We start from the raw sequence: 72,089 nt of genomic DNA on the forward strand, positions 1-72,089 counted from the left end.
ACAGCCAGAATAGACCATAAAATATATTGATCACTTTTACTCATAGTTACTGAGTCATCTACATTCAAAAAAATTAAAGATTTTGTTAGAACAAATTTATCATTATAAATGGCTTGAAGAAATCTATTAATATATTCCAAGAATTTTTTAATGCAATCATAAAATATATGTATCCAATCTGCCTTACAGTTTACAGTACATCTCCAGCATGTGGGCTTTTGGGCAGGGTCAAATTTGACTATTTTATATGCTGTATAAAAGGCTCTATGTAAAAATTTCCATGTGAAGATTTTCCATATCTGGAAGTTTGATGTTAGCTTAACTGACAACAAAAGGTCATTTATACCTTCAGATGATAGATTTATTGTCAAGTCCTTTGTTAAAATGTTCACAACGTTTTGACCTATTTTGGTTTTATACACTATTAAAATTTTGTATAATTTAGATATAGAAATTAGCTTATTATGATTTCCATAAATCGATTCTTGCATATATTTTATGAACTTAGGTATAGTATTAAAGCTTGAACCATTAATAATTCTACATAAATCACTTGCATATTGTAGTATTTTTTGAAGTTCTGTTCTGTCTATTTCAGATATACTAAACTCATTTATTACTTGTTGGGTGGTTAAAGTACTGTAATTATTTAAACATTGAAACCAGTAAATAAAGTTTTTGGATTCCCAATTAATGAGTATTTTTTCTTGGATTTTTTTCTTTAAAATTCTTTGATGTTTTAAATGGCATTAAGAGATCAAACCATAATTTTATATCTGGATTTGTAATTATACATTTTCTAAATAGATTATAAATATTATTCAGATATGATAAATTAGTGGGCTTTGTTGTTTTATTTTGTAAGCTATGACATAGAACATGCAAAAATATGTTGTTATAATTCTCCAAATCCATATTTTTTAATATTTTGTTTTCATTTAAGAAGAAAGTTAAATGTAAAATTTTCCATGCGGATGAATAATTTGGATTTACTCAATTTAGTATAAGTTTAATGATGGAAGCTTTAATATACGTTTCTATATCTGGAAATTTAATTCCTCCCAAGTCCCAGGGTCTAATATGATGTGAGAATGCAATTCTATTCTTTTTTGGATACCAAAGAAAATCCATTAAAAGTTTCTGTATTGTCTTTATAACTTTTTTATCTGGTAAAATAGGGATTGCCAATGCTATATAGTTTATTTGTGGTAGTAATATCATTTTTATTAACTGTAACCTATCTTCCAAGTTTAACATTAATTTATTCCAGCTATTAACTTGTTTTTGAATTAAATTTTGGATTTTATTATAATTTAAGGTCATGGTAGTATCTATGTTCTCAGATATAAGAATTCCTAGATATTCTAGTGTAAAAACCTTTTCTCCAATTATTTGATATTTATTCAGATGCAAGTCATCTATTTTATTTAGAAGTATATGTTTTGAGTTGGATTTATTGAAACAAAGACCTGAAATGGAAAAAAAATCTTCTACTTGTTTCTGTAATTCTTGCATGGACTCTTCATTCAGTCTTAAAGTCAGCAATATATCGTCAGCAAATAACATGATTTTAGAATTAAATTTATTGTAAAAGTTAATTCCTTCTATTTTTAGATCACTTCGTATTGCAGACGCAAATAATTCTATCGCCAGGGCAAACAGGATGGGAGACATAGGGCAACCTTGCTTAGAGCCTTTAGTTATTTTGAAAGCTTCCGAGGTAAATGGGCCTAATTTTACATAAACCAGGTTGTCTTTATATATATTCTTTATTAAATTTATAAAGTTTAATGGGAATTCAAAAAGTTCCAAAATTTTAAATAGATACTTCCAGTTTACCGAATCAAATGCTTTCTCTATATCTAATGTGATTATAAGAGCTTCTGAATTGTCTCTGTTCAAAGCTTCTATACTGGTTAAAATTCTCTGAATATTGTCATATGTGTGTCTTCCAAATATAAAGCCTGTTTGGTCTTCATTTATGACTTTAGTCAGGGATTTCTTAATTCTATTTACTAAGATAGACATAAAGATTTTATAATCATTATTAAGCAGGAAGATAGGTCTATATGAACTACATTGGGATGGATCGCTTTTATCTTTTTTTATAGGGGTAACTAGTGAATATTTCCAGGATGGTGGAGTAATCATTTGAGTTTGAATATCATTTAGCATGTTATAAAGTAGAGAAATTGCTGAATTTGGAAACATTTTATATAATTCCATTATTATTCCATCCATTCCTGGTGATTTGTTGTTTTTACTTACTTTAATTATATCTTTTATTTCTTTTATGGAGATATGCTTGTCCATTTCTAGTTTTAATTGATCAGGTAGTTTTTTATTAAGGAACTATTAAATTTCTGATCTGAAAATAAAATATTATTATAATTATTTCCATAATGCTTAGCATAATAGAACTTAAAAGCTTCAAGAATATCATTCACATCAGATACCTTTTTTTCCCTTTTCCTTCATGTATTATATTTATGATGTTATTTTCTAAGTTCTGCTTTTTAATTCTCATTGCTAGATTATGTAAGTGTTTTGGAGAAGTTGACATTGAAGCAAATTTTAGTTTTTCCAAAGCTAGATTTGTTTTATGAGTGAGGAATTCATTGTATTTTTTTATTTAAATCTATAATTTCTTTTTTTTCCTGAGAATCTATTACATCATAAGAACTTGTATTTATTTCTGTTATTCGTTTTTGTATGTTATGCAATTCAGATTCCCATTCCTTTGTTTTATTTTTAAACCATCCTATAATCTTGCCATACAAAAAAGCCTTGAGTGTATCCCAAGTTATTATATTATTTGTATCATTAATAGGATTTGTTTCTAAGAAATATTTGATTTCTGAATCTAGCCAAGGTTTAAACTTTTTTAATTTAAGGATGTAAGCTGGTATTCTAGTTATAGTGTTTAATCTTTTGAAATCAATTTGTAGTTTAAGAATTAAGGCATTATGGTCTGAAAGGGGACATGGGATAATAGAAAATTTTGTTATCCTACTGTTTAAATCAGAGGAGACCAATATTTTATCTATTCTTGTTTTAGTATTAAAGCGATAATCGCTATGTGTGTAACTTAATGAGTTAGAATCTTTAAAATGAAATGTATCTATTAGATTTAAGCTTTCAAACCATCTCTTGAAATATTTACTTACGGGTGTGAGACGTAACTTTCTTTTATTAGTTGTTTCAGAGTTATCTAAAATACAATTGAAATCTCCCCCCATTACTATCATACCTTTATTTACTTTGTTAATTAATTCTATGTGTTTTTTAACCATAGACAATCCTATTCCAGGAATCCAGTAAATATTTATTAAAGTCCAAATTCTATTTTGATATTTTATTATTACAATTGATATTAACCCTTCTTTATCTTCGTGTTTGTAAATGATCTGAGGAATAACTACACTTTTTTTCCATAAAATTATAACTCCTCTTGTTTTTTTTTTTGTAAAGGGAGTGAGAAAGAATTAGATAGTCACTAGGTTTCCTTGTGAAATTATCATCTCTTTTAAAATGAGATTCTTGTATAAATATGATTTGTTCTTTTTGTAATTTCAAATATCTTAGAAAATTCGACCTTTTTATAGAATTATTTAAACCATTAATATTTATAGATAATAAAGTTGTGTCTGTCATTTTTTTAAGTACTTATTTGTACTTTTGGATTGTTTATTCTTGAAATTTTATTTTACCTTGGAAGTTAATGTGTTTTGAGTATTAGATTTATCCTCTCTTTTAAAAGTTATTTTGAAATGAATATATTTATTTTTATTTATGCTTAAAAAAAGTTTCAAATTGGACCACTGAAAAAAGAAAAAGCTGAAAAACATTGCGTTAACATAAGTTGAATAAACAATTAATAATTTTACCATTCTAAATCCCAAACATGAAGTATCTAGCACCTCAAATCTGTTTGGACTTAAAAGTTCAAACAGATTTACCCTCAATAATAATAGTTGCATTAATGAGGAAATGTTGCTTTAAATTGAGCTCCTCAAAAAAATTAAAACTAAAACCAGAGAACAAGATACACTTATTATGTAAATAACATATATACCTAGTCTGTGAAGTTTTGTTCTTTATTAATTAGATTCTAAAATGAGATATTATTTCAAATTGCAAACAATTTTAAATAAGACATTTGTTAATTACTTTAACAATATATTAGATGTTCATTTTTCATTAATATTATGAAATTTTTGCAAATTACCAATTGTAAATAATATATTAGCAAATGTCAGATCATTAATTGTCATTAGTGATATTTAACATTGTTATTAATAATAAAAAGAAGTAGAGTGAGTATGATAGATAGATACTGTTTAAAATAAAAGAGATTTTTTTTACATATTTTTAGATCTATATAAGGTATTACATCAGCATAGTGAAGTTAATTGACATATAGCTAACCACTTTATCAAAACCAATTAAAGTCTTTACAGACAATAATATTCATTTATAAGATTTAATATAATAACAGTTAGAATTAAAGCAGAATTTATAGTGCTTTACATTAAAGCATTTTCTCATTCTTCAGTCAATGTCAGTTTTATAACCCTGATAGTTCCACAATCTAAAATTAATAAAATGTGTAAAAAATTTCACTCCTTAATTACTTATATGTGATCTTTTGTAGTTCTGTTATTAGTAAGTTATTATTCATAAGATTTTCTCTATTAAGTTCAATTTAAAGATCACACATATCAGAATACTGACTTCTGCTTATCACAAATGTAGTGAACGTCTGGTAACTAGTTATGGGTCTCAACTTATATGTTAAAACTATAAAACAGAAAGGAGAAAGGTCAAAATTAGAATTATACTTGCAAAGGAAATCTACCTTGATAATGGTGCAATAGCACTCTTGTTCCATAACTAATCATTTATAATAAACATTTTACGTATAGTACTTCTTTTATACAATAACAAGTATGATAAAGCAATCTTTAGATAAATGAAAGTATAATTCCCAGTAAGCTGACACTCAGGATCTTCACTTTCCCTTTTCCTTCCCTCTTCTTCCATTTCTATACAACTTAACAACTATAAGAAACTCATCTAACCCAGTGTCAGTTAGATGTGTTCACAGAACGCATGTATTATACTTTTACCAGACACTCACCCATTAAGACACAACAGTATTTAAATGATTCACTATCTTTCTTGTTATAATAGCGTTGTCTTCAAAGCAGATCTTACGCTATACTTGCATGAGATATTAACTGAGATTGATAATAAACCATAATTTTTTAATAAAATACGAAAGAATATATGAAGTGTGAGAATAATTGAAGCAAACGCTTCCTTTACTGTAATCAAAACAGCGGTGTTAAGGAAAGAACTCTGCGATAGTGCGTGTTTACACGCCATCTTGTGATCAGTAACTTAAATTGCATCTAAACATGCTAGGATATATCACGTGCTTATGAATGTGGACGGTGAACAATTTTTCAGACAAAAAAACTGAAAAAGCCGAGCAGAAGGCTTATGAATACTGTCCACCTTCAGATAATACTTTAATGTTCTAGATGCTTCCCAAAATGTTCACGAGTGGTTCCATTTTATAATATTTTCATTAATATACTTTACATTAATTCAAATTAACAAATTGTAAATGTGTACCTCTAAGCTACATAAAAGCATTCACCAAGAACAACAATATTTATTCAGGCAATGATAGCGCACTATTCTGGTAACTAAATACTTGTATAGGGAAGAAACAGCAGTGTTAGAGAGGAAAACTCTGCAATAGTGTGTATTTATATGCCATCTTCTGGCCAGTAACTTAAATTACATCTATGTACTGATAAATATATTGTGTGCTATGTATGAAGTGGTGAACAACTTTTTAGATAAGGAAACTAAAAATAACTGAGCAGAAGGCTCGTGGATGTTTTTTTTTTTACTTTCAAATAATACAGTAATATACTGAATACATCTAAAATTTTCATGAGTGATTCTATTGTATAACATTTTTATCACAATACTCTACATCAAACTAAATCAATGAATTTTGAATGTGCACTTTTGAATAAATTATTTTGCACTGTTCTAGTAACCAAATACTTGCATAGAGAAGAAACAGCAGTGTTAAAGAAGAAAACTCTGTGATAGTGTGTATTTACACGCCATCTTCTGGCCAGTAACTTAAATTACATCTATGTACAGTTAAATATATCACATGCTATGTGTGAAGTGGTGAACAACTTTTTAGATAAGGAAACTAAAAATAACTGAGCAGAAGGCTCGTGGATGTTTTTTACTTTCAAATAATACAGTAATATACTGAATACATCTAAAATGTTCATGAGTGATTCTATTGTATAACATTTTTATCACAATACTCAACATCAAATTAAATCAATGAATTTTGAATGTACACTTTTAAATAAATTATTATTTTGCACTATTCTAGTAACCAAACATTTGTATAAAAAAGAGACAGCAGTGTTAAAAAGGAAAACTCTGCAATAGTGTGTATTTATACGCTGTCTTCTGGCCAGTAACTTAAATTACATCTATGTACAGTTAAATATGTCACGTGCTATGTATGAAGTGGTGAACAACTTTTGAGATAAGGAAACTAAAAATAACTGAGCAGAAGGCTCGTGGATGTTTTTTACTTTCAAATAATACAGTAATATACTGAATACATCTAAAATGTTCATGAGTGATTCTATTGTATAACATTTTTATCACAATACTCTACATCAAAATAAATCAATGAATTTTGAATGTGTACTTTAAAATAACATAAATGTGATTACTAAAAATGATAATATTTATTCAGGCATTGAAAGTGCCTTAATTTATCAACTGAGTAGTTGTATATTGAAAACCATTTAAAAGGGCAGTTTATATTAAAAGCTTAGTGACAAAATAAAAAGAATGTCTAGTATACTTCATTGGTTATTGTTTTCAAGTATTTAGAGAATAAGTATATAGAGAATAAGTATTTAGAGAATAAGTAAATAGAGAATAAGTATTTAGAGAATAAGTAAATAGAGAATAAGTATATACTTCAGGGCTTTAATAAGTTATTAATTAGTACTAACATTTAAGTATTATATTAAACTAAACAATTAAGTAAGAAAAGAAAAAAAAAAAAGAACTGCTTTATACTAGTGTATTAAAGAGTTTAGTTTTAATATATTATAATCATACCTTAGTTGATACTTTGAGAGAAATAGTATCATCAGTGTTCTTTTTGTCAGTCTTTTGTTTCATTTTTTCTCTTGCCTCCGACCAAATATTTTTCCCTGGAGCCCTTTTTAAAGAGGATGAATTTAACCAGTCCATTTCTTCAGGTAGTGGAATTATGCTATTATTCTTTATGAAAGATGTGGCTTCCTCTATGCTGTTGAATGTTCTCATGTCATTGTTATATTGGATTCTTATTTTGGCTGGATAAGAGAGCTGCTCTTTGATTTTATGTTGTTTTAAAAGTTTTACTAATGGCCATGTTTTCTTCCTTATATCCAGAACTCTTGTTGAATAGTCATTATCAAATCTTAATAATGACTGTTTATACATAACAGGACTTTTCCTCCATGCAGATCTCAGTATAAGCTCTTTATCCATAAAAGAAAGAAATTTAACTACTATGGATCTTGGAGCTGATTTAGAAGAAATAGAAAGTGGCTTACCGATAGCTCTGTGTGCCCTCTCTATCCCATAAGATATGCCTTCTTTTAGTCCGAGAACTTCAGGAAACCAAGAGTTCAAGAATGAGATAATGTCGTCACCTTCAGATTTCTTTGGAAGACCAAAAATCCTTATTTTTGTCCTTCTTTCTCTATTCTCTATATCATCAACTTTATTTATTAACCAAGTGTTCTGTTGTAGCAGAAATTGAGTATGTAGTTCACTTTCTTTTAACCTCCCATCAACATCACTTAAGGAAGTCTCAATGTCTGATATTTTTATTTGTTGCTGTTGTAAGATTTCTTTAAACACTTCTGTTTGTTTTTGGCAGTTATCTTTAAGACTTTCTAGATTTTCAGTAAATCTGTCCATTTTTAGCGATAAGTCCAGAAAAGTAGTAGATATCTGTTGCATCACTTTTTTTATAATAGAGTCTGAGTGTGAATTTTTGGAGTTACTCATCTTCAAACAGTTTGGAATGTCCTCTGTAGTATTTGACAGGAAAATTTCAGAATTTTTTCTTCAAAATTGGTAGTTTTGTTATAAATTACTTCATCTTCGATATTTACCCAAAATGTTTTAAATATATTTAGTTTTTCCTGTATTTTCTAGTATGAGTATGAAGAGCTCAAAATCACGCTGCTCTCAGTTAGCCATTAGGCTCTGCCCCATCTACCTCCCTTCTGATAGCTCACCTTATCATCCGTAGCATCAACAATAAAATATCCCATCTTCATGCACTTCTAGATGTCCACAACTTTGATATCCTCTGCATTACTGAAACTTGGCTTAGACCTTCAACCAAAGATCACAAAATTACCCCCCCAGGATATAACATCCTGAGAAAAGACCAAACTACCAAAAAAGGTGGGGGAGTAGCCATTTTTTATAAATCTGAACTCCAACTATCAACCTTCAATGTGCCACTTCCCACAAACCCCACAGCAGAAACCCTTTCAGCCAAACTTCAAATCAATAACCATAAATCCATCTACATAATCTGTTCCTTCCTTCCCCCAGGAAACAATATCAGTATTCTGGAAAATATACTTAGTAGCCTATCTTTACACCTACCCCAGGAAACCATTTTCTTAGGTGACTTTAATATAGACTGGTCTACTTGTAGGTCCCCAAATCCCATTAACCACATAAATCTTTGTGGTTTCTCACAAATGATATCCACCCCTACGAGAATCCATAAACAAAGTAGTAAGGAAACCTTACTTGACTGGATTCTCATAAACAATCATCCTACTACTTATAAGCCAGGAACCCTTCCTGATGACATCAGTGACCATGCTCTTACTTACAGAATTAAACAAAAACTTCATAGGCCCAATCCTACTATTTTAAAAACTTCCCGCTCAAAAAAAAAACTTTCACCCTGAGAACTTCCAAACTGAACTGAAGTCTTGTGACTGGTCACCACTGCTTCATCTTCCACTTGATGAAGCAGTTACCTACTTTAATACCAAATTCCTTCAAATCCTAGACTTCCATGCCCCCCATCACTCATCCAGAATAAAGACCAAAACTGCCCCTTGGCTCTCAAAATAAACAAGGCAAAAAATCCTCCTAAGAAATAAAATTTGGGCCAAGTGGAGAGCCTCTAAAAGCCCTTCTGACCACCTTTACTTTAAACAATTAAGAAATCCTACAAAAAATGACATCCTACTAGATAAAAGAAACTTTTACATTCACCTCCAACAAACCCACAAACAAAAAACACAAAAGTTCTGGTCAGCTATGAACAAACTACTTCATCCAGGGCATACCAAGTCTCCCACCCCATCAGGGATCACCCAAAATAACCCTAAACTAATAGCTGATTCCTTTAACAACTACTTTATTGAAACCATACAATCTCTAGCTAATTCTCTACCACCCACCAGTTCCCTCCCATCTAATACCACATCAAACTCTATTCCTTCTTTTCACATACAACCAGTTCCTACATCTCTCATTAGTAACCTCCTTCTAAAACTCAAGCCATGCACCCCCTCTGCTGACTGTATACCAGCAGAATATCTGCAAATTGCAGCTAAAGTCATAGCCTACCCTATTTCTATCCTTATTAATATAACTATTTCAGAAAGTAAAATCCCCCTTATATGGAAGGTATCTCACATCATTCCTTTACACAAAGGTGGGGTATCAACTGACATTTCTAACTTTAGACCTATTACCTTACTCTCTCCTATAGCTAAAATAATGGAAAAATGTATTCACCAACAACTACTTGACCATCTTCTCCACAACAATTTGCTTGCCAACTGCCAACATGGTTTCAGACCATTCCATAGTACCTCAACTGCCCTGCTATCCTTTTCTGACTGTATAAACAAAATTCGTAACAATAACACTCTTTCCTCCGCTTTATTTATCGACCTTTCAAAAGCCTTCGATATGGTCAACCATAATCTACTTTTAGAGGTATTAAAAGCACATTCACTGGACGCACAGACATTACTCTGGTTTAAATCCTACTTAGACAACCATCATCAAGCAGTCCTTTGGGATAATATGCTGTCAACTCCCCTCCCCATAAATCTTGGAGTACCTCAAGGTTCCATCCTAGGCCCTCTTCTCTTTTCAATGTTTATTAATGACCTAAACACTACACTTCCTCAAGCCACCTGCATTCAGTATGCCCCCGATTCTACTTTAATCTGCTCTGCTAGGTCCCCAACCACACTCCAGACCCTCACCCAGTCTGTATTTCAGACTGTTGAAAATTGGTTCATGCAACACTGCCTCCTCCTGAATGCAAAAAAAAAAAAATTATTACTCTTCACTCCCACTCTAAAATCACCACAATTTCACTTCACTATAACCTCTAACAGTGGAACCACAATATCCCCTGATACCACAACCCGTCTCCTAGGCATAACCATTGACAACAACCTTAGCTATGACGATCATATCAACACTACCATAAAATCTGTCAACAAAAAACTGGGTTCCCTGTATAGAATCAAACCCTTCCTTACACCTACAGCCAGAACCAATATAGCCCAAACTCATCTGATCTCTACCCTGCTTTATGCCTCTGCCATTTATACTAACCTTTCCAAAAGCAACCTTAACAAACTTGCCACTAGCTAGAATAACATAGCCAGATTTGCTACTGCCAACCCTTTTAGAACACACCACTGTCTCAACCTCAAACAATTGGGATGGTTAGAACTACAGCACCAACTACTCCATCATCAACTTACTATAACCCAAAATATACTTTTCCACCCTAATAATATCCCAATCCTCAATAATCTGACTACCCCTTACAAAAACCTTACTACTCTTTGCTCAGCCAATAAGCTCCTAGTTTCCACTATTAAATCTAAAAACAAAGCTGGAGACTCTCTTTTTGCTAACACAGTTGGCAAGGCCTGGAACCAGCTTCCAGGTGAACTTTCTACCCTCTCTTCCACACATCTTTTTAAAAAACATCTCAAAGAACATTTTAAAACTCACTGACTCTGGCCCTGCACTAACCCTGACTGATCTCTCCACCTTTACGCATTCCTGCTATCCCTTTTATTTCTTTTCTCCAGGGTACTTTATTACTAATTATTGGCCTTTCTGCTGTACTATGTTGTCCTAAAAAAAAAAAAAAAAAAAATTTTACACTTTTTCATTTATTGTAAATTTGTTCTTGATCATCCTCTTTTGCAAATATCCCAAATAATGGTATTATCTGTATATGTTTATAGCTTTTCTATATTATTATTATATAATAATGTCTTTACCTGTCTGCTTGGAGCTTTTCTGCCCGGGCCTCTACTGAAAATGGACATGTATCCAGTTAGACTAGCCCGGTCAACAAATGTAAATAAATAAATAAATAAATAAATAAATAAATAATAAATAGCTATGGCTTGCACTGTCTATGAGAAGGCCTATGGATTTCTAATGTTTGTCTGTTTTATTAATATTTGATTACAAAGGGATGTGGAGGAACTTAAGTTACATGTGGTTTCTATATGTGCAATAAACAGTGAAAGTAGTAAATGTTTGTGTAGTAACTAACTTGTGCCTGCACTGCTACTTTTATAAACTCTTGGTTGGTAACTAAAGTGCTACTGTCAAATAACCATTTCTCCACAGCATGCCTATGGCATGAAAACAGTTTACACCTGTGAGCAATGAATTTATCATTTGTGCATGTGTAAAAAATAAATAAATAAATAAACAAAAAAAGCTTTTCCTTTACAAAAAGTCACAGAATTTCTTGTTTTTGCTCGAACTGCTGCCTGAATAAAAATAAGTGCAATGCAGCTGTCTGATGTAATAGCATGTATTCCTGCTGCCTTCTGAACAAACATGGCACATTTGCTCACACATAAAAGTGTTGTGCTCCCTTTATTTATTCATTTCTTTGTTTTTACATGTGTTTTTTTATATATAGGAGTAAGTGTACACTCCAGTAATGGGAAGGTTTGTCTTTACATAACACATCTGGCAACCCAGTTGGATGCACTGTGAAATCAAATAGCATGATGTAGCAGCCAATTGGTTTGACAGATGTCTATCATTCCACACAATGGATCCACCTTCCTTCATTAATTGAGATCCTTGTACTGCTGTCAATAAAAGTCAGGGTGCCTGCTACATCTCTTTCTTTTTTGCTTCAGATTCTTTGGTCTTCAGAGGTGTAGAAGACGCAATTCATTTTTCACCAACAGAAAGGTGGGAAACATTATGGAAACTGAAAGAATGACTACTACAGTGAGTCACTTGTTCTCATGTCCCATTAATAGGGATGTGCAGACTGTTTTTTACTCACTAATCAGATGTTTTGTTGTCACTTAAATTTTTTCTCTGTATCCCTATATGACAGTTTATCTCTCAGCTTGGATTCCCTCTAAACCTCCCAGTTCAAAAATTCTGAACAAAGGCACAGTACTCAAGAAATATTACACACTAATGCGGATTCAGCTATCATTGTGACTCACCTATGTGTGCCAAATTACACATTACCAAAATAAGATGGGAGCTTTTTTTGTGAAAAAAATGTAATGGATAGTTTCAAGAAAAGCGAGATAGACGTGGGCTCTTTATGTCAGCAGTTATTACCAGGAAGGTGTTTTTATATGTGTGTGTGTGTGTGTGTGTGTGTGTGTGTGTGTGTGTGTGTGTGTGTGTGTGTGTGTGTGTGTGTGTGTGCACGTGTGTGTGTGCTTCACTTCTTAACGTCAGTGCAAGAATTCTTGACAATGTCAAAAAATAATGGGGTGAGTAAAGGTCCAACATCAGGGAAATATTTTAATTCTTGCACAAATGAAGTCCATTTCTCTAAGGATTTGAAGCATGAAACTCAAATGTCTGTCATTATTAAATGACTTCAGTTCTCTGTCATTTGCCATCAAGCTACAGATTTTATGAAGAAAGAGTCCAAAGATGTGATAGAAAAATCTGAATATGCCGCAAAATTCTCAATAGTAGATCGGTGTGGTGTGTTTGCATATATATATATGTGTGTGTGTGTGTGTGTGTGTGTGTGTGTGTGTGTGTGTGTGTGTGTGTGTGTGAGAGAGAAGGATTGTTTCACAGAATGATTATTATGATACTGCTTGGAACAGAGTTAGAATATTTATTTGTGTGTTTGTGATTGTTTGCATATGTATGTTTTTCCACAGAATGATTTGCATGAAACTACCCAAAATAGTTTTAGCTTAATTAATTTCTTTACATGTTTTTATATGTATGGATGCATATGGTAGAGAAGGTGTTGGTGACTGAGATCTCTGCTGCAGCAGGGCATCTCTATCTATTTCTCTGTCTCTTGCTCTCCTCTTTTATCTGCTTTGCACAGCCTGTTGTAGGAGTGAATAGTGACAAAATCTCCATGCTCTGGTCCCTGTTCATCCATTATTTTTGGATGTTTACATTTGTCTAGACATGTTGGGAACAGATTCACCCCTTTTTTTAAGGTGAGAGGGGGATGTTGGGGAAGGATAGTAGGTATATTTCTGGAGGTGGTTTGGGTATGAAGACAGACAAAAGAGACAAGTCAGCAGACAGGGGTGGTATATGACACATGTGGGGGTAAACACCTTGGACGGGGAGGGGTGGTTGGGAATCGGATGCCCATGAGCCCCCAAATGGATACAGTGGGATTGAGGTCCCCACCCATGGGCAGTCACCACTGCACCTTCACGGCCCTGAAGGTGGCTGTGCTGGGGGCTGAGCAGGAGGGGCAGGCTGACCCTCTAGATGTGCCACATGGCCCTTAAGCTGGTGTAGCAGATCTCTGAACTCCTTTTGAAGCTCATTATGCACCAATCTCTGGACCTCAGGATCCTGTCAGCACCTGCGCCCGGAGGGGTGAGCCCCATCCCCTGAGGTGGTTCCACGTGAAGGTGGTGCAAGACCAGCAGACGAGGTAGTCCTGGGGTGGGTCCCAGATGTTCTGGGGCCCAGTGCCTCAGCCAGTTGAGGCTGGACAGGCAGATTTGATGGGATCAGCCTTCTCAGATGTGCTATGGTGTTGCAGTTTTACAACATATGTTGGTTAGTCATGAAAAAACACATTCCAGGATTAGTTCTAACAGCATGCATATGTATTCCCATTAACCCAAAACAACAGATTTGGAACAATTGCATAGCAAACAGAACGCATGCATGTATGGAACCACAGTGGGCATTATAATGGCATGCAGGTTACATTGGTAGCAACAAGCCACCAATTATAGTATTTGAACAGGGAACATTAAAAGAAAAACATTTCAATATTTGTAGAATAATAGGGCATATGTCCCAACAGTAAGTTTGGTGAAAAACATATCCATTGATTTATGTGTTTATATTATTGGTGCAGATAAGGTGGGAGAGAGAAAGAGATGTCAATTAACAACTGTATATGCTTGAAGTGCTCACAACTTTAATGATCATTGCTCTAATCATTACTCTGCAGTTATTACCTCACTTTACAACAACCTATGGCCTTGGGTTGGGCAGTGGTATGTTTGTACACAGTGTATAATTACAATCTTGTTATAGCTACTTTATACCTTTTCTTGCCTGCCAGACATATGGAGAAATTTCTGTTGACACTACCTGACATTCTACCTGTATTCACAGTCAGGGTTACATATGTGCACTCATACTGTATGTGTGTGTGTGCTACTGCCATACTCTGCCTTGATTTCTATCAGTCACCCTGGTTGTTGGCAGCAATGACCACTAGCTGTGACAGTGTGCCACTTGAGGAACATTTCATGGGTGAGACTACTTGGTGTATGTACTTATCTTGCTGTCATTTGCAGCCTAGGGGTTGGACAGTGTGTGTTGGACACAGTATAACTACAGCCTTTTATAGCTACTATAGAACTATTCTTACCTGGCAGACCTGTGGAGGAAATTTCTGTTAACACTACCTGACTGTTTCTACACATATTCCTGTGTGAAATTATGCATGCAGCTTACTACCACTCCGGGGATTCGAACCATGCCTGTTTTTGCAAAAAATCCAACGAGTTTGTGTTTTATCAGAATGAGCTGTTGAGGAACTGCTGTCTCTTGTTTGACTGTTTTCTGCCTAATACTCTATTGATTGTACAATCTGAAGTTGTAATTCTGACATTCATGCATAGCACATATATCTTACATAGCACAGTGTAGAAAACATTGGTTAACACAACATTACTAATCAGATATCAGATCTCGGTGCATGCAACATTTCATATAGTTAATCTCCTGTTTTATAACTCCACAATCTTTGTCAGATGAGCCTTGATTGTTTAATGCATTCAAAGCTATAGTTGCTATGCATAAACTGTACACATTTTGATTCATAAAATACCAAAGTAAACACAGCCAGTGTGGGGTTTTGACTTTTATTGACAAGTACTTACACTTTTATTGATATATAACCTGTATGTCACTATTATTCTCCTACTAGCTTCTTTATTCAGTAAATACCATAACCATTTTAAATACTGCAAGGTGACATTCTACTCATTTTTATTTATTTGCCCTGAATACTACAAGCTAGATTGTTACTCACCAGCCTCACGATGCAGCCTTAGCAGCCTGCTGGTGTGGGTGTCCAAGTTTGCCGCCCTCTCATCTGCAGCTGTACAGGAGATAAGAAAAAACATTTATGCATACCTATCCATCACATACACAGGCTGGACTTTGGAAAACTCTTATTGTGACTGATACTTACACACACCTGGAGCATTCCCCACCCAGACATCTTGGACCCACTGGTCCAAGACCTCCCTCTTCCTCCACTTCAAATCGGCAAAGTGGTGCCGGACCTGATCACCAGTCTGAGGGATGCCAGTTGCACTGGTGAGATCATGGGCGAGATGGTCCCAGTCCTCTACTTTGTATTGTGAGCCCTGGTACTGGTCCTGCAGCAGTCTCATGTCATGGTTTTCTACAAGGAGTCCAACCATGACTCTGGACTTCTGAATGCCCCAGTGCTGCACCTGAAAGTGTACACTTTCACTAACACCAGCCATAGTGCTTACATTGGGGAGCTACAACTGGTTATGAGCTGTATTCCCACCTGCAAGGTTTAAATAGGGATGGTTTCCCACCCTTTGCCATGATTGGACAGTTTAGAATATGCTGAGCTACGCTAAGCATCGGGCAAACCTGCTTAGAAAAGGTAAGCATTGCTTAAATGGGTAGATGCTAAGCCCTGCTTACCAGTGCACAAATCCACTTAGCTACGCTAATTCTTGCTTAGAATTTACGTTTAAGTAATGCTTATGCTGGCTAAGCATAGCTGAGCACAAGTTAGCATTGTTCAGCTTAACTTTTGCAGACTATCAGCATTGTGGGGTTGATTCCTCATAAATGACATATTATGATATGTATGTTTACCTTCCATAACACCCTGCTATGTGCTTTCATTACATTACATTCTTTTGTGGTTATACTGTATGGGACACTTGTGTTTATATGGGGGTTTCACATCTGTACTATATTGACACCTCACATTTGGACCTGCTACACTACACTGGTTAAAAAGTATATATTATTCACTACCTATTGATAACAAAATATACTTTAGTGCTGTTTTTACAAATAACAATGAATGGATTGAATTGCGGCTGGAGCCATGAATGCCTGCATGCAAAGCAAAACCTCTAATCACTATGCTTTTTCACTTTAGACTATTTTGGCTGTATATTTCTATTTAGCTCATTGGGATGTGTGAGCTAGGATGAGCATAGTTGTGAGTCACACAAACCTGCTCAACTATGCTTAGACTTTATTGAAGACGGAAAAAAAATAAACAAATATCTGAGCTGTTGGTGGCTAAGATTTACTTGCAATCAACTGGATGTATAAGCTAAATTAAGTACACTGTTATCGGCACTTTATTCATATAGTACTGCATTTTATTTATTTTGTTCACTGAATATTAATTGAATTGAATATTGTGGGCTGTCTGTGTCTCAACAGTGAGCTTGTTGGAAGTGTAGCCAGTGGTAATAGTGGGGGTAGTTTCACTTATTTGATATTCTGTGTTTAACTCCTAGCCTAGGGAGTTTGTTTTGCCATATAAATGTTACATCTTGTGTTATTTCTACTAAACATCTGAGCTGTTGGTGGCTAAGATTTACCTGCAATCAACTTGACATATAAGCTAAATTAAGTACACTTTTATCTGCACTTTTTAAAATAGTACTGCATTTTATTTATTTTTTTCACTGGATATTAATTGAATTGAATATTGTGGTCTCTTTGTGTCTCTACAGGGAGCTTGTTAGAAATGTAGCCAGTGGTAGCAGTGGGGGTAGTTTCATTTCTTTGATATTCTGTGTTTAACTCCAAGCCTAGGGGGTTTGCCTTGCCATATACGTGTTAAGTCTTGTCTTATTTCTGCTAAATATCTGAGCTGTTGGGCACTAAGATTTACCTGCAATCAACTGGATGTATAAACTAAATTAAGTACACTTTTATCTGCACTTTTTCATAAAGTACTGTATTTTATTTTTTTTTCAATGAATATTTATTGAATTGAATATTGTGGTCTCTCTGTGTCTCTACAGGGAGCTTGTTAGAAGTGTAGCCAATGGTAGCAGTGGAGGTAGTTTCACGTCTTTGATATTCTGTGTTTAACTCCTAGCCTAAGGGGATTGTCTTGCCATATAAGTGTTACACCTTGTGTTATTTGTGCTAAATATCTAAGCTGTTGGTGGCTAAGATCTACCTACAATCAGCTGGACGTATAAGCTAAATTAAGTACACTTTTATCTGCACTTTTTCATAAAGTACTGGATTTAATTTTTTTTTCACTGAATATTAATTGAAGTGAATATTGTGGTCTGTCTGTGTCTCTACAGGTAGCTTGTTGGAAGTGTAGCCAGTGGTAGCAATAGGGGTTATTTCACTTCTTTAATATTCTGTGTTTAACTCCTAGCCTCAGTGGTTTGTATTGCCATATAAGTGTTACATCTTATATTATTTCTGCTAAATATCTGAGGTGTTGGTGGTTAAGATTTACCTGCACTCAACTGGACATATAAGCTAAATTAAGTAAACTTTTATCTGCACTTTTTCATAAAGTACTGGATTTTATTTATTTTTTTCACTGAATATTTATTGAATTGAATATTGTGGTCTCTCTGTGTCTCTACAGGGAACTTATTAGACATGTAGCCAGTGGTAGCAGTGGGGGTAGTTTCACTTCTTTGATATTCTGTGTTTAGCTCCTAGCCTAGGGGGATTGTCTTGCCATATACGTGTTAAGTCTTGTCTTATTTCTGCTAAATATCTGAGCTGTTGGACACTAAGATTTACCTGCAATCAACTGGATGTATAAGCTAAATTAAGTACACTTTTATCTGCACTTTTTCATAAAGTACTGTATTTTATTTTTTTTTCAATGAATATTTATTGAATTGAATATTGTGGTCTCTCTGTGTCTCTACAGGGAGCTTGTTAGAAGTGTAGCTAGTGGTAGCAGTGGAGGTAGTTTCACGTCTTTGATATTCTGTGTTTAACTCCTAGCCTAAGGGGATTGTCTTGCCATATAAGTGTTACACCTTGTGTTATTTGTGCTAAATATCTAAGCTGTTGGTGGCTAAGATCTACCTACAATCAGCTGGACGTATAAGCTAAATTAAGTACACTTTTATCTGCACTTTTTCATAAAGTACTGGATTTAATTTTTTTTTCACTGAATATTAATTGAATTGAATATTGTGGTCTGTCTGTGTCTCTACAGGTAGCTTGTTGGAAGTGTAGCCAGTGGTAGCAATAGGGGTTATTTCACTTCTTTAATATTCTGTGTTTAACTCCTAGCCTCGGTGGTTTGTCTTGCCATATAAGTGTTACATCTTATATTATTTCTGCTAAATATCTGAGGTGTTGGTGGTTAAGATTTACCTGAAATCAACTGGACATATAAGCTAAATTAAGTAAACTTTTATCTGCACTTTTTCATAAAGTACTGGATTTTATTTATTTTTTTCAATGAATATTTATTGAATTGAATATTGTGGTCTCTCTGTGTCTCTACAGGGAACTTGTTAGACATGTAGCCAGTGGTAGCAGTGGGGGTAGTTTCACTTCTTTGATATTCTGTGTTTAACTCCTAGCCTAAGGGGATTGTCTTGCCATATAAGTGTTACATCCTGTGTCATTTGTGCTAAATATCTAAGCTGTTGGTGGCTAAGATCTACCTGCAATCAACTGGACATATAAGCTAAATTAAGTACACTTTTATCTGCACTTTTTCATAAAGTACTGGATTTAATTTATTTTTTTCACTGAATATTTATTGAATTGAATATTGTGGTCTCTCTGTGTCTCTACAGGTAGATTGTTAGAAGTGTAGCCAGTGGTAGCAGTGGGGGTAGTTTCACGTCTTTGATATTCTGTGTTTAACTCCTAGCCTAGGGGGTTTGTCTTGCCATGTAAGTGTTACATCTTGTGTTTTTTCTGCTAAATATCTGAGCTATTGGTGGCTAAAATTTACCTGCAATCAACTGGGCATATAAGCTAAATTAAGTACACTTTTATCTCCACTTCTTTCATATAGTACTGCATTTTATTTATTTTTTCACTGAATATTAATTGAATTGAATATTGTGGTCTGGCTGTGTCTCTATAGTTGGTTCCCCACACCTCCCTCCCTGTTCTTGTTGTGGTGTTAATCTTGTTGGCTTTGAAATTCCATGCCCCTGTTGTAAATTTGTGTTTGAACACTCCTTCTGGGCCCATCTCATTTGCTCACTCTACTGAGTACAGTGAGATCATATTTTGATTTCAGACACTCCTACTAGTCACATCTCTTCAGCTATATCTACTGTGTACAGAGAAAACATTTGGGAAGGACAACCCCTTAGCCTCTTAATCCTGCTCTGTTCCACCCCTCAAAAAAAAAAGAAAATTATACTTTATTCAGCTGTTCATACTGTAACTGTCTTAGTTTGCTGTTCTGTGTGCTCTTATCTGTTCAGTTGCTCTTACTCTCCACTTATTACTGCTTGTTAGTCGCCTCCTAATTTACTGCCTTCTGCACTTATTTTTAGTCATTTCTTAATTTAATTGCAAAAAACAAATTAAGCTTGTTCCCTGCCTTTCCTCTAATTAGTCTAGTCCAGATATGGATTTGCTGTATCCGGGACTGTTTGTAAACTTCTGAACCCCCCCCCCAAGCCTTTCTGTGTTGGAGGGAAGCCTTCTAGCTTCTCAGTGAGAGTGGTAAGCACTAGGTATCCTATCTACCACAAGAGTGGTTTCTGGCCCAGAAATTGTAATTTATTGGCTGTTTGGGCAGTGTTTCCATCTCTTTCAACTTTGTAGTTTAAAAGCCCGCATTTGCACTCATTTCCCACCTTAACTGTAACTAGTCTCATCCAGTTACAGATTTGCTGTATCCAGGACTGTTTGTAAGCTTTTGAGCCCCCCCAAGCATTTCTGTATTTGAGGGAAGCCTTCAACCTTGTCAGTGAAAGTGGTATACACTAGGTAGCCTATCTATCACAAGAAGAGTAGATTCTGGCCCAGAAATTGTAGTTCATTGGCCGTTTGGGCAGTTTTTCCTTCTCTTTCAACTTTCTGATTTAAAAGTCCACATTTGCACTTGTTTCCCAACTTTCCTATACCTAGTCTAGTCCAGATAGAGATTTGCTGTATCAAGGACTGGTAAGCATTAGGTAGCCTATCTATCTCAAGAGGAGTGGATTCTGGCCCAGAAATTGTAGTTTATTGGCCATGTGGGCAGTCTTTCCATCTCTTTCAACTTTCTGGGCCTGTGTTTGCTCTTGTTTCCTACCTTGCTTGTAACTAGTCTAGTACAGATACAGATTTGCTGTATCCAGGACTGTTTTTAAGCTTCTGAGCAGTGCCAAAGTCTGCTCTTCAATTTTTACCTTATATCTGCTAGTTCTCTCCTCTCCTGCTATTAGTCTAGCACTTTACCAGACTTCTTGTAGCAATTATTGTAGCACACAAAAGTGCTATCAGCACTAAATGTTCTACACGGAAACAGCTCCAGTACTTATTATTAATGCCCACCCATCCAGGCATATCTAAAGGTCAGTTCCCTGTGCTTCCTCCTATTAATCTGGTGAACTTGGGCATCCTGAGGCAATGTAGCAACTGCCTCATGTACACCAACAACCCTCTCTTCTTACCTCCCAACACTCAGACTTACGAGAGATGCATGTATATATCCAAACTAGAAGCCACACACTCTCCAGCCAAGACTGGAATAGCTGGTCAAGGGGAGAAAGTCAACACTTGCACCACACCACATGGAACACTTCAACCTCCATAACACACACCAGCACTGCCTTCACATAAAAACACAAACCACACATCCACTTTCACGGAGGCTCTCAATAAAAATCTACCCAAACAGCAGAGACCTCCAAGGCAGAAACTCACTAGACCACCACAACACAACACTAATCACAAGACACATAACTCTTCTAAACAGTGTGCCACTCAACCAAAGCCCCTAAGGCAAAACAGCATGCCCAACACACTAGTCATAGGAGACTCGATAGTGAGGCACACTGATGTTCCACTCACTAGGGTGAATAAGGAGAAAGTAGCAGTCAGCTGCCTGTCAGGTGCCAGGATCCGCCACATAATGAACGCACTCAGGTCCCTCAACAACCGGTACAAATATGACTCAGTCATTGTACATGTAGGTGTGAATGACCTGAGACGTACCCCCCTGGACTGCATGCAAAGAGATATGGAGGAGCTCTTGGATTATGTAGCCCAGGCAGGTATGACCCTAGCCCTGAGCAGTATCCTACCATCACCCAGAATGATACCACAGTACAAGCAGAAAATGATTGATTTCAACAACTGGTTTCTGGTGTCACTCTAAGGGGACCCAGTATCTGACAGACCTCAATGCTTTTCCAGAGAGCCTACATCTGTCACCCCTGAGCTTCTGGATACTGGCCAAGGCTCTTGCCACCCCTATAGTGCCTTTTTTAGGTGGTGTTCCAAAGACCAAATTAGCACCATAACAGCTACAAACAAACGCAATCTGAGGGTCATGTTGTTCAATGCTAGAAGTCTAAATCTCAAAATGAACTCACTCAAAGCACTCCTTAAAATGGGGAACATCAACATTTGTGCCATAACAGAGACCTGGTTCAAGGTAGCAGAAGGTACCCCTACACTACCAGTCTATAACTCTTTCCACACCTTTCCGCCCCAGAACTTGGATTGAAGCTCCAACGGCGGTGATGTTTCCATATTCATAAAGGATGCACACACCTCCAGACTGGTAGCCCAACATAACACATCAGAGATACTTCAGGTGCAGCTAAAACTGGATAAGACAGCAATTCAGGTTGCAGCCTGCTATAAGTCCCCAACCATGTCCCAAGACTCACACGCCATGTTCTTAAGCACCCTGGAGAATATTAGGGTCCAACCTAACAGTCTCATACTAGGTGACCTCAACTACCCCTCCATTAACTGGGAAAACTACTAATGTATCAATTCACTTGCCCAACATTTCCTGGAGTTCATTAATTCCAATGCCCTGGACCAGCTTGTTCTTACCCCCACTAGAGGTAGCAACATTCTTGACCTGGTCATTACTATCATGGGTGACCATTGCTCTACACCAATAGTCAGCTTCTCCTTGGTTAGATCCGACCAGAAACAAATCACCTTGGAAATACACATCTCTCCCACCCACTCCGCAAATGTAACCACTATGAAAAACTTCTGCAAAGCTAACTTTGTGCTCCTAAAAACAGAGGTGGCTAACTTGAGGCAGCCATGCAAATGGAGAATAGTTGCATGACTACCGAATTATACACAACTACACTCTATGAACACGTACACAAATGCATGGATCTCGCCATACCCAATAGAACCAAGATGCTCTCCTCCAAATAAATGAAGCCAATCTGGTGGTCCCCCTACCATAAACAAACTCTGCAACAGAAGGAGGAAACTGATGCAGAATAAGGTGAAGTTCCAAGACTGGAAAAACTCCCTTATCAGCCTTAACAAAAAGTTGAGATCCCTCATCAAATCCTCTAAAGCTAGCTACGAAAACAGAATTGCAAACAATAAAGACAACCACAAGGCCTTCTATAGTTTTGTGAAGAATCTCCACGACAATACCCAGATTTGCTCTGAGCTACTAGTAGCACAATGGTACCACCTATACCGAGCCAACAGATATTGCCAATATACTGGCCGACAGATTCAGTGCCAACTTTACCCCTTCCCCCACACAAAGGACCAATTACAATACCAGTAGATTGCCAGGCACACAGTATTACTGCTGCACAGGTTAAAACAGCACTGTCCAAGGCCAAGAATATAGCTTCTATGGGACCTGACAATATCCCTGGCTGTGTTCTACATGAACTACAGAGTGAACTGGCACCTCACCTGTGTGCCCTGTTCAATCACAGCCTCACCTCAGGCTTTGTCCCTACCGAATGGTGCACTGCTGCAGTCATCCCTTTCCACAAGGGAGGAGTGACTACAGACCCTGGGAGCTATCACCCCATTAGCCTGATGAGTCTGATATGCAAAGCTATGGAACACATCATCATGGACCTAATAAACAAGGATATATGGAATCTCCAAACCTGGATCCCATGCAGTTTGGTTTTGTGAAGGGTAGATCATGCCTTCACCAGAGCTGTGGATGAAGGCAAATTGGTTCATACAGCCTACCTTGATCTGGCCAAGGCCTTTGATACAATTCCCCACTCAGGAATCATAGAAAAACTCACTAAGCTAGGTATCAACCCCTATTTCACTAGGTGGGTTGCAAACTGGCTCACAGATAGAGCCCATAGTGTGAAAGTAGCTGACTCCAAGTCAGACTGCCGACTAATCACAAGTGGAGTCCCACAGAGTTCAGTCCTGGGTCCTCTTCTGTTTGGTATCTACTTCTCTGAAGTCCAGGCCAACATGAAAGGTCTCTGGCTGACAAAGTTTGCAGATGATTGCAAGTTGGGAGCTATTATTAACTCCCCAAGCAATGTTGACATCCCACAGAATGGCCTCACTGAGAACAACTGGTGTCAGAACCATGGCCTTAAGCTCAATGCCAAAATATGTGTCGTTATCCCCTTTAGGAAAATCCTGGTTCCCATGAATTACCACATTGATGGTAGTCTACTGAACACAGAAGGCATTATAAGAGAACTGGGAATACAGGTTGACAGCAACCTCTCTTTTGATCACCACATTGCCACTGTGGTTGAAAGTCCTTCTATGTGGCACATCTCATTACTAAGGGTTTTGCATCCAGGAAGAAAGAAGTCATTGTCTCCCTCTACTCTTCCCTCATTAGGCCAATCGTCGAGTACAATGCCCCATTTGGCATGTACCTCACTAGACAACTGCAACAACTGGAAGGGCCACAAAATTACCAAACAAAGAGGATCCTAGGCCTTAAACACTTGTCCTATATGGACAGACTCAAAAAACTCCAACTATTCTCTGTCTCATATCACCTACTTAGAGGCAATCTCTGCTTGACATAGAAAGCCATGTCTGATCCAGCTCTGTTAGAAATCCTACATCTAAAGGAATCCCAATCCCTCCACACCACATGCTCCAGTGACTTCAACCTCATTACCACAATCAACAGAACGTGCTGGAGGGACAGGTTCATATCGCCTACTTAGAGGCCATCTTTTCTTGACTTACAAAGCCATGTCTGAGAAAGCTCTGTTAGAAATGCTAAAGAAATCCCAATCCCCCAGCACCACACACACTCTAGACGCCTCAATCTCATTACCACAATCAACAGAAAGTACTGGAGGGACAGGTTCATAACCCAGAGACTGCCCATGCTATGAAATCCCCCTCCAACCCACACCTTCAACTAGTAATCTCCCCACTGCCTTCTCTTTTTCTCCTGTACCTACCTCCAACATAAAAAAACTCTTAACTAAACTTAAACCCACCAAATTAGCAGCAGACAACCTCCCAAGTGAATACCTACAAATCGCAGCTGATGCTCTGGCCTACTTAGTATCCATCTTGATTAACCAATCTCTGTCAGAAAAGTTACGTTCCCATACTGTGGAAAGTATCACATATAATTCCCCTCCACAAAGGCGGACCCTCCACAGAACTAACCAATTACCGCCCCATAGCTATTCTCTCTCCACTCTCCAAAATACTAGAGAGATGCATACACTCTCAGGTCTCAGACTACCTACTTACTAACAACCTCCTTTCCAGTACTCAGCATGGTTTCCGACCAAACCATAGCACCACCACTGCCTTACTCTCCTTTACTAACACTATCCTTCAGCATAAAAACAATGGCTATCTCTCCTCTGCTACTTTCCTAGACCTATCTAAAGCATTTGACATGGTCCCACACAAACAACTTATCTCTGTTCTCAATAACCTATCCTTCTCACAATCAGTCACCAACTGGTTTCAGAGTTACCTGTCTGACCGCCAACAATCCGTTGTATGGCAGAATGACATATCTCCCCAACTAGCTGTCTCCATAGGGGTTCCCCAAGGATCCATCCTTGGTCCCCTACTCTTCTCTGTTTACACCAATAATCTAGCCTCTGCCACCAAACATGGCACACTCATACAATACGCAGATGACTCGACCATCATCTACTCAGCCCAGTCCCTACCCAAACTGCAAAAAGTCACACAGGAAGCCTTTTCCTCTGTTGAAACATGGTTATCCGATGCCAAATTAATACTCAACCCACACAAAATTAAGCTACTCATCTTCCAACACACCAAACATACTCAAAACAACTCTCACTTTAACATCACAGCAAAAGACAACACCACTATATACCCAACTGAACACACCAAATTGCTAGGAGTGGAAATAGACAATAAACTAAAATTTGACATTCACATATCCATGACCATAAAAAAAGTCCAGAAAAAACTAGGAGCGTTATACAGAAATAAGCAATTTCTCACCAAAACAGCAAAGATTTCAATAGCAAATTCCCACATTATCTCCATCCTACTTTATGCCTCTCCAATATATACCAACCTAAGGCAATGCGATCTAAACAAGCTAGAGACCTGCTACAACAAAATCGCCAAATTCACCACAGGGTCATCCTACCGTAGTCACTACTGTCTCTCACTTGCTGAACTGGGCTGGCTTGAACTCCCTCACCTCCTTCAGTGATATCAACTCTCACTCGCCCACAAACTAGTAAACCATCCACTAAATGTCCCATCCCTCCAGAATCTACTCCAACCCTATCGCACCACCAGACTACTAAGATCCAGCAACAAAAATCACTTGCAGATCACTAAAGCCAATAACTCTGCTGGTGAAGCACTATTCTCTTGCGCCATAGCCAAATTATGGAACTCACTCCCACCAACAATTACCTCCATACCATCATGCACCCACTTCAAAACTTTACTAAAAGCACACCTAAAAACATGCTGGCTATGCCCTTGCAACTCCCACTCTAATATCATCCACCCCATCCAACCACTACCTTTCTCTCCACTCCACTAACTACCTTGATTATAGCAAGCTCAGATACTCATAAGCCTAGTACTTATTATACAGCAGGAACTTCTCATTGTAACATTTGTTAATGTCTGTTATGTACTTCACAGATAAAGATTCTAGTTGTCTGCTGATGTACTATGTTCTTCATCTGTAAATATGTTGTAAGTAATTGCTGTGTTAAATTGTTAATCGCTATGTAATCCAATGTAACTACTGTCTGTTTATTTTGCTGTGGAGCTTTTCTCCCTGGGCCTCCGCTGAAAATGGACCTACGTCCAGTCGGACACTCCCGGTCAACAAATTTAAACAAATAAACAAAATAATAAATAATAAATAAATAGACTTCCCATACATGTCAAGCAGAGCACCTCGCTGACCCTCTTCAAGAGAAATCTTGATGAGTGGATGGGAAACAGAAAATTCACTCCAGGGATAACTCCAGTGGCTCTACTTGACAGAGGCACTGGGAACTAAGGTCGGGTGGCACGATGCCAGGCTTATCCTATGGCTACACTTGTAAAGGCCCCAGAGCCATTAGCCTAGTACACACCTATGAACCTATCAACCTATGTAATATTACTCTTATAAACTGAGAAAGCTGCTAGTATGTATCAATTTGTGTTAGAGGACATTTTATGAGTGTAAGGCCGAAAATATTACTGCATAATCTGGACACTCTTCAAAAATCAAGACAGTTAAGTGCTATGTTTTGGGGGGCTGTGCTTATATGTACCATGCAACCCTTAGCTGATGTGGAATTGCTGTACGGCAATTCTAGAGTGCAGGGGTCATGTGTACTGTCTGAGCACTGCTCAGACACATCCCCTGTACTCCTTCTTATTTTGTGGCCATCTAGTTTAGAAAGTAGTGTGCCCTCATGAATATGCAGGGCGTGCTGCTGTCCTAGACGTCCACGGAATACTCTGTGCAAGAATAACACTATTCTTGCATGGAGCTTTATGAATCCCAGGGGTTGTCTACTTGCATGTATTTTACAACAGGTTCACATATGCTTCTGTCACTACAGAGGTCAGGCAGGATTCCACAAGCAAGAAGGGTACATGGTAGAAGAGAAAATGTGGGTCATTTTCCAGAAATGTTATTCACATATGACATATATTCATAATTATTAATCATATTAAGACATTATCAGAAGGCGTATATATGGCTCTGCATTATGTCAAATAAAAAGATACATAATGTTAAAGAAAACTTTGCAGTGATAGTCGGTTTCCAACTAGCACTGCTTTATGGATGTTTACATTTACTTGTCCATTAAATATGCAGCTATGCATATAACTGATAATTATGCAAATGTCTGAAAAATGTTATGACATCTGCAAAACTGCTTTACAACAAATCATAGATCACATCTGCTGGAACAAAAGTAACCTTTGAAAGTTGGAGTCTTTCTGCTATGCTTAAGTATTAATACTTGTTTGAATAATTAAAATTATTACATTTACAATTTATTTTGTTCAGTGTAAATTATCATTATATCTGACATATTAATATCACCATTGTGAAGAGGAGTGTTTGCTGAATAACTTTCATGTTTTAACTTGTAACTTTTATACCTATATATATATATATATATATATATATATATATATATATATATATATGTTTACATGTAGGATAGATGACATATGCATTTGTTTAGATGTAGGTTGGACAACTGCAGTCTTAGAATTGTAGTTTAGGTGAAAGCTGTCCAGCCAGGAAATCTCTGAGTATCACAAGGTGTGAAATTCTTCTCAAGCTAAGTATTAATGAGATAAAGAAGAATTCAGAATGGATAGAGAACTAGAGTTTTTTACCTGCTAGTCTGACAGTATGCTTTATTACACTGACAACAGCCATACTTTGCACAAGATACATTGCCATTTTATGATACCAGTTTACCCAGTAAATACTAATATCAACACTGTTTTTATTGAAATAATATTTCTGTATTCTAACTTTACACTGCAAATAGTTCTGTTTCACAAAACACACACAGTGAAAAAAATGTGTTGCTCTGCCATGATAACCTTTTTGCTCAATGCAGGCTAACAGTACTATTGCTTTGCACAACAACTATTAAAGCACGCCAAGTATGTATTGCAATTCCATGCCATAAATTTGCCCTTTGTGCAATAACAATTCCTCTGTTTAGTAAAATGCATATTAAAGCACCCCATAATAAAATGAACACCATAGTATTGTAACTATACACACTAATATTAAGAACTGTTTTGCACAGCAGATATAGTAATTGACATGTGACTATACCAAAATACACATCTGCTCAATACACACTAATAATAGTACTGTTTTACCCAATACAAATGAATGAACTCTATGATGTGAACTAAATTCAAAATAATTTGCAAAACCATCATCTGACAGCGGATCTCTCATGTTTCTCTTTGCATTAAACTATGATAAAAAAAGTGGACAGTGTTATTAAACATTATCCAAAATTAGTATTTGACACTAGAATGCTGAATTAAAAAAGGTTTCTGAACACAATTGGAACATTTTGCTTTCTACATTATAGTGTCATAATTAAAAGTTAATATGATGAGTGTTATGGACTATTTAGAAAATGATTTCAAAAAGCAATGCTTCTAATTGCAATATTTAATTAAAAAAATCCACTCACATTGTTCTAAGAAACAATATGCCAATAAAGTCTAGTTTAGCTACATAGTACAATACACCCCTCATTAATATTAATGAGAGCTATATTGGAGCTGTTTTGTGCTACTGATATATATATATATATATATATATATATATATATATAGCAATTCCGTTATGTTTCCAGTAGTATTATCAGTGCTGAAAGATCTATTTTAATTATCTTTATTTAAACATTTAAAACATCATGCACAATGACAAGTTAACAAGGTCCACTGACAATTACATACAATAAACTTATATATAAGATATTCTTTAGTGAAGGTTATTATTCTGATGTTATATATTGGGCTTAGATCTGTATTGCTGTTTTAGAATGGGGAAGTTTATGAAGCTGGATGAGTTATATACCTTATATTCTAAGGGGTGAGTGGTACTGTTAATAGATCTATTAATATTTACCTTCCTCTTGGCTTTTCTATTTGCTGTAATATTCCTAAATGTGCCAATCATTAATGTTTCATCACTTACAGTACGGTTTGTTTAGGAGACTTGAACTGTTATTTTCAAAAATTCACTAGCTCTGCTTAAAATGCAACAGGATACCATGTGTAAGCACTACTCTTTAACTGCTTCTCTAGTTCTATCAGTTTATTGGCTCCTTTAAGACTGGCATTGATTTTACATTTGTCTCCTTATGTTGAACATTGCTTTCAAAAGGTTCTGACAGAATTTTTTCATTATTAAGTGTTATTATTATTATTATTATTATTATTATTATTAGTAGTAGTAGTAGTAGTAGTAGTAGTAGTATTGCAGTTTAACAATGCCCTTACTCTAAGACTGGATCATGGTATTTCCAAGTTAGATACTAGTGTATGTTTTGGTGATGCATGAAAGTGTTATGGCTAACTATGGATTGATCATATGTGTATACACCTATTTTATTCTCCACAGCTGACATGAATAGTGCGGCTAAAGTTATTTCACAGGAAAGTAGTCTGCATATTAAAATGTTGGGATTTAGAGGGCCAATATAGAAGAATATACTATTATTTCATCCATATATACTGTAAGTGATGATTTTTTATTTGGTTTGGAAAATAACATGCCTTATTTCTTCCTCATAAGAAAATAATAAAAGGAAACAATACTGTATTATAAGTTAAAGATGTTTCTTGTCTGTTGCTTTTAAAACAAAATAAGCATAATTCTTCATATTGCAAAATGTATTACTTTTCTACATTGCCTGATATGCTTTCAGTGGTTTCTTCATTTCTAGGTTCATCATCCTAAACTGTATTTGCTTCCTTTAACAACTCACTCTACTCTACCTGTAATCTTTATGAAACTCAAGGGAGTATTGTGGAAAATTATCATCCATATTTAACCAGGTCATATAATACTGAATACTTTTTTTCTGCAGTTGTTTAGTACTTACTTTCAGATGCATCCTAATGTTTTTAGAATGTGTACTAAACTTCCATATTCTTCAATATAAATATGTGGATTTTATTACATTTAAGAAAAAAATAGCTCTACATTGTCATTTGAACATTCTATATCTCTTAATCCAGTTGCTATTTGGGGTATTTTTGGGGGACACGGGCTGCTAATCTGTGAACCTCTGCCCACAATACTTAGAAACACTGTTAAATGAGTTATATCTCAGATGATCTTTTGTAGAAGTCCTGTGTACCTTTAGCACAAAAGCAGTGAATCATTAAATTATCTTGAGTCATTTCATTTTCTGCTGACGTGGTGTTTTTTTCCAGTTTTCTGGTCACATTTTACACTAGTGCTGGATTACTCTGTTGTTTTTCATGTTTTGGAGTTGTTTTGGGTTTGAAAATGAATGTGACTTACAGTGGTATGTTATGTCAGAAGGAAAATATCGGGGGTCATGGTTACTGTTGAACCAATCTGCTTTGCTCTTTGTTTCCATTATTCTGCATCTCTTTCCTAAGTACTTTTTTGTGTACCATGGACCGTGATCTTACCTGTCAGACTACTGCAAAAGGTGAATATTTCAACAAATGCTGGCATTCAAAATGCTAGGAATATAAGTGGATACTTGCATATGATGATAGTAGTACTCCTTAAAATCTATGTTATTGACTTCCTCTTGCCAGGGAAGTGGGAGCTGCCAATTATGTATTATAATGTTTGTACACATCAGTTATATGCACAATTAAAACTGTTTGATTTCATTTGGTGTTTGGCTCATGAACAGTTACCTGTCAAGGATGTTATGAAGCATAAACAAGAATCAGAGCAATGCTCTGATCATGCTACTTGTAGTTTTTAATGCTCTCATCTTTCACCTGCTTGGCCAGGATTGGAAACCCATTGTTCTTTCCCCATTTTGAATGAAATGAATATAGAAGTCATCCAATTTTTACAATATCAGGCTTATTTATTTCTTTATTTTATACCACAGTGCATTTGACAAGAACATTGTTTTTTGTTCTGTATAACAACATTTGATAACATGTTTAATATTTGGTGTCTCTCTTTGGCTTGTAACTATGCTATGTATTGAATAAAAAAAATCTATTTTTTTCTTCTTCAGATAAGTGACTACAGCATTGTTAACATTGCCATCAGTTCACTTAAATGTGACCAGTATTTAAAGTGTCATGTGACACACAGTACTTCAGGAGTGTATTACCACCAGTTGTCGAATATGAATGCATGATCCACTGTAGGAATAGAACCTAAAATCTTGTGATGTTTCTGCCAACAAAGGCATTAGTTATTTTTGCTAATTAATTTATGTGCATATGGAGATTATGAAAATCACAGAAACAATAACAAATTAATCGTTTTAGTTGTTATTGATTAAGTTTTGTTTATTTATTTAATTTTTAATTTTAGGCTCAAATGAAGATTTTTACTGACAGCAATGGTAGAAAACAATATCTGCAAAATATTATGTGTACTGGATATTGACTGAATAATTATTGTTTTGATTAAACTTAGGTGCTTATAACTGCAATACTGTAAGTCAATCACTTTGTGCAGTATTATATAGTAGCAAAAATAAATTTTGAAAAGAAAAATCACCAGTGTAAGTGCTGGAGTTGCTTGCGACCAGCTTTGGAATTAATCTCTGCTGAGGATTTTTACTTCAGTACTGCATGGCTTAAGGGAAGTACTACCCAGTCAAATATTAGTGTTTTTTCCTTTTTATAATTTCCATTTGAAAGGATTTTTGTAATGCCCAAGAGTTGCATTTTACAAATTCTGTGATGTTTCTAGGATCATGGTATAATTAAAACTGGCGGTACTATGGCATTAAATCTGAGATAAGAATTACTTTTGGTCCAGTTACTCCATTTCTGTTCTGCTATGATGTCTTTAATTATTGTTAAATGGTCTTTCCAAGCTTGAATCTGATCTATGCATACTGTATCTGATTTTTTAGGAAGCATTACATTTTGAGTTATCCATGGAGGTATGCTTGTCACTTTTTTTATAATATCCATTTTTCCTAGTTAAATTCTTTATCAACAGTTGTTTTTTTCAGATGAAATAAGCTTCTCTTATGAGAATGAAATATTAGAGGGATCAGTTCATAAATATGGAGCAGTACTTTATAACTTTTAATTTCTGTCTTCAATTAAATGTGTTATCATACTCTGTAAGTAAACTGCCTGGTCTATTTCTGAAGTTATCTCTTGTATTATATTTTGGAACTGAATAGCTTTTAGTGCCTTTCATGAACAATAAATGAATAGCAGAACAACTTTCCCATCCAAACACATATTCTTGTTTAGACTGTATTCTAATTGTACTCACATCTGTATGTAGTTATCCCAGAATCTTAACAGAATTGTTAGCGTATACATTTTCAGTCAAATGGTTTAATCTAGAACTTGACTTCAGCTGTTTACTGAACCCCATTGATCACTGTGTTGATTCATTTACCTGAATATATAAGTATGATTATATAAACAAGAATATATTTTTAGTTTTTTAGTACTTTATTGTGTCTAATAAATGCAACAGTATACTCTTCTTCGGTTTTTCATTGGTACTCACTGTGTGCAGTTCTTCTGTTATATGATTAATGGCTATTTGGATGGTGCTCCTTATTGGTATTTTGGCAAGATCATCCTTTTTTCTCTGTAGTGTTTGCCCTTCTTTCTCATTGATCTTCAAATTTTTGATTTATTCTGTTTTGTGTCAATCAACACAGCTTTTAAAGTGATTTTTCTTCCCCCCCCTCAAATTTTTTTTTTAATTTTTCATATACATTTGAATTAATTCCATAGTATTTATACATACCATCTTATATGACTATGTACACTATTTACATTAGCCTGACACTATAACAGATCTTACTGTATACAATTACTTTATAAGTATGTCTAATCCATTATCAGAGTGTCTGATCAATTATTGTATAGTGTCAATCAATGATAAGACTTTTCCCCAGGGGTTGTTGATAAATGTCTTTGGATAAATTTTTAGTTCTTTAATTTTAATTTCCAATAATGCTGTGGTCTTCAGTAGGCTGTAGAAGTCTTCCAAAGTTGGTATAGTGTTTGCATTCCATCTTCTTGTTATACATTTCCTTGAAATTGCAAATATAGTCCATAGTAGATACATGTTTGACCTATTCAAATGAGAACTTTCATTCACATTTAATAATGAAAGAGCTTTAGTTAAATAAAATGATTCATTCAATAAAGCTTGTAGAAAGTTATTAATACTATTCCAAAATGGCTTAATTTTAACACAATCAAAGAAAATGTAGTTCCAGTTTGCATTGTGTACTTGGTCACAACTCCAACATATTCCTTTTATGGAAGAACTAATTTTACTGATTCTATCTGGGATTAAGAATGATCTGTGCAAACATTCCAGTATTGTGTAAATGATGTATATTTTATTGACAATAAGATATTTGTTTTAATATCTTCAGTTAACTGTATTGAGTGTCCTTTTGGTATATATTTCCAATATGAGGTTTTGGGTGTTGTTTTACAGTTTATCCATATTTTTAATATTTTGAAATACTATTTCCCATGTCAAATATGTGATTTCATATATGTATTTCGTAAATTTAGGTATTTCTTTAAATGAAGAATTGTTAAATATTCTACTTAAATCTTGCAAATATGACAGAATACTCTGTAAAGTTAGCCAGTCCTGTTGTGGGATTTTGTATGCTGTCTTTATAACTTGTATATCTAGAACTTTTAGTTCTTTGATACTTTAGAGCCAACAAACAAATCCTTTCTGTTCCCAGGAATTAATAATTTATCTGTATATTTTATGTGGAACATTCTTTGTGACTATAAATGGTGTTAAAAGATCAAACCAGATTTTTAATTCTATATTTGCATTAATAATTTTCCTAAATGAGTCAATGTAATAATTAATCATACAGGTTTTAGTGGGTTTAGTTATGTTATATTGGATACTAATACATAATATGTGCCATGGCAAATAGTTTTTATCTATTTGAAATTTTTTTTGTAAATCAAATTCATTTATTGGTATTACAGTTAATAATTCTTTCCAATTTGCAGAGTAATTTCGACTTATTCATTCTGAGATTGTTTTAGATATTGATTCTTTTATATCTGTTTCTATATCAGGAAAGTTTAATCCTCCCTGTTTCCATGGTATGATATGATGTTTTAAAGCTATTCTGTTTCTTTTGGGAAACCATATTCTTTAAGTATATTCCTTTCTAGTAACAGTTGTATTGCAAAGGCTATATACAGGATCTTGGGCAGTAAAACCATTTTATTAACTGTAGTCTATTTTGAAATGTTTATATTATTTTGTTACATTTTTTCACACAGATTTTAATTGTATTGATGATATTAGTTTTTGAGACTAATTCATTATTATCCTTGCATAACTCAATTCCTAGATATTTTAAGGTAGATTCTTGTTTCCCTATGATGTGATCCCCCTTATTCTGCAGTTATTTTTTTATTTAAGTGGAGACCTGATGTCATGTGAAATTTGTCAATTAATATATCTAATTCTTTTAATGTCTCTTTTGTATTAGATAATGTTAGTAATATGTCATCAGCAAATAGCATTACTTTAGAATTGTTTTGTTCATAAACATCTATTCCTTTGATTTTTATATTGTTACGAATTGAATCTGACAATATTTCAATAGGTAGAGCAAATAGGATTGGTGACATGGGACATCCTTGTTTAGTGCATTTTGTTATATGTATAGATTCAGTGGTAAAAGGACTTAACTTGACATATGCTAAATTATTTGCATATATATTCTTTAGATGATGAACAAAGAATGCAGGAAATTCAAATAGCATTAGGATTTTGAATAAATAGTCTCAATTTAGGGAATCAAAGGCTTTCTCTATATCTAAGCCAATTATGAGTGTTTATTTTCTTTATTAACATAATCTATAAGGAAAGTATCCTTTTAATATTGTCATTTGTGTGTCTATGATATTTAAATCCAGTTTGATCATTATTTATTGTTTTGGATAGTGGAATTTTCATTCTGGTAGTTAATATTGTCATAAATATCTTATAGTCATTATTTAATAATGACAAAGGTTTATATGAGGTACAGAGGTTTGGGGATTTGTTTTCCTTTACGATTGGTGTGATTGAAGACTATCTCTAAGAGGGTGGTATTAAAGCTTGGGACTGAATTTCTAATATAGTTTTATGGAAGAGGGATAGTATCTTTGAAGAAAAGGTTTATATATTTCCATAATTATGCCATCTATACCTGGAGCTTTATTATTTTTACCCTCTTTTATTGTATCTGTAATTTCTTTGTAGGATATGGGTGCTTGCAGATCTAGTTTTACTTTTTATGTTTTTTTATATTAGAACCTTTTTCATCTAGATTTAATTGATCAATATGTATATTTTCTTTTTGGAAATGTTCCATATAGTGATTTCTATATTTATCAAGAATGTCACCTATATCTGAGACATTTTCCCTTTCTTTTCATGGAAGATGCTGTTAATGTTGTTAGCTTTTGATTATATTTTGATTCTTGTGGATAAATTATGTAGATATTTGGGAGAAGTGGCCAAGGTATTAATTTTTAGTTTTTCTAAAGCTAAACTAGTTTTATGTGTTAGAATTTCATTGTATTTATTGTTTAATACTTCTACTTCCGTTTCATCTCCAAATGATTGTAGTTTTTTTCAGCTTTAACTGAAAAAAAAAGTTTGGATTGTAGCTCTAATAATTCAGAATCCCATTATCTGATTTTTTTTATACCAAGTTAGGGTTTTACCATATATGTAAGCTTTTAATGAGTCCCATATCATTATTTTATTTATCTCTATGGTCTAATTAATATCTAAGAAGAACTGTAATACAGATAATAACCAGGGTTTGAACTCTTTAATTTTAGTTATATATGCTAGAATTCTGGAGTTAAAGATTAATGGTCTCTACCCATTTTGAAGTTTTAGTATCAATGAATTGTGGTCTGAACAGGGGCAGGAAGTGATTGAAAAATTAAAGATTTATGAGTGTAAGTCACGGTCAGCAAATATTTTATCTGTTCTAGTTTGGGTACCAAATCTGTGATCTTGATGGGGAAAAAACAAAGATTTATCTTCTTTAAATTTGAAAGCATCTACAAGATGAAATGAGTCTACCCACTTGTTTTGCTTTTGATACAGCAGATGTACACAGCAGTCTTTTATTTGTAGTTTCAGAAATATCAAATATACAGTTAAAATCTCCTCCTAATATTAAGTTGCCTCTATAATTATTGGAAATGAAATCCAAGTGTTTTTTAACAGTTCATGTTCCAATGTCTGGGAACCAGTTTAGATTGGCTAGGGTCCATATTCTGTTATTATATTTAAGTATTACTAATGCCATAAGGCCTTCTTTATCTTCATACGTATAAATGATTTCTGGGTTAATCCCATTTGTTTTCCAAAAAATTGTTACCCCTTTTGTCTTTGTCTTATGAGTGGATTGCAGCAATATCATTTATTCCTTAGGATTCCATTTGTAATTGTCATTTGTTTTGAAATGAATTTCTTGAAAGAACACAATTTGTGCTTTGTTCAGCTTTAAATAGTTCAGTAGATTTGATCTCTTGCTAGGATTGTTTAAGCCACTCTGCCACTGAACCACTCAACACTCCTTCCATTCCCACAGATATTTCCTTGAAGGAAATCTGATGACTCTCTAGCACTTCCCAGCAACCCCAAACACCCCTAGAATCAGCTATCTCCATATGCCTAACACATCCCAGCAAGCTCACCTCTCAGACCACTGCAAAGGGTACTGCACAAGACCAACTACTCTTAGTCTTTAACAATAACTCAGACTTCCACTCTTATGTAAGACCTTAATGTGTTTGGACCAAAATACATTTTAAATATAAAATTGCTCTTATTATTTTTTTTTATCAGGAATCAACTTAATGAGCTAAACAAAGTGTTGTGAGACTATCAATATGTGTATGTGTGGTTTAAAACAGCCCTTTTATTATATATATATATATATATATATATATATATATATATATTTTTTTTTTTAAAACAAAAACTTTGCCAAGAATCATCTCGGAGGCTCCTCAGAGCCATTAAGCATTATAGTCACTCTGTCTCCATTACCATAGCAACCTGTGAGCATCTGTTTCTGTTAGTGTGTCTGTATACTGCATACCAGAGGCTCGCGATGCACCTGAAGCAAAGATTCACTTCACTGCAACTTCAAGCCTAAATTCCCTCCCTTTCAGTGAGGTAGCAGCCAGGAAAAGAACAGAGAGCAAACAGATAAAAAAAAACAACCCAACAAGCCGCAACAACAAGAGATAACACATTCTTCCAGCCTTCCCACCTGTCACTCAGCAGATGCACAAACAAACTGTTCTCTGCTAAAATATCCCAAATCACAGTTTTATCCACCCCCTTCCCTTGGAAACAGGCTAAAACACCAAATGTCTCTTCCTAATACACAAGCATCAGTAAACCTTGATCACAAGCCACAAGCCACAGCTTCCCAGAAATGAAAACAGCAACATACAATGGATCTATATCACATTATTAAAGTTTTAAAAGTTCGACTCACTAAAGGTCAAACTTTAATGATCAAACTTTTAAAACTTCAAATATGAAAAAAAAAATTTTTGAAACAAATCAAGGAAAAAAAGGTGTAAGCAGGGGGGGTAAGCCCCCTACACCCCCCACCCCCACTACTTAAATATACCACCTACGAGATCACACTTCAGTTCACTATAGTGCGGAAACAGAAGATTTCCATTTCCTACACTGTAGCGTGATCTTGGAGTTGGTATATTTAAAGAGTGGAGGGTGTGGGGGATACAGGGTGGCTCACCCCCCTGCTTACACCTTCTATTTCTTGTTTTGTTTCAAAAATTTTTTTTTGTTATATTCGAGGTTTTAACAGTTTGATCATTAAAGTTCAAACTTTAGTGATTCAAACTTTTAAATCTTCAATAATGTGATATAGACCCACATACAACAGCTGCCAGACACAGCTGCATCCACACATACCATGTCAGTCTTAATCAAACAGCACTCAAAGCTATGATACCTGCCATAATTGATATTAACTATGTTTAGGCAGAATAATAATGACATTTGTACCAGCTGCCAGACATGGCTGCATTCACACACACCATATTAGGATTGATCAAACAGCACTTGAAGCTGTGATACCTGCCATAATTGACATTGACCATATTTAGACAGAATAATGATGACATTTGTACTAAGAACTTGCTACTATTATTCAACCAGGATATACATGACATTTCTAAATCATACTTTAACTGATGAAGGCATTAGTCTCAATGACAGCATTTTTCTTTTTTTCAAAACACTCTACTGTTACTGCTATTTTATATGATTTTAATTTGTTACATTTGAGTCTGAACTCTGATGAATGGTACCTTGTTGAATTAGTTAATTAATTACTTAAATTATTATAAGTAAAAACAATGAAAAATGAACAAGATAAGTATTCACTGAGTTCAAGAAGGGGAATAAAAACTTCTATGTTTATATTATATGTTTATTTTGTTTGGCTTATATATAATTTAAATAGTAACCAATCTTGACCTACCTTTGTTTGTGAAGAATTACTGGACTCTTTGAACATTCTGAATAAATAATTACTGTTTCTCAGTTGTTTAAGAAGCCCTCCTTTTTAAATAAAAACAGTTGACAAGTGATGTACCATATCAGTTGATACTTTGAGAGATGTGAGAGTTATTTTTTTTGGGACAGCTATCTTGGAATCCGTTTTTTTGTTTCTTCTTTCTAGCATCAGACCAAGGATTTGTTTCTTTTATTCTTTTAAGAGTAGGGGCCATCCATTCCATTTCTTTTAAGGTAGACACTATGTTGTTGTTTTTGATGAATATAGTAGCTTCTTCTAAGTCATTAAAGATTCTCATCTCTTTTGCAAAATAGTATTTTTATATTGACTGGAAAGGCCAGCTGTGCTTTAATGTTGTTTTGTTTCAACAGTTTTATTATTGGCCAGACTTTTTTCCTTAGTTCTAATATTCTGGAAGAATAATCATTGTCAAACCTTATCAGGCTTTGATTGTATTTTAAGGGTGATTTTCTCCAAGCAGATTTTAATATTAGTTCCTTGTCCAGAAATGAAAGAAATTTTATAACTATGGATCTAGGTAGAGTATTTGTTGAGTTAGAAACAAGTTTTCTCAGTGCTCTATGCACCCTTTCAATTCCAAATGAAAGTCCCTCTTTCAAGTCTAAAAATTCAGGAATCCAGGTTGTTAAGAATGAAATAATGTCTTCTCCTTCAGTGTTTTCAGGCAGACCAAAGATCCTTATGTTGTTTCTCCTTTCCCTGTTTTCGAAGTCATCTATTTTGTTAAGCAGCCATGTATTCTGTTTAAGTAGAAATTTTTTTTGGAATTCTTCCTCTATGAGTCTCCCTTCAACGTCCTTTAGAGAAGTCTCTATATTTGTTTTTTTTTTTGTATGGTGTTGCTGTAATAGTTCCTTAGGAGTATCAGTCTGTTTTTCAGAATTTAATTTGAGTTTTTCTAAGTCATTTTTAAAGCCATCCATCTTCAAAGATAGTTCCTGTAAGGTAGATGTAATCAATTGCAGTTCTTTTTTCAAAGCAGCATATGGATGAGAATTCCTTGAGTTGTTCATATTCAATGACTCAATATATCTCCAAGTCACTTGACAGGAAAATATTTGTATATCTCCACCAACATTGCTATTTATGTAGTTAAGTAGTTTATCTGTAGATTTCTGATATTTAAACAACCTTCATAGTCAACTAAGTCTCTTAATATGATCTCTGTATGAGATAGTCCCTTTAATTGAAATTTCCTGAGGAGTGATCATAGAGGATCTGTGTATGGATTTATGATGTAATATCTAAAATACCAGTTGCTTACATACATTAAAGGTACATCCAAATGTTTCAGGCATGGGCAATAATGACCTTCTAGCCTAGCAATATACAAAAAAATCACCCCATAAAAGTGTCCAAGTTATTCTTAAACCATCTAAACTAGTACTTCATTTAATATAATTGTGTAGTCTATTCCAGTTATCAACTATGCAATAAGGGAATCAGTTAGTATGTCTCTTATTCCTATATAACCTCCTAGACAGTTTTTTATGATACTTTAATACAGTTTGATAAACTCAAGGAATCCTAAAGGTAGTGTTTTGTAAATCCTCTATATACCCAAATAAGGTCTCCTCTTAAATATTTATATAAAGTACTGCACAAGATCAGATATTTAACCTTTCATAAATACTTAAACATTCATATCTGTGAATGACCTTGGCATATTTCTTCTGTACTATATCCAATGTACTTATGCTCATTTTCTTATAAGGTTTCCATTTTATTATTATTCCATATTCTTGTTTGGGTCTAAGGTAACTTTCAAATAATGATTTTATCAAGTTACACCACAACTGATCCAAAGCTTGCAGTGAAGCAAATAATAGAGAAGAAATTGAGGATGAGGAAAGAATCAAACTTGGAAGTCCTAGATTTAGAGACAGCTTATTACAAAGTTGCAAGTCAGCAGATTTGGGCAGTTCTGTGAGGAGTCAAAGTCCCAGAAACATTAGCAGAATTAATCTAGACTATGTACAATGACTCAGTGACATAACAATGAATAGTATTCGGGATCAGAAAGGGGGTTCACAGTGGGTGTAGGTGTACTAAAACTGATGATGTACTACATTAGCAAAAAGGTCAGAGGGAACAGATCAACAGGGCTGCTGAATGCAGATGATGTGGCATTACAAAGAGACTTTAAACCAGAACATCAGCAAATTATATCAGAATGGAATGTAAAACTAAAGGAACATGGGGTGAAAATGAGTACAGGCAAGACAGTTACCATGGAGGCAAATGGGGGGTATCAGAATAAGCTGTAAGATGAGATAGAAGGGAAACAGTGGAACAGGTTAATGTCTTCAGCTATCTGGGAAGGGTGGTTGGGAAGGAGGCTGGCCTGAATGAGGATGTCAAAGCCAGAATCAGACACTCTGCAGCCAACTGGTGCAGATTATCAGGGGTGGTGTGTGACAGAAGAATGCAGAAGAAGTTGAAAAATAAGGTATGCTAAATAGTGGTGGGACCAGTACTTCTGTATGGTATAAAAACCTGCACAGTGAAGGCAGAGCAGTTAAGGAATCTGGACGTGATGGAGATGACATTCTTGACATGAGTAGTAACAAGCACACTGAGGAACTTAAATCACCAAGAAGGTCAGTGAGAATAGATTGTAGATTTTTTGGGCAGATGGGCACAAACTTGAATATTATTTGGTGAAGAAGATTTTGGAGAATCAGGAAAAAGGCAAGAGGAAAAAAGGTTTTGAGCAAAGATATGGATGGATTGTGTGAGAAAAGACCTGTGACAGTTATGACTGTTGAAGAAGATATGAGAATGGCACTGAATTAAGAGAGGTTGCAACAGTTTGCACCAACACCACAACCTCATGTAGAAAAATAAGAAAACAAGATTTTTATGATGATGATGATTTAATAATTTCTGATTTCTTAATCTTTATTAGCCTTTTCATTTTATAACTATAATTAACCACTCAAATGATACGATCAGAAAATAACCTAATAGTTGGATCTACTCATATACTCAGTTCCTTAAATTAATCCATATTTTCAGGCACCATGTGCTGCATTAAATATGCATCCTTCAGTCTGTGTTTCCCAAATCTCATATGGTTAGTTACTTTATTATTTTATTAGCATATCATTCTTTTGTGCTGAACTGGTCAATTTGGCCATGTTCTTTTGAAGATACTCTATTTGTAATAGATGAAATGAGTTGTCCCATTGCCCAGTCATTTTCAGGCAGTCTTTGAAAATCCACATATGAAAGAAAAAAATTGAAAGCTGCAGCCTAAACATATATGGGCCCAAGACAGAGCCCTGTGGGACAGTATGACTTGCAACCATATTTTTACCTTTCTAATTGCAGTAAACTTACCATGTCTTACTTTTAAGCTATGCAGATATCCGTCTTAGCAAGATTATAATAAATAGTTGATTAGTGTTTGAGAAAGTGCTACAAAGACATTACATAAAAACACATTTTTTTTCCATTTACATTTGTCACTGTCTTATTGTAGAATACCATGTCACAGGTAGTTATAGACCTATTTTCATAATATACATGCTGTTATATGGCATCACATCCAAGCTTTTCTAATTATGTTAATAATTTATACAAGGTAACATTCACCATTATTGTTATAAAACAATAAGAAATTAGACATATAGCTCTGGGTTTGCCCTATTCCCATTTCCTTTAAAGATAGACTTAACAATAACATGTTTCAATCTTGAGAAATCTCTCCATACTTAAATGACCTACTAAATAACAGATGTAGTACTACTGTAAGTTCATGGTGAAGTGTTCTCAGGCATTGATACTAATTCCTTCCCCTGCCTGCTCTTTGGTAGGATCCTGTTTGTATAGCAGTTATTTAACTTTAGCATCTGAAATTACCTGGATTTTAATAGCACAAATTATCTCCCCCTTTTGGGAGCCAAACTGTTTTGCATAAGGTTTTATAAATATATTTACAACAAGTTATGTTAGAGAATAAGTGCTAGACTCAACATGGTCTATGAGCAGTGTATCAATTTGCCTATCTTTAGTCCTACCACATCTTATATATATATATATATATATAGATATAGATATATATATATATATATATATATATATATATATATATATATATATATATAAAATATAGAGAGAGACACACACACACACACACACACACACACACACACACACACACACACACACGCACGCACGCACGCACGCACGCACACACACACACACACACACACACACACACACACACACACACACACACACACACACACACAAGTCCCAAAATATACCAGTGCAGTCATCACAGCTGTAGTCATAAAATGATTTTATTGAAGAATATAAAAGAGGAATGAGTGCTTTCAGGTGGCTTCCACCTTTTGTCAGATTCAAAAATGTCTGAAAAAGCAAGAAATATTTATATAAATCCTGTCCAATCACATTTGTCTATTGTAATTATCAACCAATAAAAACATATTAAAATTCTAACCGATAAAAGTGCTAGAATGGAATACTTAACCAATTAAAAATAGTCATTTAACCTGTAGTATTATGCATACAGATGAAATGCTCCAACTAAGAACTTATCATTGTTACTAAGAAAAATGTGTGTCCAAAACATATATAGAATGGATAAATAACTATATGTTTCCTACAATAACCTCTAAATCACAAAAAATGAATAAAAGTAATCATTAAGAGCAACAAATGTGAAGAACATTCACATACCAATCATCAGGCTAATATCAGCCAATTGATTAGCACTTGTAACATGCCCAGCACTTCCACCCAATGACACAGGATTGGAATGATGACAACTTAGTAGCACAGAAAGTTGTTGCAACAATATGAGGACAGGGGACAATACTGAGATAATTGTCAACTGGATTAGGCAGTGATGTATACTAGCTGTGATCTACAGGTCTAACTGTACATGTACACCTCTTGTCATGGTATTGACAGAATGGCAATAGCTAGAAAAGTTAAACACATCAGAGTCAGAGGTGTTACTACTGGCCTTTTGCATACACGGCATGTTTATCCTTCAAAAGGATAAACTAGAGAATGGCTCCCTTGACGGATTATGGCATGGATCACCGCAGAGTATCAGTGTTATGGGTGGTCTTAATAGGACAGTAGTATAAGTGCATCATAGAGTCACTGATATGATACTGCATGACAAGTCCAAGGCAAAGGAAATTGCCATAGCAGGATGACCACAAAGAGTGGACCATCTACATAGCAGCATCTCACAGAGGTGAAGGAATTCCAAGTATTCCACATTGGAGATGGTGAGAAATATCCTCATACCTGGTACTGGGAGTTAGGTGAGTTACAGATGTCAGACATGGGACTCATGAGTGCTCACAGGAGGGATAAAGGGCACATTGCATGTAATACCCCATGCACTGCGCACACCAGCTGAGAGATGATGGAATGCAAGCACTTCCAGCAGATATATTACATTCCATGTGCAGCAGGTGAGGTGCTGATAACAATGCAGTTGCACTCAGTGACCCACACTACCCCTAGGAAATTAGATATCTTGCAGAGTGCCCTCACAGTGGGAATTCTTTCCTTTGTCATATGTGGAAACCAAATATGCTTCTCTGTATGCTGCCACATCGTGTCAAGGAACTGATGTAGAATTCATGAGATTGACATGTACAAAACTCCTAACATGTCCCCCTGTTGGATGTTTTAAGGTTCCCAGAGCAACAATGTTTAATGCTACATGATCCTTCCTCTTCACTGGAATAGATGTTCCACAAATCTCCTTTAATTCTGTATGAGGGTGGCAATTATTTAGAATGTTGCTCATGCTGCATCTGTCCATACAGTATTGGTCAACAATGTCCTTGTTATGGTTGTGATGAAATGTTACCTACTGCAAACCCATCTGCAATGTAAAGGGCAATGATGCACAACATCACAATCAGTGGCTTTGAAAGTGCCCACTGACACATGCTGCTCTGTTAATGCTGACACCAGTCTTAGAATGCACTGGTGAAACCTCGGAACATAATAACATTAATAGTATTTACAATAGAAGATCACCATGACCCATCATAATAATTTTATACATTTTTGAATCATTCCTCCAAATCTGATTTTATGATTTGCACATTCTATGGTTCTCATTAACATTCTAACACGCATTCGCTTATCCTTATGAGTAACTATTTGAAATGTCATGACCTGCTATAGCAAGTCCCAAAACATGGAGACTGAATAGCCAAAAGAATGAACTTACATATAATAAGTCTGAGATGCCATTTCTGGAAATATTCCCTTTTTTTGAGGTATAGTAATCTCAGAGTTGATATATATATAAATTCGGGATGTGGAAAGCTTGCCTTCACACGTAGAGTGCAGAGGTGGCTTGGCCCCCTGAAAAAAAATAAATTTTGAGGTGAAAAACGATTTTTGAAATTCACTCCAGTTTGTTTACAGTGTGGTTTTTTTCAGTGTTTTGCTGTGATACTATGTCTAACTTTACACAGCTCACATCCCCTCACAATATCTCTTGTACCCATCCTCATATACATACCCCCACACTAGCACAATCACCACACAAACTACAACCCACAATTCCAATAGCCCACTCTATTTACAGCACTACCCTCATCTCACTAGCAAAATTCAGAATCCTACCTGTCCACTCAACACCCCAGATATCGCTATAATATGATAAAATGGGTCTATATTAGCACAACGAAAACTGCATTGTGCGAATCCCGTTTGAGCAACACCAAATGTGCGAATGTTGCAAATGTTGAATCCGATAAATAAATAAATCAACTAAATAATGAGAACTGTCACTAACTGTTTTATGCAGAGGGGCAAGCCCACACACCGCTACTTAAATATACCAACTCCGAGATCGCACTCCATTGAAGTAAAGGGATGAATTTGGTGTCGCTCAAATGGGATTTGCACAATGCAGTTTTCATTGTGCTAATATAGACCCGATAAAAGTATACACAAACTAATAAAAATGCTATAAATAATAACAACAAAATGACTGCTTAGTGAAGATATTCATCTTAACCCTGGACCCACAATTCCCTCATCCACCTCTAACTACCAACTCCACCCCCCACTCTACCTCAACAAGAAAGTTCAGACCTCCTAATACTAAACATTAACCTTAGGAGTATCCTTAATAAAATACATGAATGTTATGCCACCCTAACTCACTACCATCCAGACATTGTCCTGTTAACTGTACTCTGGCTAAAACCAGATATCAGTGACAATGAAATAGCAACCCCCTGGTTACAATATACATAGAAAAGATAGACTGGGAAAAAGAGAAGGGGGAGTAGCCATCCTATTTCAAAATAGCCTTTCTCTACACCTCCTGAACACAGCCACCCCAAATTTCCAAAATTCTGAACTAATACTAACCAATCTCTATCTCAACCCAAACAAGCATATAAACATTATAGGCATTTATATCCCACCTGGACAAAATATACCTACAATGGAACATGTATTACATTGGGCTTCATCTCCCTCCCTCAGGAAACTATCATAGCAAGGGTCTTTAACATAGATTGGAACACCTCACACCTGCAATGCATCTACCCCTACAAGCCATATTAACCTTCACAGCTACTTGAACCTAATCAAAACCCCTACTAGAGAATCAATACTGGACTGGATCTTAACTAGCCATCCCAATAAAGCACTTATCTCAGGCTGTCTACCTGACAGTCTCAGCGACCATCTCCCTACTTTTCTTCTCAGGCAACTAATAAACCCCTCCAAAACCCCAAAAGTACACCAGATCCCCAATACCAAAAATTTGAATTCCCAAGAATTTACTACCTTACTTAAAAACTACAAATGGAACCCAGTTAACTACCTCCCGCTAGATGAAGCTGTAAAATACTTTAACACCACTTTTATCAACATCGTAAATAAACTAGCCCCCCCCCCCCAGAATGCGTCAGATGAAACCCATCTATACTCCCTGGCTTACTAAGTCCACCAGATCTCTTCTAAAAGAAAGAGACAAATCCTGGAAGAAATGGTCCAAAGATAAAACCACTGCAAACCATCAAAAATACCTTTAGCTTAGAAATTCAGCCAAAAAACAAATCAGGCAAGACAAAAATAATATTATAATAACATCCAAATAAAGCACCAAAAAAATCCCCAAAAGTTCTGGTCCACCATAAATAAAATTCTTCATCCATGGCAAATCACCACTTCAGCCCCAAGCTTATTCAATACCATAGATGATATTCCAACCCACTTTAATAAATACTTCACAGAATCCATTTTAAACCTTATAAATAACAATACCTCTCCCACACCCCTTGCAGCACCTTCTACCCACAACTTCAATATCTTTCAGTTTCAACCAGTCCCTACCACTGCTGTAAAAAAATCCCTCAGAAGCCAACTACATTAGCTGCAGAAAAGCTACCAGCAGATTACCTGAAACTAGCAGCTGACGCCATCACAGTCCCCATCTCCATTTTAATAAACTGCTCTATCGCAGAAAATAAAATAACTACACTATGGAAAATTGCCCACATAATCCCTCTCCACAAAGGTGGCAACTCAACAGATATTTCTAACTATCGTCCCATAGCGATTCTGTCTCCCCTTTCTAAAATCTTGGAAAAGTGCATTCATACGCAGCTGCTGGAATATCTATTAACTAACAATCTACTAACACCCACACAACATGGATTCCACCCTAATCATAGCACTAACAGAGCACTAATGAGTTTTATCAATACCATTAACCAGCTCCAAAGTGAAGGTAATCTAGTCTCCTCAACTTTCCTCAATTTGTCAAAGCCGTTTGACACTGTATCCCATACCAAACTCTTAGGTGTCCTAGCTGATCTGAGCCTCAGCCAGTCAGCAATAGCCTGGTTTCAGGACTATCTGGATGGCTGTCAACAAGCAGTATTATGGCAACAAATTCTCTCCCCTCTTCTGCCCGTATCCTTGGGAGTCCCACAAGGTTCTATCCTCAGCCCATTCCTCTTCACAATCTTCACAACAAACTCCATACAGCTACAAGCGACACCACACTCATACAGTATGCAGATGATTAAACCTTTATATGTGCTGCTCCTACCTTCCAGCAACTAGAACACATAACACAACAGTCATTTACAGCTATAGAAGGATGGCTAATCAATGCTTAACCAATATTGAACCCCCAAAAATCTAAACTAGTCCTACTTCACCCTACTAAAGCCCACAACACCCTTCCTGCATTCAAAATCACCTCAGTTAACAACACCATCATATCCCCAGTTCCTAATGCTAAGTTCCTAGGGGTCACCATTGACCAGAATATGCTATTTGACATTCATATTGCCCAGTTTATAAAAAAAGTTCAAAAAAACGAGAGTGCTTCTACAGAAGTAAACATTATCTCATACCAGACACCAGAGCTACTATTGGTAGAACCCATCTTACCTCAACCCTACTGTATGCTTCCTCTATACTTATTAACCTAAGAAGGTCAGATTTAACAAAACTTGAAATCTGTTACAATAAAATAGCACAATTTGCAACAGGGGCTAACTACAGATCCCACCACTGCCACTGTCTCAGTAAACTCTCATGGCTTGAACACTCTACATTGCTAAAATTCAACCAGCTCAAAATGGCCTGCCAAATAATAAACCACCCTGAAAAAACTGCAGTCCTAAAGAACCTACTAGCTCCCTAATCAAATAAAAGAACCCTTCACTCTAACAATAAGGCATTACTAGATATAACAAAATGCAAATGCCACGCTGGAGAATCCCTCTACTCCTGCAGTGTCACCAAAATTTGGAATAGCCTTCCACTTGATATTAAATCCAACCCCAGCACAGTTCAATTAAAAAAACTCACATATTGACTACATGGATCTGCCCATATATCGATCCTGGCTAATATATCATATTTATAATAACCCCAGTTCACCCAACAGGCTGCCCAAACTATTGCCCCAGACTAAATCCATCTTCCTTAATTACCCTATATCTATCTACCTCACTCCAAACTACCCATTTACTATCTAAAAGTAAATCCCTCTACCCTCTTCTACTTTCTCTCCACACTCAAGGTTGCATATACTGTCCGACCTTTATAAGGTCTGAATGTAAAGTATTCTGCTCAAACCGGTCTGTCTGCAAAGATTTATTATACCCATTAATATTTCTAACTACTAGTCTAACTTTTTTCTCATGGTGTATAAATTCATACATTGTAATCTGTCTACTTTTTTAAGAAATGTTATGTATGATTTATTTTGTAAAATGTTAAGTGGCTAAGTTTGCTAATTTTCTCATGCATTGTATGTCTTGGAGCTTTTCTCCCCCGGCCTCCGCTGAAAATGGACTTGTTGTCCAGTCGGACTTTCTCAGTAAACAAATGTAAAACAAATAACTAAATAAATTTTGACATTCAGCAATTTAAATGCCAACATTTTAATAGGGAGCCTCATTATGCAGTCATTGGAATACAATGCATATCATACTATGTATTGGTTTGTCTCCAAATTGCCCCAGCCTTTCTCATCACCTCTCAACTTCCTGTTCTGCATAATTTTTTGCTGTACTTGTTTCTAAATGCCTGTTCCACACAGTGCCCTTCTATTCATTATAAGGTTATTTTAACTTTTTATAAGCTGTAGCAGTTTGAATCATTTGACTTGTTTTATTTATTGATTTATTTATTTTTATTGCTTTCATTTTCTGTTCTTCAGTAAGGAATACAATGCAGTGAAACAACACAGGGAAGAACACCCTGCTCTTAACTTGAAATTCAGGCTACTAAAAACGTAATTATTTTGTGTTGCAGTCTTCTAATTGATGACAATGACACACTCAGGCTGTATAGTATGGACTGATTTCAGCTTGATCACCAGGATGGGGTGCAGAGTATCTTTTTTAATGTTTTGCAGTCATACCAGTCAAGGCTTATATAGTTCAATAAAACATTCTGCTTAACTCAATAACTTCCATTCCTATCATCATCTTGGTTAGGGAAACCTTGTAGCGACGTGCATGGATACTACCTGAGAGTGGCCTAGATCCTTATTATCAATTACGTTTTAAAATGAAATGCAGACCTAACAAATGAAGGAAAGATCTGTTAGTATCATTCATGTATTCATGTGAGGTAAACCCATTACCCAAACCCATCCTTCCGTTCTTCACCAGTACATCCCTATCAAAATCTGTATCCATTACAGATTATCATGCTTATGATATTCCTTCATATGTGGCTACAATATCATGTTACATGTTTAAACTGATATCATGTTACATGTTATACTTACTGAATAACCTTGAATAGTCAAATTTACCAGTAACCGGTCTCAGGGATCACATCATTGCATTGCCCTTTAGCAACTGAACTGGTTAGAACTCCCTAACCTGCTTACACTAAATCAGCTATTAACTGCCCATACAGTCATGTATAAACCTGACAACTGTCCAGCTCTATCTGACCTTGTCCAACCCTACACTAACCTTAAGTCTCTTAGGTCTGCTGATAAAGTGTTGTTGAAAGTTAACAAAACCCAAAACTCACACGGTAACTCCTTATACTGCCACAACATTGCCAAACACTGGAATTCTCTTCCTTCAGCACATTCTGTCCATCACTGATACACATACATTCAAACAGTCCTTAAAAGAATATTTCACTAATCATAGGCTTTGCTCCTGTTCTCTCCCAGACTAACTAAGCCTTCTTTCTCACCTCTACCCATTGTTATTATATCTTGACAAGGAGCCTTCCACCTGCTGTTTGATACTTTTATCTTACTAAAATATATATATATATATATATATATATATATATATATATATATATATATATATATATAATCGTTTTAGCCTGTAAGCTGTTATCTTACTTATCATATAAGCTTATTGTATTAACTAATGTTATATGCTTTGGGATACAATGTCAAGTATATTACTTGAACTTCTTCTATTGCTTATTTGATGGTTTTTCATACATAAAAATTTTAATTGTACTAATGTATAACTATGCAATCTTCATTGGAGCTTTTCTCCCCAGGTCTCAGCTGAAAACGGGCTCCTGACCCAGTCAGACACTACCTGGTAATCAAATGTGAATAAATAAATAGATAAATAAATAAATAAACAAATAAATAAATAAAACTGACAGATGCCATATAGTGCATTATGATGAAGTGTGGCAGCAAGAACATTTTTCATTATTTGCAAACTATGCCACTCATGACAGCAAAGCTGAACTACACAGAACTAGCTGGCAAAACATAATAAAGAGACTTACTGTATCTGGATATGGCTATTTACAGTGTGACTTAGATTAAATCACTTAGCCAAGAAGTACTGCATGACCCATAAAAAAGTACACTCGTGTCTAATGGGTTTACCTCACTAACAATCAATCGGTTAATACATAATTAAATAAATTAACAAAGAAATAATGAACCAGCTAAGGTGAACATACTCGTGTATTTCTGAAGAGTCAATACAATTAATTTGCTGTTTCGCCTACCATAATCGTGCATACTAAACAAAAACTCTAGCTACAATATTTTACTTCTTTAAATGTCATGGAGTTCTGGTTATAGGACTTAGTTTATCCTGACTAAAGTGTTTTGTTCATGCAAAGCTGAAACTGTGAAAATCTGGAAAACGTTGATAGAACTGTTCTCCTAAAATGCCCATTTGCTGTAAGATACTGTGGCATAAAGATTTATTTATTGTGTTGCTTGGGAAATTTGTATTCAGGTTACAGAAACGCAAGTAAAACAATTCATTCTCAAGTGCAATCTTGGCAGAGAACCAGATCAGTTCTTAAGGAATTACATTACATAAGATAAATTGTAAGAAGAGGCAGACATGTCTCTGTAATATCCAGAGCACATAAAACCAGAGATTAAAAACATATTTTCAAAAGCCATAGCCACTACAAGATGAAGAATGAGAGCAAATGTAATTAAGGAAATCTGATAAAATTGCTCTGTTATAGCCATTTCTATATGTTATAAACAAAACAAGAAAATTATCTGAGAACTGCACATTTTCTTTTCTGCTTTGCTCATGTAAGAACATGGAAATTCTATTTAAATTCAAATACTCAAATATCAGCCTTTAATAAATAGAATATTTTTCCTCAAGCAGATTCTAAAGAGAATGAAAAACAAATGAGAAATGTGATTATTTGCATATCATTTTCACGGGATTCTTAAGTTACTGCATCATATATCACCAGTATGGATAAGATTTTGCTAAGGGTACTCTAAGGCGTTATCTTAATTGTTGCATGAACTGGTTTTGCTCTACATGCCCTGTTGAATGTTGCCTCAGATGTTGTTAGCCACCTGCACTGTGTGGCTGAAGATATCGACATGTCTGCCTGCAACAATTGCAGAATGCCCTTCTGGAGCCCTACAATGGTTGCATAGTACTTAATATATTGTTGAAGCAAACCACTGAATGTATAGAATTATTTAGTCAGACAAGAAAAGAAAAATCGAATGATTTTGAGCTAGACTGCTTTATTTGCATCATAAAGGCAACTCTTTTGTATCAGGGTGGAGTTTATGAATTAGTACAATGCAGTGATAACTTATATCATATAAATATTATAAATAAGGATACATTCACCTGCAAAGTAACTTTTCAGTCCTAATGTCAGTTTGTCTTAAACATTCATTCTGCTCCATTACCATTCAGGTTAAGAAACTATGTCAGCAAACTGGATTATTGTAATATGTTAAAGACGTAGGATCCTAGGATTCTGTAGGCGAAACGGCAAACTAATTGCATTGGCTCTTCAGAAATACACATGAGATCCTGTAAGATCCTAGGAGTTGAAATTCACTATTATATGAAATTTGACATTCACATTTTACTCACCATAAAGAAAGTCCATAAAAAGGTGGGGGCAGTATATAGAAATAAACAATTCCTCACAAACACCCTCAGGACTAAAACAGCACAAACACATCTCATCTCTACACTTCTTTATGCCTCCCCCTTACTCAGCAATCTTAGAACAACAGACTTATCTAAACTTGAGGCCTGCTACAATAAAATTGCAAGGTTTGCCAACAATAGTCCACAGCAAACACACCACTGCTCACTCCTTAAATAACTCAACTGGATTGAACTTCCCCATCTTATCCTTTATAACCAGTTTATACTAACACATAAGATTCTCCACTACCCTGATAAAACCTCTGTATTACAAAACCTGATACATCCTTACTGCAGCTGTAGAGTTCTACACTACAATACACCTCTACTTCAAGTCACTAAAGCCAACATCTCCACATGAGCCTCTCTATGTTCAAACTTTATAGACAAAAAATGGAACACTCTGCCCACTAATATTTCAGCCACAATACTTCTAGCCCAGTTTAGGAAGGCTCTAAAAACATACCTTTAAACTAACTGGATTTGTAACTGTGACTCCCCAGGCTAGTCTAACTCCATCTTCTATTAACAACCTTCTCCTCTGGTAATAGTCAGATGAAGACAGCCTAGCTTTATCTGATGTAATGTTTTTGATCCCGTTGACATCCTAGTTTTATTTACTGTATTCTATATAAAGAATTCTAACACTCTTTGAGGAAAGTAGTTCTTTCTGTAGTCATACTAGTTTTATTTGATGTAATCTACATAAAGTTACATTTTTGTAACTGTGTGTATATGGACACTATTATACATGTTAAATGTGGAGATTTTCTTCCCAGGCGTCTGCTGAAAAAAGGACTTGAGTCCAGTCAGACTTTCCCTGGAACCAAATATAAAATAAAATAAATAAATATATGTATCCCTTTCAGAGAAAGGAAGTGAGGTACACTGGTGAGATAACTCTGCACACCTACAGCTTTATAAAAGTACCAAGTAACATGCTGAAAGTAGCAATTTCTGTGATACCGATTACCCCCACTTGTAAAAATGTTTCTTATCCAAAAAAGACCTGCTGTGGTGCTGACTGACAGCAACTAACCACTTGTTTCATGGGAAAAACATGATCAAAGTAAAAAATGAACAGCAAACAAGAAACAAGCTCAAGATAAATTGCTTAAAGGAATACTGCACAGGTTATGGACCACACATGATAGATTGGCATTCTGTTTAGTTTACAGGTAAAGCCTGCAGAGATGATTGCAAGTCTCCAACAAATATAATGAGACTCGGAAAATACTGTAATCCTGTCCTTTATTTCAAATATTGGCATATGCGTTTCAGTACCTAAGGCTTGTACATTATCTAGCAATGGAAATATTCTCTGCATGGCAACAACAAAAAGGCTTTCAATGTTGATAATTCTTTAACAGCATGCTTATTGAAGCTTACTTGCATCTTACATTCCCAGACAAGCTTACCTGATGGTCATTAGAGCATTGCTACTTAAACAAAGAGCAACAGGCACTGCAACAACATGCATTTTTTTAATAATAATAAGCATAAATCAACAGTACAAAAATATGACAGAAAACCAGAACATTCTGCAAAATCAAGGACAGATGAAAAACCACTGTAGTACTTGGGTTTACCTTGGATAAGGGGATACTATGCACACTTACCCTGCATAACTGCTCCTTTCCTTGATTGGACATATCCAGAGTCACTGCATGGAGGAGTGGGGTACAACAAGTATGATACAGTCAGAATTTGAAATGTCTCTGACTGACGGTGATGGGCTTGACACATACCTCTTAACCTCAGAGCAAGAAATCTGGAAAAAGCCATAAACAGTAGTGAGACAAAGGCCCAAAAATAAGGATACATTTTAAATATTGCTCTTATAAACTTAGAAAGATAATAGAATACTAGGTCTTGCATTATTATGAATTTTCTGAAGGGTATGAAATCTGAAACTCAAATGTCTGTCATTATTTTCTAACTTCAATCTTTAATAATTTGCCACTAATTTGCCAGAAAACCACAAATGTATGAAAAACGGACCAAAAATGTGATGCAAAAATATAAAACAGCCACACAGTACAGCTGGGAACCTGTCAAAAAAGGGACATTTTTTTAAATATTAGTACTGTTAAGTTGAGCAGCTGACAAAATAAGATAATCTACATGCATTTCTAAAATAAAAGTAATCTATAACTCTGATCATTGCAATTATTTATTAATTGTAAACACTTCATGTTTCTTCCAAAACTGACATTTTGCAGAGGGATTATTAGGGGCAGAGCAACATTTTGAGCCAAAATCAGGGATAGCTGAGAGGTTTAGATATACCTAATTCTATAAAGCAATTTATTTGTGCATACCTCTCAACCTCTTAATGCAGGAAATCTGGACAAGGCCAAATATATTGGGGGAACAAACAAACAGTACTAAAAGTTGCTCTTGTATAAACTTAGACAGTTGATAGAATAACAGGTCATGCTTTAGCATGCATTTTTCTGAAGGGTATGAAGTCTGAAACTCAATGTCTGTCATTATTAAGTGATTTCAATCCTAAATGATTTGTCAGAAAACCACAAATTTTACAAGGAACAAACCAAAAATAAGAAACAAAAACCTCTTCATTTTGCAAAAATCTGGACAGTTGAGTGGCATAGTTCAGCTGGGAGAATTGAGCAGCAGAAATCTTACACAACGGACTTAGCTCCCTAGTTGTGGGCAATAAATACCCCCCCCAAAAAAACTCGGAGATTTAAGATAAGTGATTGCTTCAATCTGGCATCATTACTTTCGGTAGCATTCAGACACAGTGAAAATATTCAGTAACAAAAAAAGTTTGTGCTTGTAGACAGTTGATTTAACTGGTTCCTAATCGAACACATCCAACCAAGAACTGGGAGGGGGCATACCTGAGCTGATCAGATAATCGATAAACATCTTCTTGATTTGTATTAAATTATATTCCTTGTATAATACAGTACCGTTCTTAGAGGGCATTTTAAATTTATAGTTTTGAACATTTTTCCAGTAAACAATGAAACAAAATGCATGCACTAATAATGACAAAACTGCCCAATTCAGAACATTTCAATCATAAAAGTCTACTCAGACTTCTACAATCCACCAGTATCCATCAATATGCACAATCTCTGCAGAAGTAAAAGTCATCTAAATAATTCCACATTAAAGAGATCTTTAACTAATGAAGAGGTTGCTGCTAGCAAACAACTTTATATTTCATTGTTTCATCTACAAATAAAGTGCCTGTTGCCCTTGAGGAATAAATTGCAATTTTACATTAAGAAAATGATAAGGTAGTAATATTGCAATAGGGAATGGATGGCAAACTGATAACAGGTTCATAGTTACTAGGTATCTCCACCAAAGAGGACATTCTCAGGACTGCAGCATCCACCACCTTTAAAAGTACAACACAGTACAGCATCAGCAATGCATCTATATACTTTGTACACTGACGTTTACTGAAGAAACATTGCAATTATACAATGACTAGCCATTAATATTCAAAAACTATCATAATGAGTCGTCAGCCCAAACAGTGAGCTTGTTGTAAATCTGAGCATATACCAATGGAAAAATTCCAGTTGCCCAGACTTTTTTCCATTAATATATGCAATAAAAAATTTACGGTACTTAAGTATTATAGCAACCACATTCTAAACTACTCTGGCTTGACGTTTAGCTCATTTTCTAAACAGAAAACAAATCCCGCATCTGTAAACAAGTCGATGAAGCCATAAAATAAAACTTTGCTGGATAACAGCAACACTTTTACGGAAAATTCAAAAAAATTTAAAATTCTGTGAAATTTCACTCATTGTGTTGCTTTTCTCCATGGCTTTTTGCTGACAAAGGGCTACTCACTGCCTAGCTGGACATTCATGGTAAAGAAATGTGAAAGAAAGAAATAATCAAATAAATACACTGGGTTCTTGTTTTTTCCTTGTTCACTGTAATGTTGTTGTTCTGCTAATGAGAAAGATGCCAGCATTTTTTTTTGTTACACCACGGTTCTGTACCTCTTACATGACAGTCAAGGTAGCTGCCATGGACAGAAGGGAGTAAGAAAACAACAGATAAAAACAGGCTTGATTTGGGTGGGAATAACTGTAAGTTGTTGGACAAAACAAGAAAAATGTGTATTTCACCTTATCCTGATTAAGTATGGCTCCAAAGGTCGCTTTTGCCTTCCTGATAAACAGTAAAAATATGACAAACCTGGGAAAGTGTTCTGAGTCGGTACCCCACTTGGCTCACTTTGTAAACAAAAAAGAAATCCTGCTTCTGTAAAGCACTCCAGCCAGCCATCAAATAAAACATCATTGGATAACACTAAAACTTTGAAAAAAAAAAAAAGGAATCTGTGACCGGATCTTTGTTTCAGACGGCTGCTACACACCAGTCAAAGACCAGGACTACTCAATATCATTGTCTACCATCCTAACATCAAATCACAGAGTTGTTTAGAATGTGGTTGCGATAATACGTAAGTACCAAATTTACTTTTATCTCTCTTTTTTAAATAAGCTCACAAAACTGGACCCTAAAATGAGCAACAAAACTGAAAACTTAGGCTTCGCCCTTATGATTAAACCACACCAACCATGGGTAAATCTTCAATATATCACACCAACATTATCAGTTATTGCTATAATAGAATTCTACAGGTAAAACTCTACACACAGAATTTTATAGCTAGATTAATTAATAGAATTCTTCTTAGAGAATCCTTTAGATTAACTTCTAAACATGTAAGTCTACAGTGATTATTATCAACTCAAAATTGTCTGAATAGAATTATGTGATTAGAATTCAAGTTCTACAGATAAATTAAATAATCAAAGCACACAACTTGAGAAAGAATTCTACAAATGTAACTCTAAACACAGAGTTCAACATAAAAAACTCTAGACATAGAATCTGACAGATAATTTTTAGAGACAGAACTTACACAAATAATTTTATGCACACAATTTTACAGACTTCTAAAGAAATAATTGTTTATATGTAATTCTACAAATGTAATTCAAAACAGATAATTTTAGATACTGAATTCTACAAATAGAATCCTAAACATGGAAGTCCACATTTAGAATTTCTCATACAGAATTCAAAAAGATAAAACTATATAAGCAGAAATCTGCAGATAGTATTCTACAGATAGATTTGTAAACATAGGATTCCAAAACAACAGAATTCTGCATTCTATTCTTATTTCTAATTTCTAATTCTAAACACAAAATATTCTAGTTAAAATAATAAATGTGGAGTTAAAAAGAGAGGATTCCACAGATAGCATTCATTCCATATAGAATTTCAAGCAATTCAACAAATGGAATTATTAATGCTTTCCTTGTAGTAATAAATGCTTTCCCAATGTTCATCAGATTACAACTTGGAAAAGCCAACACACTGAGCAAGTCAAAAATTAAATAAAGTTGGCAAACACCTGCAGTATCTTATTAAATGAAAGAAATCAGCATTTGAATTTAAAATATATACTATGAAAAATGTCAATGTGTATTATAGCTGTAATTCCTTTAGAAAGATCAGAAATCTCTTAACTTTGACAGGTGATCCACTGTGGCGACCCCTGACCGGGAAAAGCCGAAAAAAGAAGAAGAAACAAAGCTGTTGTAAATAATTTAAATTACATTACTGATGTTCCCAATAGATATTTTAGTAATGACACACTATGATTATATACAACAGTTATTCCACGCTGTTAACATCTAATAAGATTTGCCCGAAAATTAGTATAATGAATAAAACTCCTTAAATAAGATAAAAAAATTATACACCTATGGGACCAGATAGCACTTCAGTTATACTGATTAATAAGTTGTCATCTATACTTTTCCCTATCTTCCATGTCCTTTTCAACAACTGTCTTACTAATGGATCAAAACCTGAATTTTGGAAATGATCTAATGTAACAGTTGTATTAAAAAAGATAAATCAACTGAGGTATCAAATTACAGGTCTGTTAGCTGAAAATCAATTCTCTTTAAATACTTTATGAAATGGGCGTAGTGGAGCACATTCTTAATGAAAATAACAGTGTTGAGATTATTTATTTTCATCAACATAGTTTCACTAAAGGGAGATCATTCTTACCAATCTTATATAATTTTTAAAAAAGTAACTATAGTCATGGATTTGGGTCTGTGTTGTGGCACTATTTGTTTGGATTTGGCTAAGATCTTTAATTCTGTTTCTCATCATTCCATCTGTAAAGTTTTACTGGATTTACGGCATAATTCTTATATTTTTAAGTACATAAGGAACTGATTCTTTAATAGGAAGTTGAGAGTGGTTATTAAAGGTTGCTCTTCAAAATTAAGTTAAGTAAATAGGGGGGTACCACAAATTTCTGTTCTTGGCCCATTGCTGTTCAGTGTGGTTGTTTCGTCTATTCCAAGTCATAACTATTACTGGATAAATAAATATGCAGATGACTGCAAGATAGGCTTTGTTGTGGCAAGTAGAAATGACTATCAGGAAATTAATGACTGTTTAAGGTGTTTCCTTATGAGCATCTGAGGTTGGAATTTACTTTGACACTAATAAGTTACAAAGTTATTTATTTTGGGAAACCAATGATAAGACAAAATATTTATTTACAAGGTTTACATTTGGAAGAAGTGCCTTTTTTAAAAAAAAAACTTGGAGATTATTATTATTTATGACCTGCCTTTTTCAAAGCACTTAAATTTGGTTAGTAAAGGCTTTATTACAGGTTGATTTGCTTCTAAAGAATGTATGTAATAGAAATATTGATAACCTGATAAATCTGTAAAACAATTTTATCAGACCTCTTATGGAGCCCAAAATGTATTTTTGCATGTTTACAGCAAGGGATTTAAATAGATTAAAAGCTGTACAAATAAAGCATGCTAAGTAAACTGGCAGCCTCACCAACCTAAACTATCAGGAAAAAAATGCAGGAAAACTATCATACATTTCCTGCATTATAGACACTAGACTGGTATGATGATATTAGAATTAAGGTAGTATCTAATGAGGAATTAAGGATATTATTGGATCTTGATATTAACAAAGGTAAAAAAATCAAAACACAATATAATTCATTTTAGCGTTGGTTTAAAAATAACTAAGAAAAGACAACCATTTATTACCAAGCTAATATCTACTTCTTGGAATCACTTACCAATTACTTTTCATAGTTCACAAAATTTGTTTTCATTCAAAAGAAATTTAGAAAAATTGGTTGGTTTAGATCTGTATAATCCATCTTTTATGTAGCCTGTGTTCCTAGAAGGCCTTAGGGCCAAAACAAAGTACAATAACTCATGAACTTATGAGAAGACCCAGTAGGAAAATCAATTCAATGAAAAATTTGCATGTCAGTATTCTTGCAGAGGCAAGTTTCCATGCCAACTGAGCTTATATACACCAATACCATGATCATGGAAACATGAATAAGGAAGGAACCTCTCTAAAAAAAGAATCACTGCAAGTGCACACTTAGATACTCTTTCCACCATGACTTCCTATAAAAAAAAATTGATTGTGGAGTTGGATTTCACTGAACTATGCTTAGTGACATAGTATTTCATCAAGTTTATCCTTCATGAGTAATTCTGCAGTCTTCATAACTTTGTATGTCCATTGTTGGTAGGGATTGGGGGTTGGTGTAATGTGTTTACCTCATGGACAAAAGGTATAGGCTTTGATTCCTGGGAAGCATAGCTAGGCTTAAAAAGGACCCCTAAAATCATTAGCCTAGTGATCACCTATCGACCTATAATCTGGATAGTACGTGGTTCCTGGAATAAACTCACTGCACCCTCTCTTCATATTCCTAGAGCCCTCTGTGTAACTACAAATTTATGGACAGAATATATACTGTACCTTTGAGCACAACAGTCTCCCATCGGCAGCATTATATACATTTATGCCCAACATATTTATAACGTCAAACACTCTGTGTCCCATACCACTACTCTACAGTGCTCTGATGCATGTATGCAAATGGCAAGTACATAGCATAGCAGAAAAGTTAAAAAATAAAAAGGAAGTGCAAATCACAACAATTAATGAGGACTACTGATGGCATAGTGAGAAGACGCTATGTAGCTGTCCTGCTATTCAGTCCTGGCAATGAACATTTCACCAACATTTGTGGCTCATTTCCTGTGACCACAGAATGTATATAATCTATGTCTATATAAATGTTGGAATCTGTTGAACAGTTGACTCCATTTGCTGGCATATGAATTCATTTACTTTGCTGTTGGAAGAAAAGGGTGGCTGCTACACATAGATTGTGTGTACCATAGACCACTAAAACAGCAGCTGTATTAAAGATCTGTGCATTCAAACACTTTTTTAGAAATTATATTCTGTTGTTTTGGACAAGCAGAAAATATACTAAGAAATCCATCAACTTTATACTATGGTATTGTCATGAAAAAGGCCTTTTGAAAGCTATGCACAGTTGGTTTGAACTTGTTTGCTCATATATTCTGGCTTTGGAAGAGGTTCTTACACTGTAGATATGTGCTTTTTGAATCATGGCCAAGCCTTTCAGACCTTGTTTACAAATGTAGTCTGTACTAGCATCACTAAAAATTCATGTTAGAGTACTTTTATCTACTCCACTCCTGCATGGTGTTCATGAACTGAATAGGGCAGCAACAGTGTAACAACCATACATATCTGTGCACCATTTGTATGCATGTAGCTTTGAGTTCTAAAGACAGAACTTTAAAATTGTTGTATTGCTTGGATGGTAGTTAGGAAATTTACATAGGACCCCCCCTCTCCCATACTACTATTGGAAAGAGGCAGCTCCTAAATGCTTTATCCCAATGCTTGGGTCACCTCCAAATATTCATGCTTTGATTTAGTAATTATCACTGATGTAATATAGAAATATAAACATTAGAAATGGTTAGGTGAATCTTGCAAAGGGTTAGGTGACTCTAAGCTCCCATGGGATAGGTTAATTTTAGGCACCAAATGGAACAATTGGCTAGGATTAAAATGGCCTGCAAGGGATGGTAGTCAAGTGCAAACCTAAAAGCCTCTGAACCTAAGAACACAGAATACTAAAGACAGAATTATTGAACAAGCAATAATGCCCAACAGGGTGTTTGCTGTTGTATAAATAATGCATCCCCAGGGGTGTTCTGAGGCTTGACATGACAGACAGAGGACATATAATCCCACTAGAAGGGTTCTATTTATACAATAACACACACCCTGGGGTGCTTATGGCACTTAGAGAATGAGCTAGCGTTTAATTTGTTTTGTATTTGTTTTTGTGCTATTTTTTTTAATTGCTCTCTCTCTCTCTCTCTTTATATATATATATATATATATATATATATATATATATATATATATATATATATATATATATATATATATTTAATATTTTTGATGTAAAATAGTTCTTCTGCCTAATGCTTTCAACTTACTGTAATATATACAGTTGTTCTTGGAGGAAGTATTTTGCATCCAAAATATGTTTGGTGATTATTTAATCTCTAAACATACATACACACAGACACAGATGCACGCACACACACACACACACACACACACACACACACACACACACACACACACACACACACACACACACACACACACACAATACACACATCGATTACAACAAGTTTCAACCACCGATGTTTTAAAAAAGCAGAGAATACAACGTATTGCAGCTCTCTTCTCCTAGCCAGTCCTACATCTTTTCCTTCCATTTAATGTCATTTATTTTACTGATATCACTGCTGTTTATTTATAAAAACACAGATGATTAAACTCTGTCAATAGTCAATAATGCCAGACATTATTAATTCCATGCATTTTAGTGTTTAACAAAAACATACTGATTGACTGCTTGTTGCAGTCAGTGCTGTCTCTCTCATCCTTCTCTCTTTCACTTCTGCTTTCATGCAAACAAGCATGCAAACACTCACACATATGGACATAAACATAAACACACATGCATTCTTACACACATACAAACATGCTTTCATTTTTTTTACTTTTTGTTTGAAGTTTACACCCACTTAACAGCAAAGTGCTGTTCAGCCAGAATAAAATAATGAAAGGCAATTTTTTACAGTCCAAGCTTCACAGCAGCTGCCATGAAATGGTGGACATGTTTTTCAGGGGTCATTACCCTGCTGGAGAATGTTCATTCTCCAGTCAGGGTGGTGATGTATAGGTCACCCATTCTATGACAGATTTTAAAGCACCATATTCTACAGCTAGAGTTCAAAGCGCAGAACCCTGCAGGCGCAATCCAAAACAAAGACTTCTACAGTCACAATCATAGCACAGAGTTGAGAATGCAGCATTTTAGTAAGAGAATTGCAAACATAGAATTAGAATACAGAATTCTACAGCTAGAATTCTAAAGACAGAATTAAACATACTGAACTCCAGGAAGACAACTCTACAGGTAGACAATTCATCACAGAATTTTACAAAATAATGATAACCAGAATCGGGCAGAAAGAATTCAAAAGCAACATTTTCAACACATGCCTTTTTAGCCAGACTTCTAAACACATAATTTTGCAACAAAAGTACTAAAAGCAGAATCTTATGGATATAATTCCATAAACAGAATTTTGCAAATTGTTTCCCTATAAAATCTAAAGAAAGAATTAGATTTCTGCATATTGATATTTCACCATAAAGCTATGCAGAATTTTGCAGATAGAATTCTGTGGATAGAATTCTACAGAAAAACTTCTAAATATACATTTATTTCTATAAGATTCTTAACTCCGGACACTAAACACACAATGTTTCCTACTGAATTCTAAACACTTAATTATATAGATAAAACATACACAGATAATCCAACAGACATAATTTATATAAAATATTTTTATTATCATTTTTATAGAATTCTGTATAAAAGGCAGTGAAAACAGTAAAAAATAGAATTACGCATGGTCAGACCACACATTTTATCACTCTTTTCTAGCAGTAAAATGGACTTCATGGATAAAGATTATGCGATCACAACCATATGTCTTTTTCATGTCATCACTTCATTTTGTTATAAGGAATTAATACAGAAGATAAAACTGTGTTCTATGCCTACCAGGATTAAATAAAAGTGTAACTATATGTAGTGTCTTAAAGATATGTCAAGCTAAATTGCAATCTGCAATTGTTTGTGTTGTGTCATAAATATGTGGGCAGCCACATTGTAGTCTACAATTACTTATGTTGTGTGCATTGGTTAGATATCATATGACTGTGATCATATAATCAAGTAGCTTTTAACTTCAGATTGTAAGCTTTAGCTTCTTTTTATTTGATGGACTATAAGATTTGATCATGGACCTTTCCATTTGATTACTTGTTTACTTTTCTATCATCAAAAAGACCTTCTTGTAGCTTTGTTATTGTGTTATTAGAACTCTCTATAAACCTCTTGTAATTTTGTGGCCTTGAAATATATGTTGAGAAACCGAAATATATCTCTATCTATACTATATCTATATCTATATTTATATCTATATTTTTCTTTTGTTGTCAGGGAGCAAGCCCTGTGGAACCATAATGTGGATGGCCACACCACTATACCCCTTTGCTTTTATATACTTACTGTCAGATTGCTGTACCTTGGAGAAGATGAAGTACTCCAAGATAGAACAATTTAAAGTAAGTGCATATTTACTGCCACCACATTTAACCTTCTTAATATAGACTTGCAGAGATATAATTTGTCTTATAACATTTTAAGCAGTTCTACTGAAAAGTATTAACTTTTGTTAAATCTGCATTCTAGACACATAATTCTACAAATAGATTTAATTGGATAAACACTGATTTCTACACCATGATCACTTAACACACAAGACAGAATTGAATGTATAGGTTTCTTTTTTGATAGAGCATATTCTAAACACAGAGGAATACAAAACACATTTTTCATCTACATTTCTAAGCTAAGAATTATATAGATAAGAATTTTACTGATAGTTATTTAGCACAGAATTTTATAGAAAGAATTCTATACACAGAATTCCATATTAATGTTCGACAAATGCAATTATAAACACCAAAGTTTATAGAAACATTTTTATTAGGTTCTAAAAGCACAAAGCTAAGATACAGTTCTAGAAAAAGAAATTTACAGATAATCATCTGAATACAGGATTCTACAACTAGACTTCTACTGAGAAATTCTATTAAATAATTTTGCACAAGTTCTGAGCACAAATTTCTACAGACAGGATGATTCTAAAGACAACACTGCATAGACAAAATTCTAAACACAACATTATATATATTTTCAATTTTATATACAAAATTCTACAAATAGAATTCAAAATAAAAACTACCAGAGATAGAATTTCAACCAGAAAAAATGCCAATAGAACACTAAATGTAGAATTCCTAACACGGAGCTCTTCAAACAGAATTCTAAATTCATACTCCCACAGACAGAATTATGCAGATAGAATTCCATACTATTTTCCAGATTGTATTAAAGCATACTTCAAAAGAGCAGAATCTAATTAATCGAGTTCATCCTATAGAATAACTAATAGAATGTATAAACAACTTTTAACAGACAATATGCAGAATGTAGAAATCTACCTGTGGAATTTTAACAAGAGAATTTTATATGTAAATTTCTAAGCAAACAACTTTACTGACAGAAGTCTAATGACATCATCATTCAAATAAATTTCTAAGTGCTGAATTCTACACGAATAATTCTAAGCACAGTATTCTAAGAAAGAATTGTAAACAAGGACTTCTACCAATGAAACATACATCTAAACTTAGAATTCTACAGACATAAGTCTAAACAGAGAGTTCCATCCACAGAATTATAAATACAGAATTCTTCAGCTAGAATTCTAGATTAAAACTGGACATAATTTTAAAAACAGAAGTTATAGAAAAATATATTTCTTAAAACAAAATTCTAAACAAATAATTTTAGGCTATAATTCTAGACTTGAACCTCTGCATATATAATTATCATTAAAGATTGGATTGTCACAGAATTCTGCAGATGGAATTCTCCAAATAGAATTTTAAACAAAGAATTACAAATACAGAATTTCACAACTGGAATTTTAAACACAGTAATGTATGACAGGTGCAATTCTACAGATATATTTGTAAAGACATAATTGTACACATAGAAGCCTAAATGCAACACTTTGCATATACCGCTCTAAGTTCAGAATTCTACAAATGGATTTTTTAACAGAGCTCTACAGACACAAATCTTAATGCAAACTTTTACATGTAGAATTCTTCAGAGATATTTCTAACATCAAATTCAAACAAATAATTCTGCAGATTTAATTCTAAACATAGAATTTCAGAGACTGAATTCTTAACAAGGATGTCTACAGATAGTATTCTATAGATATATGTATGCTGATAAAATGTTAAAGAAAGAGGTCTACAGATAGAAAAGTAAACAGAATTCTAAATACCGAACTACATAGACAAAAAAATAAATGCAGGATTTTTACCGCAGTCCAAACTCAGATTTTAGAAACAGAATTTTAAAAAGACAAATGTAAACATGGAATTTTCCAGCAATAATTCATATCTCAGAATTTTACAATTAGACTTCTAAACATAATTTTAGAGCTAAAATTGTTAACTAAGAAGTTAGTACTGTAGCATAGAGGGATAAAGTTCTAGTTATGGTCAAGATGACCATATTCAATTAGTGGGTCAGGCCTCTGAGGCCCTAACAAGGAGGGAGGTATATGTCAATGCCAGTAGGACTTTGGTCCATAAAGAGGGGATTAACACTCAGATGATTCCAGGATGTGTATGGAGAGGACAAGAGGACAGGATATAACATAACGCATCATTCTCTCACAGATCAGCAGAACCTCCCCACCCACCTTAGTAATGCATGTTAACTTTAACCCTGTCACTGCATATTAAATCAGAAAAAAAAATTCCCATAATACTAGCACAGTTCACTGTTCAAAGAAATTTGAACTGAATGTGGTCTGGTTTTGGGCAGTGCATTAGAAAAGGAAATTTGTTTCCTTTTTTTTTGATGTATTGATTCCAGATGCATTGTATTAGTGATATAATGATTGATCAATGTGATTCGGTTGCTGTTTTGTTTGTTGACCAAGAGAGAGCAAGAGAGAGAGAGAGACACACACACACACACACACACACACACACACACACACACACACACACACACACACACACACACACACACATATATATAGGAACTCCATTGTCACACTAACTTGAAGAGAACTAGTGCCCACCCATACCTAAGAAGTTAATAAAAGTTGAAAAGAAATGTATCCAGGAGTTATGTGATGGCAATAATACTTAATTGCTGCTTGGAGTTCTACTTAAAACAGACACATAGTTCCCCACAAAATGAAGACTGATCTACCATCAGAAGAGGGAGTTTAATATGGCACAGTATCTCCTCCCTTTTTTACCATCATATCACAGTGTAAAACTTGGTTTCCACTGGCATCACACTTATTGAATGGTAAATTAGCATTTGAGTCTTTCACAGCAGTATACATATTTTAAAACCTTTTTTCTTCAGAATAGGGGGATCCTATTCTGTCTGCTGTCTTCAGTCTAGAAATAGACTAATAGCAAGAAGGAAAGATGTTTGTCAAGGACATGAATCACCCCCCCCCCCAACCAGCACCATATACTGCTATTAAGCTGCTCTATAGCCCACACAGTTTTCTTGCATCTACCTCTTCCAGGGTAATAGCACCATAATCTATCAGCCAAGAAGGGCAAGTCTTAACAGACGTAAGTAATAGAAGCAGCTTGGGAAAAAAATCAACTACTTTGTCTAAATCCTTAGACTTATATGAAAAAGTGAGTTCTAGATGTTTCAGTCACTATAAGGTCACACAAAGAAAAGTTTTTTTTTCTCATTGTGATTTTTGCCTCTGTTTTTGCCAACCATTAAGTGCTCAAAGCTGTACACAAGCTTAATTTTGACGTCATCCACAGACTGATAGGGCAGCTATGAGGGATGTTTGCATTGTTACAAGCATTCTGACAATTAGGGCATATATTTATTATTAGGCCTAGTCCCTCTTCTTGTCAAGAGAACATACATTCTGCATCACCGTTGGAGCCACAACACCTTCCTATGCATTTTTTTAATAAGAGTAACTGCAACTCAGCAGCTTTGTGTACCATATGCATACTCAAGTGTCAAAGGCCTGCCTACTTCCTTCATAGGAGTACTACCACCCACTATGGGATTCACACGCCCATCCTTGGATGGCCACACCGATCTTCCCTGCCAGCTATGTCAAACAGACTGCTAATAGAACACTGGTCATTTTGGCTGTAGTGAGGGCTTTATCCTCATACTTGACCAGATCTATCTACACAGATGTAAGTGTTATTAAACTGTAAACATTTCTTGCTTTCTTATAAGATTCAAATAAATCCATAATTACAAACAATCTGTCTCACTAAATTGGAACAAACTCCCTCTCAGTATTAGATACAACCTTTTCTTTCCCTGTTTTAAAAAGGAGCTTAAATCCCACCTACTAAACGTGAAAATATGCCGTTGCCTTGACCACACGTAGTCTGAGTCTGACCTACTGTATAACTTGTTGCACCTCCTAATTTCTTTCTCTGTTAGTAACTTCTGCTTAAACTAATCCCCTAAACCCTCAGCTGTACTACTACAGCCCTTCCATAGCCCCCTCCCATTCTCCATACTAGTTATCTTTTTCCCCACTTCCTATCAATGTCTATACATTGTCCTTCTTTTGAACAATGATTATCTTTTTGTTTTTATTCTCATATGTAGTACACTTTGACCACTGCTATCAGTGCAACCCTTAATGTTCATAATTTTTTTCTTTTGTTTTTCTCTTTATAATTTCATATTTGCATTGTTGTATTTAATATTTTTTGTCCTGTATGTTTACCTTTGCTTATGTTTGCTGGGGGTATTTCCCCATTGGGTCTGCAATGAAAATGGGTTGCTTACTATTAATGTAATGCAAATAGTTAATAACCTTTTCTTTTTACAATTATTTTGTATTGAGATTGTAATTTAATATTTGTATATTGTCACTTTTTCTTTACATATGTTTGCTGGAGCTTTTCCCTTCGGGTCGCCACTGAAAATAGGTTTGTTCTCAAATTTAGTTGGACTAACCCGGATAACAAATGTGAAATAAATAAATAAAAATCTACATTAGTCTATGAATGAGGCTAAATACCCCCTGTATACACGTGCACACACACACAGACACACACACACACACACACACACACACACACACACACACACACACACACACACACACACACACACACACACACACACACACACACACACACACACACACACACACACACACACACACACACACACACACACACACACACACACACACACACACACACACACACACACACACACACCAAAAAACCTTTCTGTATTTTCTTACAGCTATTAGGACTAAATTGCCTTCTTTTTTTGTAAAGTCTGCACTGTATATGTTAAGACCATAAAAATGTAAAATCACAGGTCCATATGGAGTCAGAAAATGGACTGCAACTCATCTTCAATTTTAATCATTAGTACAGAAACACCTCTTTTTGAATTCTGTGTACAAGAGTCCCATTCTCTACCATTCTACTTCTGTGTTCATTTCAGACCTTCTAAGGTTTTTAACTTAGGGTGATATTCATAGTCCAGGACTTTGTAGCTCCCTAATGGTTATTTGTGATAAGTACTGCTAAATGCATGGCTGAATGCAGCATAAGGTGACCTAGGCAGTTGTCTAGAGCTCATTTCTGCCTGAGATCCTGGCCTGGACTTTAAAAATAATCCTGCAATAGGAGTCTATGATAGAGTTTTCAATCTGAACTCCATCCCTCTAAATGCAAAGATCAGTGTGACACTAGCACAAAGAATGTCCAGTACAAAAGTTTGTTCACGCAAAAATTTGCAACAGCAGATATACAATTGTGGATGTGTAGTTGCCTGCTTGAGATTTTGTGTGATTTTTGCAGCAGCATATGGATATTAAAAGCAAGTATCTTTTGCAAGAATGAACAGAAAGATAAAGAGAGAGAGAGAGATAGACCTTTGCAGCAGGTCAGGTGAGCAGTTTGTCTGTGTGTGTGTGTGTGTGTGTGTGTGTGTGTGTGTGTGTGTGTGTGTGTGTGTGTGTGTGTGTGTGACAGAGAGTGTGTGGCAGTAATGCCCCAGTTAGTAAATGACTTGTTCAGAGTTAAAGCTTGAACCTACACAGTGGGAAGCTAGAGCCTTAACTCACAAAACCAACTGACAGGCCTCCTTTAACTTTTTATTTTATATTTATAAATCACTGAGGATACCTTCTGTCAGTGTCAGTTATAGTGTTCCAGAGTTTGGTCTACATTTTGAATAGCACTTAGTGCAGAGTAATAATGCTATGAGTTGCTAAAGAGATGCTTCATGCAGAATATGGTTTAATTTCTTCAGCCTTCAATTGTCTTCTATGTGTCTGAAGAATTTACTTCTAGACAATACTCCTGCATCCATTATGTAGTCATAATTTGCATATTATTGTGATACAGAGTTCCCTCCAAGATTTGACTGCAAAGGACGTCAGTATTTAGTTAAAAACTGTTATGCTGGCAGTATTGGCATTGATAACTAAAACTATGACTTGTTAATAAGCTGTTTCATGTAGCAAGGATGCAAGGTTTGAATTTTTACACCTTCATTTACTTACTGTGTGAAAACTAAGGAAGTCACTGGACCAATTGGGGATTTGGATTAGGCTTGTTAATGACATTCATGTCAGCATGCCTAGTTAACTATGAACCTTTGTCATTGTTGGTCATTGCTTATTGCATAGCTGATCTAGTTTAGGAAATGTTATGGCAATATCACCATCATTCAATTTGTAAGGTAACTGAGGCAATTTATTCTTCAAGGGCAGCAAGTATTGCATTTATAGATTAAGCACTGAAAGGCAAAGTTGTCTGCCAGCAACAATCTCTGCATTAGCAACAGTTCTTTTTAATGTAGAATTATTCAGATATATTTTATTTCTGCAGAGAATGTGCATACTGAGCATATGTTTTCATGTGGATAATATGTTTATATTGCCTATTTAAACTTTGATATACATGGCTGTATCTTATGGTCTGATGCTATTGATCTTTGTACAATTTCATGTACTTTATCAAAAGTTACCAGTAAAGTACATGTAATTTATTTCTTCATAACAATAAGGAGTATACATAGTCAGCAAAGTGCCTATACAGGTGGGGCTGGTGTTGATGATGGGGTGGGGTTTGGGCTCATTTTTGATGAAAGTACCTTATGCTCTTATCTGGACTTTTTAACTAGTTTATAATCTGGCTTTGCTAGATGTGTGTGTGTGTGTGTGTGTGTGTGTGTGTGTGTGTGTGTGTGTGTGTGTGTGTGTGTGTGTGTGTGTGTGTGTGTGTGTGAATTAAGTTGGAATATTTTTGCTACTGTGAAACAATTTTGAAATATGTGACTTTGGTCATTATTGTTTGATTTTTATTTATTTATTTTTTTGTATAGACATTTGAAAAGGTTGCAGGCAACAATTTACATATAATTGCTGAATTTGGGAGATCTCTGTAGATAAAATTGACTGTCCCTGCTGATCTGGTAAAATCATTAGACTGACTTTGTGGGGACAGTGTGCATTTGTGTAAAGCAAACTAGAATACTTACTGTGCTCATTTTTATCACAATCAGATGTGATCTATACACAATCAATAAAGACATAATTGCAACAATTATGTATTAGTACAGCTATTGGTCGGTTATAAGGACAGCAGT

Source organism: Protopterus annectens, chromosome 2.part2 (genome assembly GCF_019279795.1).
Source record: "Protopterus annectens isolate FY-2018-M chromosome 2.part2, PAN1.0, whole genome shotgun sequence".
NCBI lineage: Eukaryota > Metazoa > Chordata > Ceratodontiformes > Protopteridae > Protopterus > Protopterus annectens.